We start from the raw sequence: 72,089 nt of genomic DNA on the forward strand, positions 1-72,089 counted from the left end.
CAGGAATCCCGGTAAGCCATACTTCGCTCTGTTACACAAGATGTCTTCATAAAGTTTGCAAGGCTCGTCACCCTGGAAAGACACAGAGCCACTAATATGTCTACAACAGACACTGATCACTTCAATTCCAACAGGACAACAGTGAGGTCGAGCAACAAATGGAACCAAGCAAGAGTACGGTACGCGCGCCAGCATGGGCCTACAGTGTGTGGACAGTAACGATAAGCTGTATCAAGGACGTGCGCCGTTCGTGTCGTGCTGACTGAACTGTGGAATGTGTGCTGTCGCTTAGCAAGGACTCCCACACGCCCAGATCCCAGCGCACGTACAGACCGAATTGAATGGAAGGACAGGTGTAACCAGTTGCTGCTTCCTGAAGTGAAATTTTAATACCAGAGACTAAACAAGAGATGCATACATATTGCACTGGAATTTACTAAAAAAGGGGGTGACTTTGTTGACTGGTTGGTAAGGATATCTTATGTATGTATGGCTCATAATGAGGTGCCTGAGGATTGGCGGAATGCATGCATAGTGCCATTGTACAAAGGCAAAGGGGATAAAGGTGAGTGCTCAATTTACAGAGGTATAAGTTTGTTGAGTATTCCTGCGAAATTATATGGGAGGGTATTGATTGAGAGGGGGAAGGCATGTACATAGCATCAGATTAAGAGCAGTGTGGTTTCAGAAGTGGTAGAGGATGTGTGGATCAGGTGTTTGCTTTAAAAAATGGAGGTGAGAAATATTTAGAAAAGCAAATGGATTTGTATGTTGCATTTATGAATCTGCAGAAGGCATATGATAGAGTTGATAGAGATGCTCTGTGGAAGGTATTAAGAATATATATATGGTGTGGGAGGCAAGTTGTTAGAAGCAGTGAAAAGATTTTATCGAGAATGTAAGGCATGTGTACGAGTAGGAAGAGAGGAAAGTAATTGGTTCTCATTGAATGTTGGTTTGCGGCAGGGGTGCGTGATGTCTCCGTGGTTGTTTAATTTGTGTATGGATGGGGTTGTTATGGAGGTGAATGCAAGAGTTTTGGAGAGAGGGGCAAGTATGCAGTCAGTTGTGGATGACAGGGCCTGAGAAGTGAGTCCGTTGTTATTTGCTGATGATACAACGCTGGTGGCTGATTCGGGTGAGAAGCTGCAGAAGCTGGTGACTGAGTTTGGTAAAGTGTGTGAAAGAAGAAAGCTGAAAATAAATGTGAATAAGAGCAAAGTTATTAGGTACAGTAGTGTTGAAGGACAAGTCAACCGGGAGGTAAGTTTGAATGGAGAAAAACTGGAGGACGTGAAGTGTTTTAGATATCTGGGAATGAATTTGGCAGCGGATGGAACCATGGAAGCGGAAGTGAGTCACAGGGTCGGGGAGGGGGAGAAAGTTCTGGGAGCGTTGAAAAATGTGTGGAAAGCGAGATCATTGTCTCGGAAAGCAAAAATGGGTATGTTTGAAGGAGTCATGCGGAGGAGGGTGGATGTGTTGGAAATGAGATGTTTAAGGACAATATGTGGTGTGAGGTGGTTTCATCGAATAAGTAATGAAAGAGTAAGGGAGATGTGTGGTAATAAAAAAGAGTGTGGTTGAGAGAGCAGAAGAGGGTGTTTTGAAATGGTTTGGTCACATTTAGAAAATGAGTGAGGAAAGATTGATAAAGAGGATATATGTGTCAGAGGTGGAGGGAACGAGGAGTGGTGGGAGACCAAATTGGAGGTGGAAAGATGGAGTGAAAAAGATTTTGAGCGACTGGGGCCTGAACATGCAGGGGGTTGAAAGGCGTGCAAGGAATAGAGTGAATTGCAACGATGTGGTATACCCGGGTCGACGTGCTGTCAATGGATTGAACCAAAATATATATAAATTTGTTTAGATGTAAGGAGATCTCTCAAACATCCCTCAATGAGTGACTAACAATTCAACATTTATCAGTTTCTTGATGATATTCTCAACTTATCTGACGATTTTCTTATACTGCGAGCCAAAGTTCCTCGCAGGGGTTGAACCAAACTCAGGCAGAATCCAAAAGTAAATTCATCTAAGATATTCAGTAAAACAACACAGCACAACACAACACAACACAATACAACACAACACAATACAACACAACACATCATATCACACCACAACACTATGCAATCCAACACAACACAACGCAATACAATACAACACCACAACACAACACAACACAACGCGACACAACGTTTCGTGACTCGAGTCTCATTTTTAAGTGTAATAACTCTTTTCTATGGTCTAAGTTTATATACAAACATCAAGTACCAATTGAAAAATTACTAAGGAGGGATGAATTCGTTAGACGGCTACTCTCTTGTCTAACCAGTGAAGTTTGCCACCTTGGGTCAACGGGAAGTGCTTCAGCGTGACGTCACCAGTTGTCGTCTAGCTCTCGCTGGACAGGTCAGACGTAGAACACTAGGTAACACGAGAAGATCGTCAGTGTGCGAGTCTAAGGTCGGGTGAAGTGTCATATGTGAACGTCCCCTTCTCCAGCATCTCCCCCTCGTGAAGGTGTTGTTTTGGCTAGATCTCAGGTGTGTCTTCGGGCTTCCACTCCGTAAATGACACGAAAGACGTCGGGACAATTTAGTGGTGGTCATGCCTACATACGATGAACAGGAAATGCAGTCCTCGTGTGGGTACTGGAATAGATGACATGACTCCTCTGGATATTGGCTTATCTTGGTGCTGGATTGTTTCAAGCAAGAGATGTGATGTTTTCTTGCTTTGGTAATAAATGACAAAATCCATTTTCTGGTCGTTGTTGGTAGGCCTCAGGTTTCTCCTGATTTTGCCCTTGGTCACACGTTCATTCAGCTTGTGTGAAGTGGACATGAAAGCCCTGTAGTAAAGGTGGATGGGGGTCACGTGGCACTGTCTGATTTGGGGGTGTCTTGAGCAGTAGTTGTCTTACTGTGTGGTTCTTGCGAACAGAGGAGCAGACATCCGTTTGAATATCCATCATTAACTAGAACCTGGGTTACCCGGTTTAGTTCTTGATTGGTAGAGGTCCAAGACGAGCAGTGGGATAGGGATCTCCTCACATAAGCAGTCATGGTGGAGTCCTTCTGCCGCTGGAAGCTGTCACTCTTGTCATTCAGATAGTATCCAGGACTGGTGGTTTTGACGTAAACGATGGTGTCACATTGGAGAGGGAGATCATCTTCGGTCCTGTTTTCTTCGGTCCTGTTTTCTCTCATGAAGTAGAGGCGTGACTTCTCCATAAACCTTTCCCCCGTGTTGTGTGCCTGAAGTAAGTCCCTCATTGTTTCGTCTGTGATGATATCAAATGGCATTTGAAGTAAAAAAAGTTTCCTTTTTCTCTCAGTTCGGTGTTTTGTTATTCTTTATAAAGACATTTTTATTCCCCCACAAACGATTTGTATAATTTTGATAAGTATAGATATCAATAATCAATCAATGAAAAACTACAAGGGAATATATTGTTCGACCACACAAGGGCCTTCCAAACCTGACCACTGGAATCAAGTTTGTCAGCTCTGCATCTCAAGATTAATGTCGCAATATGAAAATCTCTTCCCCCAAATGACTTCAGCTGTAGCAACTCATGAGTACCTTATCTTGTTTGTCATATATTGGTGGCTTACGTCAATTATCTTTCTGTCTGTTCCTTTTGGTTTCCCACACCGAGCTGTCAGAACTTCCACAGTGAAAGTAATTCCAGCAAAACCCAGACCCAGTAGCAGCAGCAGAAGAGGTCCCTGTAGATGTATGATGGTGAGGGCCTGCATAGCGGGGGTGGCAGTGGCAGCTACAGGGCCTGAATCTGCGGCAGCGTCTTGATCCTCTCCATTAACCTTCTGCTGGCTCTTTCGACTCTCTTTCCTGGCCTTTATCATCACATCTTGGCTCCACTTCTCATAAAGTCCTGCCTGAGAGAGCAAGGAAACCTTTTCCAACTACTGAGGAGGTAGGAGATATACAGATTAAATAGAAAAAGGGGAAAATTATTGATATAAACCCAAATGCATAATTGTGGTTAGTTTATTGCTATGTAGAGGCAATCGCTACTGTTGTTCTTACTAGGTTAGGAAGGATGAGTTGGGGTGGAAGTGTGTGATGACTGGCTTTGTATTATGGTAAGAGATATTTACATATGCGGGGCTCATATCCATTGTTTAGCTATCATGTGTGATACACCGAACCATACCCCTCTATCCAGGTCCCACAGATTTTTCCATGGTTTCCTACGTTTGCTTCATATGCCGTGGTTCGGTCGACTGACTGCACGTCGCCCCCAGTATACTACATCATTACAATTCACTCCATCCCTTGCACGCCTCCCAACCTCCCAACGCATTCATTTTCATATACAGAGATTGGTGATGACCGCTTGCACATGGCTGACATTTTTTATAATGATGTAAACAAATGTCAAAATTTCCCGCTAATATCAGCTGCGACTGCGCTCAGTCTGGCGAAATTGAACCTGTATAACAAGTATCGTGAGCCTCGGCCCTCTTCACCGGCGATCGCCAAGGCTGGTGCACCAGAGTTTTTAAAGTAAGAATTTATAATGATGTTCAACGACAGTCACACGTTTGCCGGCGCTCGACCGCCAGCTTGGAAGATTTGTAAGTAAGGCCCGTCGTCTCTAGACAAAAGGGAGGGGACTCTTGTCGAAGTAGTGTGGCCTTTGGAGCTGCGGCAGCTCCTGAAGTAACACCAGAATCCTTCCAAGTAAGAGGCACAACTTCGAGTCGAACCACCTCATTTAAAATTCTAAGGAAATGTTCAACAGTTGGTTAGTTTTGACTGTGTGTGTGTGTGTGTTCGCTGGTCATCCGCTCTTTATGATGATATAACAAGAAAACAAAGGTCTTGCTCCCCTGACTTTAAGGTGTGTGTAAGTATTCGCATGGACGGGATGTGTGCCGAACTCACCTCAATGACGGCCATGATGGAGCGGTCAAGGCGATACTTGTAAGGAGCATCATGTGGCAGTGGCCACGCAGAGAGGCCAGGGAAGATATTCTCTTGTCCCAGATAAAGGTTTGTCGTACCATCTGGAAGGGTGAAGGACTTGGCTATCACCAACTCTAAGAACCTCCGCACCTGGATGTGCGCTTGCCTGCCAACCAAACATCAGCATTAATCTAAGTGAAATCATGTCTCAAGATATAAGATTACTGAGAGGAAACATTGTTATAATTCTTTTATTTATGGATCACAGTGTTAAGCTGTCGATACTAGTCTCCATGTAGAATGAGCTGCGAACATATACGAAGATTAAAAGATAAGCCTCAGAAAGTATTCATCCTTCATCCTCGACTGTGTATAAGCACAACAACAGTAAAAGTATAGAAAAAGAACAAAAGACGGTGTAAGAAAAAAGCCTTATTATCATTGTCATTCTTTCTTTTCATGAGACAATATAACCCAAACTTCGAACTGTTTCTTGTCACACTTCAAAGATGAGTCAACTGCCTTTTGCAAATGAAGATGCAGACACCGCTACATTAACGCTAGTTAAAGTTAACAGTCAATCAAATGCATTTTCATTGTAAGAAACACGAGTGTGAAAACTTTTATCTAATCACGTTGCATCTTGATAACTCTGCACATGGGCAGTTCGGCATCTTATTGCAGTCTTGTAACGATGCTCTCCTCATGTCGTTCCAAAGCCCTTGCAGCTACAATTCACTTATATGCACCAGTGGTATGCCAAGTGCAAAACCCTGGGGTGGCCTGCGCAGATCAACAGGCCTAATAGTCTGCGTAGCTCTGGTATGATGGTTGTTCTTGTTCTGACCACAGACATCAATGTGTATAACCCTTTCCTGAAAACGTCTCTAGCCACCGCATGACCTTGGCTTAAACTCCCTCCTATAGCAGCATTACGAGACGTCAAGAACGCTTCCACAGGACCAGGGTATCTCTCCTCCTCCTTTCTGCAGCAGCAGCACCATGAATTCCTGCCTCATCTCCTCCCCCTGCTCCCGCACCAGCAGGAGCTACGGTCCTTAGTAGCGTCATACCCTTTGTACACTTTATCATAGCATTGTTGTGTTCCTCGTATCTGTGTAACCAACTTTCGGATCATCGCATTCTTTCAGATGTCAGACACAGCCACACTGCATATACTTAAAACAGTCAAACTCCTCCGGCCAACGCACGATTAAACCTTTCTGTCTATTCATCCTTATATCAAGGGAATGGTCAATAGTGATTAAAGAAAGTAATTGGATAATTTTGGCTAGAAACTTACACTATAAGATAGAAAAGGAAAAAGATATTTGGCCTAATGAGATCCCATAGTTTGCTGGCCATTACATCCAACAGTTATACTATACAGTGTGAACGAAGGGACCACCTTGGCCATACGCAGCAGTTTCGTATAGCAGTCATGGGAGTAAGGTACAGTGATTTAGGACTATGAAAACTAAAGCAACCATGATCCTTTGTACATTCGATCATCTTGAAAATATTAGGTAAACCACATAAACTGCAGATAGATGTATGAATGAGACTAAGATATATGTGGCGAAGAAGCAACAAACACTATTCTAAAAAACAAGTTAAGGAATGGGCGCAGTTGCCATGGAAATGAAGCTACATAGAAAATCCAGGCTGACATTCTTACCTTATACCTACTTTCCAATCATATCAGCAACTTGTCTGACTTAATCTGTGGCCAAACAGACTTTCTATATAAATGGTTTGATGATAAGTAAAAGATGTGCATGTACAAAGCTAAGATTACAGGAAAAATTGTATGTGACAATCAAAGTCATGTGAGCGCTTCGACCAAACCGATTTCAAAATCGTGAATTTAATGATGGTTGAATTCATCCCTCAAGTGTTGTACAACATTCACTGGTAGATGGCTCATGATGACACCATGCATTGACAAGTATATTCCATTTAAGAACGAAAACTAGAGGTAAGATGAAGGGTTGGAGTATGACAACTAGAGAATCAGAGATACATTAAGCACAAGCACGATCTTCACACTTTCAAGGTGACATAATATGGCATAAGTACGAAAAGGTCTAAGAGCACATCAACCTCGCAGAGTTAACAAGTGATCATTATGAGACCTGTCGTTCACTGGTGTAAAGATCGTTTTTGTGCTGTGGTTGTAGTTTTTGTAGGCTCGAGAGCTTCGAGTGTGACGAGCAGTTCAGTTGATTGTTACATTTTTCTCGAATCAGTCACCATTAAGCTGGGTTACAATGTTTACACTTCCAGCCCTCCCGATGTCAGGGGTGAGAGAGCCGTCATACCCTGTGTTCAAGTATATTCAAGCCTAGAGGTTCTTTATGTGCTGAAGAGAACTTGTCCTGGCAAAGTGAAAACTAGGTTAAGAAATATGTAATAAGATATCAGAGTGATATATATATATATATATATATATATATATATATATATATATATATATATATATATATATATATATATATATACATATATATATATATATACATATATATATATATATATATATATATATATATATATATATATATATATATATATAGAGAGAGAGAGAGAGAGAGAGAGAGAGAGAGAGAGAGAGAGAGAGAGAGAGAGAGAGAGAGCACTTCTGTGATAATTTCTCCGAAATCAGATATATATATATTGATATACTCAGATAAATTAACAAAATAACACGTTATTCAGGAATATGCTAGTAGCCAAGGGAAAATGAGATACATAATTCCGAGCACTGTCGTGAACTTCATCCCCTGATGTACGTCGTGAATACTCACGAACGAACTCGGTTCATCGTGTTTTATTTTCCCATGCGGCTACCTGCATATGTAGATATAGGTAAAGAGATCTGATTACTGTTCAGTCTCAGCAGAATAAGGACCAAGTAAATAAATCTGAGGGAGTGGCTGAGACAACTGATTTGAACAACAGCAAATTTCATACCAAGACTGTACATCCACATATCTTCAGTCTTCACCATGAATTATCCTCCTACTGCATTAGTATCTACATGACGCAGGAACTTATGCAACTAAAGTTGAATTATTCATGGTTGTTACTCACTTGTCGCTGACCTGCTGTAGCCCGTCCATTACACTGGGAACAAGATCCATCCGCTGAGCCAGGGTCTTGAACACAGTGGAGTCAGACTTACTGTAGAAGTCTCGGAACTGGGCTCCATATGGCGGCATCGTCACCCTGCCAGACAGTGGACATGCAAAGCAACGCTACATTTAGCGTAGACAAGAAAAATATAAAGGAAAAGACCAGTATGAAAAATATAAAGGAAAAGACCAGTATGAAAAATATAAAGGAAAAGACCAGTATGAAAAATATAAAGGCAAAGACCAGAATCCAGTCCTTCTGATAAGTTATCCGCAAAGATCAAGAAGAGCAACCGTCCTTAAGGAAAGAACTCTGCGTCACGCCACTGGCGACCTTAACCCATTCGAAATAGCTCCCATAAGAAGCACCCTTTCGCTCCCTTCCGAGAAGAAGAGTCTCCCATCAATCGTCATACTGTCTTCTCTTGTTTCTACTGGAAGATCCAGGATCTCTGCCAGCCTCCAGTGTGGGACGGTGGCAGATGCTTTCTGGGAGTCCATATAAAAACAATATACCCAGCCTTCTTTTTTTTTTTCATCTAAAATCCGGCTCATTATCGTGAGCGTCACGTGTTAGTCGCAATGTTCCACGGAAAATGACTTCATATGTGCTCGTAGAAAGGTAGGTACACTCTTACAGGAGATCTAAGAAGTTCGTTACACCTGATCTTGTCTCCCTCGAGCCGTTCTGTCCCTTCGTTTAAGCGTTTCCGTATTTTCAAGTAGTCATGCATTCGCTTTCTGATCATCTTTTCCATCACTTCACATTCTATTGTCGTCAGGGAAACCGGTCCGTAGTTTAGCATATCTCATCGGCCACAGTTTCTTAAAGATGGGCGTGACATTGGCCATTCTATTTCCTTGGCTCTTTGTCCTTCTCCAGCGACATCCTGAACGATCTTCGACTTGGGTTTTAATATGTGTCTGTACACACTTTCAGGAGATAGAGAAATAATTCATTAGGCCCATGAACCTTTATACAGATCAAGATCCTTTATATAGATCAAGATCCTTTAATATTCTATTCGAATATGTCTATTCAAGTTACTTCAGTGCTTTCCAAAAATTCCTTTCCCATACAGTTCGAATGTGAAAACACTTAGAGGACAACATGGATTTAACATTTGAAGCTGCTCTTCAAGTGAACCACTTTTGCTGAGTCAAGGAGATCTTAATGATTTCGTCCGCGATTTTAATTTGTCTAAAAAGCATGACGAACATTTCGGTTCCAATTTAAGGAACTGGAATCTTCTCTAGAGTGAAATCAACATTTTGTTTCTAACGTGATCGCAATGTCGTCTTCAAAGACGTTTTTCTCCCTTGAAGATGGTCTGGTGTTTTGCAGTGATGTTCCTTCTGTTATGGAGGCACTTGGCCACAATTATATCGAGGATGAGTGGTGCTTGTTAAATCATTATCATTTCAATCTATGTTCCTTAGGGCATTACGTATCTTGCAGTCCAGAGTTTATTGATGATGAGTTTGAGAAGATATATTCTATCGGATCTAAGTTAAAGTACCCTAGACCTTTCATTGATAAATCCCTTAAGTTAGCAAAGAAATCATTTCAAAGAGTTGAGCCCAAACCTCCCATTGACACCAAGAATATTTTAGTTCTCCCTTTTGATGATAATTTTACTTTACTCCCCATGTTGCTTAAATCCTTTAATGTAGATGTTGCCTTCAGCAACAATAATACTATAAAGAATATCTTAATCAGGATTTCACCAGGAAATTCTCTTGGATGCATCTATAAAGTGCCATGTGGAAATTGTGATAAATCTTATGTTGGGCAGACTGGTAAGGATCTTTCTGTTAGACTTAAGCAACATGAATATAATATAAGAACGGGACAAGAATCAAATGCCTTGTTTAATCACGTTAAAAACTACGATCATTGTATTGACTGGAGTAATGCCATCTCTGTTATTAGCTCTAACTCTATTATCACGAGAAATATCATTGAATCTTCTATTATTAAATCCACAAAGAATTCTAATCTTAATATAAGTGATGGTCAATACAAATCAGATAACCTTATTGTTCATAAAATTTGTAAAATAAGTTTATAAAGGGACTCCTGGTGTTGTATGATTCATTAGAAATCTATATAGCTAGATATTTGTATACTTAATGGTATGTCTACATCATAAGTATGCCTCCAAGTGCACGCCACGTAAACAGACAAAAACAGTGTCAGGCTCTCACTTTTTAACAACAGTGACGAGTTCCTCCAGGGTCTCAGGTCTCGCAGGATACTTAGGTATAGTGAGCGAAGCAGTGAGGTTGCCACGGTAGGCTGTTCCGATGATGAAGGCAAACACCAGCCAAGTTCCCAGCACTATTCTCGTCCAGCCTTTCCCAGGCATATGCCTTGTCAGATTCTGTCCCAGCAGTGTCCTCACCACCTCTTGTACCACAAATGGTGACTCAACCTTGCTACCGTCGTCCTTCTCAAGAGGAACGCGGCTCATCTGGAAAAAAAGAAAAAATATTTCATCAACATTATACAACTCTAGGACCCATTTTATCGGGGCCCCTGCAGCTTTGAGGCAGCGCTCCATGCGGGAGGAAGGCAAGGAACAGTACTGTATCTGTCAAATGTTAATAGTGCAACCTCATTTAAGGTGACTCTCGCTCACGTTGTTACCTCTTGCCAATGGAGTCCGTAATGGAGTCCGTTACTAACGGAACAAACAATTAAATGATTAAACACTCAACATAAGTTCCTAACTCTCACACCCTCGACTTCTTTGTAATGTTTTGAACCGTTCCACTATACTTATGCTATCCCCTCACCCTTACAGTCATCCTTCTTCTAACTAGGCACGATTAACCCGATCCCAAGTTAGAGATGCTAACTTTAGCTCTTTGAGGGATAGACCTTTGGTCATCCCTGTGCGGCATCATTATTTGGAAGAGGTCCTGATTTGCTTGGAGAAATGTCTCATGTTGGGCTGAACGTATAGCGGGGGTGCAACAGATTGGCGGACTCAGAGTGTTGGAATATTGATCTTTCTACAAACTACAATTCTAAAGATTGTTCATAATCTACAGGACATCACACTTTATAGAAGGTCACAAATGAAATTGATCTTTCTACAAAGTACAATTCTAAGATTGTTCATAATCTACAGAACATCACACTTTTATCGGTCACAAATCAAATTCAAAATAATGATAAACATTTCACTTATTTTTATCGGTGAGAATATACCATTTATAGTTATCTTTAGCTTGTTCTTTGTTTACAAAATATTTGGAATGCACCTTTTGAGTTAGACAATCTTGGAAAGGGGGAATGACATGCTGATATGTGGTGAAAAGGATGCCTGGTGTAAAAAGGGGTTGAGAATCACTGCTATATTAGATCCTAAGCTCCTTGGAGCACAGTGTACTGTTACGTAAAACTTACATAGATATAACTCATTTGATCTATCAGTTTTCATTGCAACAAAATCCATCCAAATTCCGGAAAATGTTGAAATCCGGTAACTCCTTAACCTATAGTAGCCGGATCTAAGACATTCGGTCATATAATGCAAATGTAAAAAAAAAAAAAAAAAATAAAAATCAACTATGAGGGATAAAAGCTCTTCAGACTCTGAAATAGTTGCAAGCTAATCTGGAAAAAATAAATAGTTTCTAGGGGAGAAAGAATACTTCCCACGTATTCCCTGCGTGTCGTAGAAGGCGACTAAAAGGGAAGGGAGCGGGGGGCTGGAAATCCTCCCCTCTCGTTTTTTTTTTTTTCTTTTTTCAAAAGAAGGAACAGAGAAGGGGGCCGGGTGAGGATATTCCCTCAGAGGCCCAGTCCTCTGTTCTTAACGCTACCTCGCTGAGGCGGGAAATGGCGAATAGTATGAAAGAAAGATCATTTTAAGATCTTCATTGCGAGATGATAATGACCGAATTTTAAATGGAAACAACGTACAAGAATGATGAAAACGTCTAAAATCTTTATCAACATTATCCAAGTAAATCTTTATCAACATTATCCAAGTAAATCTTCATCAATATTATCCAAGTAAATCTTTATTTATATTTTCCAAGTAAATCTTTATCAACATTATCCAAGTAAATCTTTATCAACATTATCCAAGTAAATCTTTATCAATATTATCCAAGTAAATCTTTATCAACATTATCCAAGTAAATCTTTATCAACATTATCCAAGTAAATCTTTATCAACATTATCCAAAGAAATCTTTATCCATATTATCCGAGTAAATCTTTATCACATATGTTTACTCTTAGGAATATTTCAAATGGAAGCAGGAATGTACATATAGCATGAGTGAACATAGGAGAAATAAGATGATAGCTGTAGCTCAAATAAAAACTGGAAAAAAAATGTTAAGAATACTAATATAACATACCAATATGATGGCTACAGGAACCAGTACCAACACAGCCAGTACTGACAACCACACTCCATCAGCCAATGGGTAATAAAGACTGAGAAACTGTGGCTTGATCACTGGCTTGGCCATGCAGAAAGCTGGTGAGGCAAACTCATACGGGTAGGAGAAGTCGTAGTGCTCCAAGCGACTAGGCAGCACTGCGTAGATCACAGTTGCCATAAATGACACTCTCTCCTCCACGCTACGTGTCACCTGTGAAGGGACGTTTAATGTATTCTGGGAACATTTCTCCCACTTCAGGAACACTGGTGTTACCTTGATGGAGCCTGTGTACCTGAACGATCACCTACCTGGTGGAACAGGCTTTACCTGAAGAATAAAATTCTCATCATCTGCCGGGATAAGCGTAACATTATGGATAACTGCATTATGCGAGATACATCTGTGTGATACCTCAAAGAACACCTATTTTGCTTAGGAGGCACCACCTGTGTTACGTAAAGACACATGTTGCCTGACACCTGGGATGTCTCAGGCAGCGGAAAAACCCCTCTCTACCAGAGATAATGCTGGTGTTACCTGGTAGACACCTGTCTAACCAGTCAGACTTTCCTGCTACCTGAATGGGTCAGTGTCTCACCCATGAAACTCTGGTGTTACTTGGGGGGAGGACGCCTGTATTATCTGAGAGACACGATTGTAACACAGAAGAGGTTATCTCCATTAGACGTTACTCGTGCTGTTGGGAAAGAAGGCTTGGGTCGCTAAAAGGGAATACCTGTCTTATGTCAAAATATGTACTTCATGGAAAAACATTAGGGTAAGGTGACACAATCATTACTGGAAGGGAATGTTAGAATGAACTATTAGGGAGACACACGACAGGACTTTAGAAAAGGAATAGCTGAGATCCTAGCTATGACCATCTGAGTTAGTCTGGAAAGGCTACCTGGTCTACTATACATGATTCCTGTATCAGGATATTGCAACTCACCTCATCCCAGTCACTGGATGGTAAAACATGGATGGTGAAGTTGAGGGTCTTGGATATGGCCTCCAACATAAGGTAATCCGTGCCGTGGTACAAGGTGCCACCACCACCTTGGATCACTTCCTCTTCAGTCCAGTAAGGGGAAAATGGCAGGGCAGTAATGTTTACTTGCGCCTCATAAAAACTGCAGAAGAAACCAAAGTAAGGGTACAAAACTAAGAATGAGGCAACATGACTGTTCGAAGAAAAATGTAGAAAATTAACAAAATCATTAGTTCCTCAAGATCTAATTCAAAAGCTTCACCTGAAACAGAGCCAAGAATTTCTCATATCATAGATAACATCAAACCAGAATACATGATTCACAAGCCTTTGACTCTGCAAACTCATGTAACAGAAAACGAAGTGAGGTGTGAACTATCAGCTTTACCTAAGATATTGATACTTTAAGTAATACTTGCTCAGAAGTAAAAGTAATATATATTCCCCCTCAGCTGTCCAAAATATTATTAAAATGGTCACAACAATGTCCAGAAAACCTATCACATTTGCTGTCTCGGGCACAACACAATCCAGCTTTGGTGATGTAGATTAGATGTGGGTCTTGATAAAGCTAAACACTTCACTGGCATGAATGATTGACTTCTTACACAGCAGACAGGTATCTTTTCAGGTAATTAATGGTGGATTGATAAGAAGCAGATGTTGACAGACTAAGGAGAGAGATTAATAAGCAGCTACCAATGTGCAAAACTTTTCACATTCTGTTTCTAGCACTAACTATTGATAATGATATCTGTAAGAACCGGATTTTGCCTATCAAAAAGCCAGCTGTAAATCATACATAACTACCTGTTAATGTTTTTAAAGAAAGTTTTATATAAAGGGCCTAACTTGATGGCAATGACTTGTGAACTTTGTTTAAACATGCCATATCATGAGCCACAAATTTTGGAACAATAATGCAACACAAAGTTTAACTTTCATTCCTCAAAACTAGAGACCTGAAACCAATGCTCTGATGTGAGTAGAGGAACTCCGTAGTCACACATACTACATGTAAGCACAAATGCTTCACAAGCACTACGCATACCCATACACACACAGGATTTAGTCTTGAAATAAAGAATAAAAAAAGAGACACTATGATTCGAAAACAGCATACTCTCAACTGTGTACACTGAGAGCAAAAATGGGTATGTTTGAAGGAATAGTAGTTCCAACACTGTTATATGGTTGCGATTCATGGGTGTAGTGCTGTCGTGCTGTACGGAGGAGGGTGGATGTGTTGGAAATGAAATGTTTGAGGACAATATGTGATGTATATATATATATATATATATATATATATATATATATATATATATATATATATATATATATATATATATCTAAGTATATGTACTAATACTAATCAACAACATCCTTCACGCATAAATCAATCCTAGCTTATCAAAACTTATGGATATCCTGCAGTCTGCTCACGTTGACATAAGTGTAAAGCTTTACTTTGAGAACTTGTCTGGGAAGAGGTGGAGGTTAGAGGTAAGCGTGAGTCCTGTAGCAGAGGTCCAGCTGGCCAGCTGCACTACGTGGTCACCACTCTGGCTGTATGGCAGGTATACATACACTTCTTGCCTGTCAACACAGAATATATCTCGAACTTAAGCTGAATGGTCGCAGGTAATTATGTTTCCTTTTTTTTTTTATAGTAAAAATCCATATGACAAATTTGGGATCAATAAGGCCAAGATGACCCCTTCCTTGGGAGGTAATTTAGGTAATATTTCACTTTCTTTCCAGAAGACAAGTACTTGGTAAGAGTTTCGCTATACACAAAGAGCCTCCTGTCCCAGCTCATTTTCCGGCTCCAGGACTCCCTCTAGCCACTCAGTTTTCGTTTCCATTGTGCTGTTCCAATCGTCACGTATTCTACCATTACTTAACAGTCATACATTCCCTTACCTTCTATATTCATTCATGATACTCTAAGAAACCCGAGAACGCTCTGCCCTTCATTCTACTTTCACAAGAAGGTTCCCTCTTCCCGTATGTGCCTAAGTTGTCGCTTTTTCTCACCGGAAAAACTTATTGTGGAAAGAAGGGGAATTTTTGAGTGGGAAAACCTTTTCTTTCTGTATCAGTGTCTTGTGAGCGATCTTCCTATGTTTTGCCCTACACTCCTCTTTATACTTCACTTTATGTAACTCTCTTGATTTCGGGAGGAACATCAAGGAACTGGGTAGATTGGTGCACAGAACCAGGAAGTGAGCTGGGACAAGAATATTGCCGGGAGAGCTTAGTGTACGCGTGTGTTGGGGAAATGTAAGCAAACATCTATTATCTGGTGAAGATGGAAGATATCATCTTCAAGGCAGGGATCAAGTGGGCCTGATTGACATCTTTTTTTTTTTTTTTTTTTTCATGCAGAAACTTACGCTCACTTGAAAGACTCTCCTTTCAGAAAGCACTTTTCTTGTTGTGAGACCCATTCATCATGAAATTCATATTACATATTTGACTTGAAAATGAGATAGATAATACATGGTTGTGATATGGTTGTGATGAACTTGAAATTTATCACATATATTCGATGATAATTGTCACATAGATAGAATAATCTGAGTTGACCATTCTTTTTCGCATCAAGATTTAAGCATATTCACAAATGATATTGTCATTTTCATATCGTTATACAATGCTGAGACATAATACCTGTCTAACTTACACAATGAGAGTGTTGAGAGGAACAGAACAGTAATGAAGTAACTTACCTGGTTGATGCTTCCACCTCTAAGTTAAGGAACATTGTGTTCATCATCGTGAAGGACCAGTGACTGCTCATGAGGCTAACCAGCTCTGGCAAGGCCAACTGGGTTACCGTCAGCAGCCTCGTCTCCCACACCAGGAGCCTCCTTTCAGTGAGTGTTCCGCGAAGGCACTTAGGAAGGCGGGACGAATACTCACCACAACCACAGTCAAGCACCAAGATCGCTGACGCATCTGGCCATAGGGAAACATACTCAGTCTTATCACACAGATGACATCGCTCAGGAACACATCTCTGTACAGGTATCATTTAACGGATATCTCTTTGATCCCTCTGATTTACGGTAGAATTTTCCTTTCTTAAGACATATGGAAAGCATATGACTATCATTATCATTGGACTTTTCATGTTCTGGTGCATTTGCGCTAAGATGGTCCAGGTCATGCCACCCCAAAATACAGTTTTGAACTATCACTGAAATTGATCAATGATTATGGTATAAACGAGCGTACTGCCAAGTCTAACTATAGCATAGACAGGCTGGTAAGTTGATAGTTCCTTGTTTGATTGATTTCTTTTTTTTGTTACACTGGAGGCTCCAGTCTTGGACAAAAGTCCACCTCAATGCCGGGCCTTAACTGAATTATAGAGAGGTTAATGAAAGGCAAAATGAATAAACGAAGAAAAGCACGAATTTGGAGGAAGTGAAAAATCCGTCTCCTAAAAAGTGCCAGGTCATGGTTATGAGGAGAGGCAAGAGGGAGGGTAGAGAGTTCCAAAGCTTCGAGGCGCAAGGGAAAAAAACTGATATCGAAACGACCCACCCTTAAGATTCCATTGGCCTCACAGTAATCATATGACGCAGGTGCTTGGTAAGAACTGCGTGGGGACACAAGCAGCCAGCCCTCGGGAGCAAAAACTAAAGTAATATCTGTAGAAGAGGGAAGGTGAGCGAAAATTGCGGAAATGGCAGAAACTGTTGCTTTAAAAGGAGGAACGTACTGCTTTAATGTGAACAACCCACTACTTTTTCAGGAAGAACCTACTCCTTTAGATGGGAAAGACCTGCTGCTTTAATAGCAACAGCTTACTGCTTTAATAAGAGCAAGCTGTTGCATTAATTGGAATAACCTGCTGCTTTGATAAGAACAACCTGATGCTTTGATATGAACTACTAGTTCTTTCATAGGAAGAACCTACTGCTTTAATGGGAACAAACTAACGCTTACAAAGAACAATGAGCTGTTTTATTATGATCATCCTTCTGCTTTGATAGGTAGAACATGCTTCTTTAACCAAAATAAACTGCCGCTTTAATAGAAACAACCTATTACTGTATTAGGTTGAACCTACTGCTTGAAAAGGAACAACCAGTTACTTTGATAGGAAAAACCTACAGGTATAATTTGAATAACCTGCTGCTACATTATTAGGAAGAACTTACTGCATTAATAGGAACAACCTATTACTTTGACGAGGACAACTTACTGCTTTGATAGGAAGAACCACCAGCTGTAATCTGGACAACCTGCTTCTTTAATAGGAACAATCTACAGCTTTAATAACAAAAGCCTGCTGTTTTGACAAGAACTAATTTGTGCTTTAATATAAAAAAGGTTCTGCCTTTACAGAAACATTCTACTTCCTTAATAGAATTAACCTACTGTTCTAACAGGTAAAGCCTTCTGCTTTAATAGTAATATCCCATTATTTTGATAGGAAGTATCAACGACTTTGATAAGAACAACCTACTTTAATAGTAAAAATCTGCTTTATTGGGGAAAAACCTGCTGCTTTAATAGTAACAGCATATTGCTTTGATAGGAAGTACAGACTGCTTTGATGAGAACAACCTACTTTAATAGTAAAAATCCTCTACTTTATGAAGAACAACCTGCTGCATTAATAAGAACGATTTACCGCTTTATAAGAACAACCAACTTCTTTCATAAGAACAACCTACAACTTTCATAAGAACAACCCAGTACTTTCATAAGAACAACCCGTGGCTTCAATAGGAACAACCTACAACTTTCATAAGAACAACCCAGTACTTTGATAAGAATAACCCGTGGCTTCAATAGGAACAACCTACAACTTTCAAAAAAACCTGATGCTGCACAGGGAACAACTTGCTACTGCAATAAGAACAACATACAGGTTTTACTTGAAAACCCTACTGCTTTAATGGAAAAACCTGTTGCTTTAATGGGAACGACACACTGCTTTAAGAGAAAGATTATTACGTAGATCCAACAGCTTTAATGAATACAACTTATTGCTTTAATACGAAGAATCTGTTGCTTTCACAGGAACAACCTGCTTTTTTTAATATGAACACCTACCTCTTCTTCTTCAGAACAATCTACTGCTTTAATGGAAACAACTTCATGCTATAATACAAACAATCTTCTGCTTTAATGAAAACAGCCTAATGCTTTAATAGGAACAAAATACTGCCTAAATAGGAAAAATTTTCTGCTTCATTAGAGTTCATTTGGTGGTTCAACAGCCAGAGACCTATGAGGAAGGTCATTATACCTGAAACTCTTTTCCGTTTTTGAATACATGAATTCCTACATAAATCATCCCAAGGGAACTATATAACCCTATAGATTAAAAAGTGATAACATATATCAATAGTAAAATATACAAAATATTGGAGCAAACACCACCCAGTCGGCACAACATCCACTGGTGAAGCTGCCAGAAGAAGCTGCAAAAGATAGGACAGATTATAAATAAGCCTTCACTATGGCATGCAGTACAAGCATTCTATTCATCTATCATTTTATCATACTTTGTCGCTGTCTCCCGCGTTAGCGAGGTAGCGCAAGGAAATAGACGAAAGAATGGCCCAACTCACCCACATGCACTTTGTTCGTATACACATGTACATACATAAATGCCAATACACGCATATATACATACCTATACATTTCAACGTATACATACATATACATACACAGACATATACATATATACACATATACATATTCACACTCGCTGCCTTAATCCATTCCCGCCGCCACCCCGCCTCACATGAAATGGCAACCCCCCTCCCCCGGCGTACGTTCGAGGTAGCGCTCAGTCTCTAGCTGCCAAGCGTAAAGCACCGAATCCACAGCTCCCTTTCCACATCCAGGCCCCACAAAACTTTCCATGGTTTACCCCAGACGCTTCACATGCCCTGGGTCAATCCATTGACAGAACGTCGACCCTAGTATACCACATCGTTCCAATTCACTCTTCCTTGCACACCTTTCCTCTCCTGAATGTTCAGGCCCCGATCGTTAAAGATCTTTTTCACTCCATCCTTCCACCTCCAATTTGGTCGCCCACTTCACGTTCCCTCCACTTCCGACACATATATCCTCTTTGTCAATCTTTCCTCACTCATTCTTTCTATGTGACCAAACCATTTCAATACACCCTATTCTGCTCTCTCAACCACACTCTTCTCATTACCACACATCTCTCTTACCCTTTCATTACTCAATTGATCAAACCACCACACACCACATACTGTCCTCAAACATCTCATTTCCAATACATCCACCCTCCTCTGCACAACTCTATCTATAACCCACGTCTCGAAACCATATAACATTGTTGGAACCACTATTCCTTCAAACATACCCATTTTTGCTTTCCAAGATAACGTTCTTGACTTCCACATATTTTTTAATGCTCCCAGAACTTTCGCCCCCTCCCCCACCCTATGATTCACTTCCGCTTCCATGGTTCCATCCGCTGCCAACTCCACTCCCAGATATCTAAAACACTTCACTTCCTCCAGTTTTTTTCCATTCAAACTTGCCTCCCAATTGACTTGTCCCTCAACCCTACTGTACCTAATATCCTAGCTCTTATTCTCATTTACTCTCAGCTTTCTTCTTTCACACACTTTACCAAACTCAGTCACCAGCTTTGTACTCGAAGGGTATTCGAGTACAAAGTATTCGAATAGTTATTTCCTTTTAGCTAGGCCCATAACCTATCGGTTAGCATTCCCGCCTCTTGCACAGGAGTCCCTGGTTCGATTCTGGTTGTTGGAGGTTTGTGTGCGCGTTTCTATGCACTATGTTCGTGTATATATATATATATATATATATATATATATATATATATATATATATATATACACTGAGTAATAAATAATTTATATGTATTTTTCTCTTTTTTTCAACGTTAGCGAAGCAGCGACAGGAGCAGACGAAGAAAAGGTGGCATTCGCTCGAATGCATTATCTAGCTGTCATGTGTAAAGCATCGAAACCGCAACCCCCTATTCCCAACCTGGCTCGCAGTCCTTTCCATGGTTTCTCTCGGCTGCTTCAGTGGTCTTAGTTCGGTTTATTGACAGCGCGTAGCCCGTGCATATCTCATCCCTCCATTTTTCCTCGATCACATGCACGCTTTTTTTTTTTGCTTACCCTCCTGCATGTTTAGATCCAAGTGCTCAAAATCTGATTTACTTCTTTTTTCTATCTTCACCTTGGGCTTCCCCTCTCCTTGATCCCCAACTTCTGACACATATATTCTCTTTGTCAAGTTCTCCTTGATAATTCTATTCATATGTCCAAACCATTTCAGCATATCCTCTTTCGCTTTCTCAGCTATACTTTCCTTGTTATCATGCCTCTCTCTTACCCTAGGAGCTCCAAACTTTAGGGGCTTCATCTACTTAAATTTCTCTCCCATCTCACAATCTTTTTAACTTTTGCATGTCTGTCAACATTAGCTTATTCTACTCATCCGTTGCTCTGATAACCTTTACATACATCTTTAGATCTTTCCAGACTAGTTTCTTGTTCTATCTTTAAATTTCGCCAAGAACTGTTTTCTGTAAACATTGTCAAACTGAGTTACAATATAGAATGACTGTTTTCAAGGACCACTGCTATTTAACCTAAATCCCATTCCCTTCTACCTGAAGTCAAATGGAGTTAAAGTCTTACCTCTCGAAGGTGCTCCACCACCAAGTCAAGCTCCATGTTCGTAGCGTTAGGCGAATTGTCATCATTCCTCACTTCGAACACCCCGACGCCTGTGGAAGCCTTCAGTTCCATTACAGCCTGTGGATCACCCATTAGCCATTAGACAAAATCTATTATAAATAGATATATTTGCTTATCATTAGTGAATGTAACTGAAGTGAAAAATACACTATTAAAGGTTGAGAGGACAAGAGAACTATGGATAAAGATAATGGTAACATGAGGAAGAACTGTATGAGTTATTGCGCTCCTACAGTAGGGAGCTGTATGAGCAACGAGACAGTTACGCTTATAGTGGGTTATATCTCTCAACACTCGACCTAAATTGCAGGAATTCGACTGAGTTTGCCACCCTTCGACAATCATCCACTCTGTCATCTTTGCCAGTCGCGCTTTCATGGCGTTCCCTCAACCAGTCTGCGGACATATTGCCCAAGTTGGTGGCTCAAGTGTCGCGCATCCTCCAGATATCGCTGGCTCGCCGTCGTAACCACAAGGATGTCATGGAAGTCCTTGTTACAACCTCTAGCCAATTTCATCATAAATCATTTTCCTTTTCTGTCTTCAGAATGAGCCTAAACAGCTGCATTTTGTTTTACTGATCCTTTGGGGTAAATTATTTGGTTGTTTGACTCCGACACCCTCAGTCATATTGGTGTAGATCGGTTTCTTGGTTTCGCGCCCTCCTCCTTTACCTCTCGAACGTTCATGTTTCATTATTAGTTTTCTCATAGAAGGTTCGAGTTCGTGGGAGGGGAGACTTATACGGAGATAGGGGCTAGCTCTGTGCCGTTTTTGTGGCGACACTAACCTCTGAGGTGGTTTTCTTTATGGATGGACGTAACCCACACAATTTATATATATATATATATATATATATATATATATATATATATATATATATATATATATATATATATATATATTTTTTTTTTTTTTTTTTTTTTTTTTTTTTTTTTAATACTTTGTCGCTGTCTCCCGCGTTTGCGAGGTAGCGCGAGGAAACAGACGAAAGAAATGGCCCAACCCCCATACACACGTACATACACACGTCCACACACGCAAATATACATACCTACACAGCTTTCCATGGTTTACCCCGGACGCTTCACATGCCTTGATTCAATCCACTGACAGCACGTCAACCCCTGTATACCACATCGCTCCAATTCACTCTATTCCTTGCCCTCCTTTCACCCTCCTGCATGTTCAGGCCCCGATCACACAAAATCTTTTTCACTCCATCTTTCCACCTCCAATTTGGTCTCCCTCTTCTCCTCGTTCCCTCCACCTCCGACACATATATCCTCTTGGTCAATCTTTCCTCACTCATTCTCTCCATGTGCCCAAACCATTTCAAAACACCCTCTTCTGCTCTCTCAACCACGCTCTTTTTATTTCCACACATCTCTCTTACCCTTACGTTACTTACTCGATCAAACCACCTCACACCACACATTGTCCTCAAACATCTCATTTCCAGCACATCCATCCTCCTGCGCACAACTCTATCCATAGCCCACGCCTCGCAACCATACAACATTGTTGGAACCACTATTCCTTCAAACATACCCATTTTTGCTTTCCGAGATAATGTTCTCGACTTCCACACATTTTTCAAGGCTCCCAAAATTTTCGCCCCCTCCCCCACCCTATGATCCACTTCCGCTTCCATGGTTCCATCCGCTGACAGATCCACTCCCAGATATCTAAAACACTTCACTTCCTCCAGTTTTTCTCCATTCAAACTCACCTCCCAATTGACTTGACCCTCAACCCTACTGTACCTAATAACCTTGCTCTTATTCACATTTACTCTTAACTTTCTTCTTCCACACACTTTACCAAACTCAGTCACCAGCTTCTGCAGTTTCTCACATGAATCAGCCACCAGCGCTGTATCATCAGCGAACAACAACTGACTCACTTCCCAAGCTCTCTCATCCCCAACAGACTTCATACTTGCCCCTCTTTCCAGGACTCTTGCATTTACCTCCCTAACAACCCCATCCATAAACAAATTAAACAACCATGGAGACATCACACACCCCTGCCGCAAACCTACATTCACTGAGAACCAATCACTTTCCTCTCTTCCTACACGTACACATGCCTTACATCCTCGATAAAAACTTTTCACTGCTTCTAACAACTTGCCTCCCACACCATATATTCTTAATACCTTCCACAGAGCATCTCTATCAACTCTATCATATGCCTTCTCCAGATCCATAAATGCTACATACAAATCCATTTGCTTTTCTATATATATTTCTATATATATTTGTTTATTTATTTATTATACTTTGTAGGTGTCTCCCGCGTCAGCGAGGTAGCGCAAGGAAACAGACGAAAGAATGGCCCAACCCACCCACATGCACATGTATATGCATACATGGCCACACACGCACATATACATACCTATGCATTTCAATGTATACGTATATATACATACGCAGACATATACACATATACACATGCACACTATTCACACTCGCTGCCCCCATTCATTCCCGTCGCCACCCCGCCACACATGAAATGACGACCCCATCCCCCCGCATGCGCGCAAGGTTGCTCTAGGAAAGGACAACAAAGGCCACATTCGTTCACACTCAGTCTCTAGCTGTCTTGTATAATGCACCGAAACCACAGCTCCCTTTCCACATCCAGGCCCCGCAAAACTTTATATGGTTTACCCCAGACGCTTCATATGCCCCTGGTTCAATCCATTGACAGAACGTCGACCCCGGTATACCACATCGTTCCAATTCACTCTATTCCTTGCACGCCTTTCAGCCCTCCTGCATGTTCAGGCCCTTATCGCTCAAGATCTTTTTCACTCCATCTTCCCACTTCCAATTTGGTCTCCCACTTCTCGTTCCCGCCATCTCTGACACATATATCCTCGTTGTCAATCTTTCCTCACTCATTCTCTCATGTGACCAAACCATTTCAAAACAACCTCTTCTGCTCTCTCAACCACACTCTTTTCATTACCACACAACTCTCTTACCCTTCCATTACTTACTTGGTCAATCTCAAACCACATATTGTCTTCAAACATCTCATTTCCAACACATCCACCCTCCTTTGCACAACTCTCTCTATAGCCCACGCCTCGCAACCATATAACATTGTTGGAACCACTATTCCTTCAAACATACCCATTTCTGCTTTCCGAGATAATGTTCTCGCCTTTCACACATTTTCCAACGCTCCCAGAACTTTCGTCCCCCTCCCCCACCCTGTGACTCACTTCCGCTTTCCATGGTTCCATCTGCTGCCAAATCCACTCCCAGATATCTGTGTTGCTTAAGTCTAACAGAAAGGTCCTTACCAGTCTGCCCAACATAAAACTTATCACAATTTCTACATGGCACTTTATAGATGCATCCAAGAGAATTTTCTGGTGAATTCCAGATTAAGATATTCTTTATAGTATTATTGTTGCTGAAGGCAACATTTACATTAAAGGATTTAAGCAATATGGGAAGTAAAGTAAAATCATTATCAAAAGGGAGACCTAAAAGATTCTTGGCGTTAATGGAAGGTTTGGGCTCAATTCTATAAAATGATTTCTTTGCTAACTTAAGGGATTTATCAATGAAAGATCTAGGGTACTTTAACTTAGATCCAATATAATATATCCTCTCAAACTCATCATCAATAAACTCAGGACTGGAAATACGTAATGCCCTGGGGACATGGATTGAAATGATGATAATTTTGCTCTGTCATGTTGAGATGAGTAATAATGGATATATGAGCATACATTGGTAGGTTTTCACGCGCAAAACTGTGATTCTTTCAAATATATATATATATATATATATATATATATATATATATATATATATATATATTATCCCTGGGGATAGGGGATTAAGAATACTTCTCACGTATTCCCTGCGTGTCGTAGAAGGCGACTAAAAGGGGAGGGAGCGGGGGGGCTGGAAATCCTCCCCTCTCGTTTTTTTTTTTTTGATTTTCCAAAAGAAGGAACAGAGGGGGCCAGGTGAGGATATTCCAAAAAAAGGCCCAGTCCTCTTTTCTTAACGCTACCTCGCTAACGCGGGAAATGGCAAATAGTTTAAAAGAAAAGAAAGAATATATATATATATATATATATATATATATATATATATATATATATATATATATATATATATATATATATATATATATATATATATATATAAGTTCCAAGTGCTGTTTAGTATGATCAATCATCGTCAGGGAGGAACCAAAGAATGAGATATGACTTAGAACAGTCAGTAACTATACTAGAGAGGTGGAGTTAAGACGCTGTTGGTGCACAAGGACTGTGGCATTTGGTTTTCGTGTGTGGCACAGTGTAGTCATGAACCCTATTATGTAGTCAAGACAGGAACCGTTTACATATCTTGCCTGCGACAGTGTTATCCAGTTTATACAGAACTTCACTGATACTCATCTTAATTTGATAAGAGAAAATTCAATGATATTTCTCTTGATCAATGAGTGACAGGTTATAACTGACTTAGCTATCCAAACAAAACAATGGTCATAATTCCGAACGTGATTCAATAAAGCAATTCAATATGGTCTTGTTCTTGGAAAATATTTATGTTCCTTCAGTCTAACAGAAAGATCCTGACCAGTCTACCCAGTATAAATATATTGCAGCTTATAAAAGATATTCTGTAAACACAGTCCATAGAATTTTCAGGCTTCTTTTTTTTGTAAGATATACTTGATGCTGTTGTTATTGCTGAGAGCTACATTTACATTAAAGGCTCTGAGTAGATTGGGAGCTAAGATAAATTATCTCTAAATGGGAGAACTAAAAGTTTCTTCTTACCAACGGAAGGTTTGGGCTTAACTCTGTAAAATGATTTCTTTGACAAATTAAAAGATCTCTCAATGAACGAGCTAGGATACTTTGACTTGGATCGAATAGAATATATCTTTTCAGACTATTAGTCAGTAAATTCTGGACTTCATATACGTAATGCCCTAAGGAACATGGACAGCAATGATGATTGTTTAATTTTATCATGTTTTGTTGGGTAAAAGTGAATACAGGAACAAACAATGGTAGGGCTTCTGTAAATGCTTAACTTAAACATATTTCCAACCCTCTGGATCAAGCAGTGTAAAGCTGGTGACATACAGTCATTTTCTACATCCACAGGAAATTTGATATACGATCCTGTATATGCATAAACCATAGCATTTGCTATGTAAAACTTTCTATATTATGGAGGTATACCTCACTCAGGAGCTCATCCAAAACAGAAACATCCAGCCCCACATTGATCTTAATCTCTTTTTTGAGCATCAAGTAGTTACTATTATGGCCCACAAGTTTTATAATTTTCAAGTGTATATTCTCAGCCGAACTCAATAAAGCGTTCTTTATTCAGTAGTTTATTTAATCATTTATATGCACACATAAAACACAGCAAAATAGGCAATACATGTACAATAGCACAAATCATAAAAAGATGTAACACAACGCATAAAATACGCTCGAGATGAAAAGAAAGATGAACAAAGACCATAACAATTACAGGAACAACAAAATACACAAAAGAGCACTGAGCACACAATGAAACTGCATACAAGACAAATGAACATGTACAGCAACATAAACAGGCACTCACAACAAAACAAACAGTCATGTACAGGAACAAAAAACATGCTTGCACAATATCACAGCCAAAATTACCAGAGATCTGACCTGTGAGAGAGAGCTGGGGAAGGAGTCACCGTCAGACAGGAAGGCCACGTCACACTCCAGAAAGGACGGCCACCTGAGAATGGTGTTGGTCGCTCTGCTCGCCACACGTATCACCTCCCCTGTTAAAGTTCTTCTTGTTTAACAGTATAAAGCTCTTACTAAACAAATAAAAGAAACTTTACAAATGAATTTTGTGCCATACAAGAACACATCGTTATAGAAGCGAGTATCGCATAACTGTCTTAAATTACTCAAATGGTTTGGAGCAGCAAACAGTAGATATGTAATGTGATCTCTTTAAATCTAAGATACATACAGTCAGTACAATGATCATAATTCTTAACAATTTAAACAAGACATTTGATTCTTGCCCAGTTCTTATACTAAGTTTGTGTTGCTAAAGTGTAACAGAAAGATCCTCACCAGTCTGCCCGACATAAACCATATCACAATTTTTACATGGTACTCTATAAACATAGCCTACAAAACTTTCTGGTGGTTCCCTGATAAAGATATTCTTTACATTATTCTTTAATGTAAATGCTGCCTTCAGGATCAACAATACTATAAAGAATATCTTAATCATGAATTGACTGGAGCAACTACATTGAATACACAGAAAATTGTAACATTAATAATCCTGAGGGTTCATAGATATCGGATAGGTTTATTATTGATAAGATTTGTAAACAGTTCCCTTTCTTGTCCACATGATAATTCTTATAATACGCATGTTGCCAGACTTGAACGCACCCGACCTCCATTCGGGTAGTCAGTTGTTTGCCAAATCCCTGAGGATAGGGGAGAAAGAGTACTTCCCACGTATACCCCGCGTATCGTAGAAGGCGATTAAAGAATTTTTTAGTTCTCCCTTTTACTAATAATTGTGCTTTACTTCCCATGTTGCTTAAATCCTTTAATGTAACTGTTGCCTTCAGCAACAATAATACTATAAAGAATATCTTAATCAGGAACTCACCAGAAAGTTCTCCTGGATGCATCTATAAAGTGCCATGTAGAAATTTATGTTGGGCAGACTGGTAAGGATCTTTCTGTTGGACTTGAGCAACATGAATATAGTATAAGAACAGGAATTGTTTGATCACGTTAAAAATCATGATCACTGTATCGACTGGAGTAATGCCATTTCAGTTATTAACTCTAACTCTAATACCACGAGAAATATCATTGAATCTTCTATTATTAAATACACAAAGATTTACAACCTTAATATTAGTGAAGGTCTATACAAATTGGATAGCTTTATTGTTGATAAAATTTGGAAACAATCTTCTGGTCCACATAAAAAGTTTGATACGTCTGTCTTGGACAGTCACTTGTTTACCAAATGACACCCTAGCTGTGTCTCTTCGTTTATATCAACCGACATATTTCTTTCTTGTATCTCCCCTGATGATGAAGTCATTACCCGAAAATGCAATTGGGAACTTATCGTGTTTCATTTCCTTGTGGACTCATAGGAATATACTTGATCAAGCGCTAAATTTTGATCCTTTCCAATATATATTTGCTGCCTTCATCCATTCTCGTCGCTATCCCTCTACACAGGAGATAGCGAAGTAGCGCCAGGGAAAGACAAAAAAAGGCCACATTCGCTCACACTCAGTCTGTAGCAGTAATGTGTAATGCACCGAAAACACAGCTCCCTTTCCACATCCAGGCCCCACAGACTTTTCCATAGTTCACCCCAGACGCTTCACATGCCCTGGTTCAGTCCAGTGACAGCACGTCGACCTCGGTACACCAAATCTTTCTAATTCACTCTAATCTTTACACGCTTTTTACCCTCTTGTATGTTCAGGCCCCGATTGTTCAAATTCTTTGTCACTCCCATCTTTCTCCCTCCAATTCGGTCTCCCACTCCGCCTTGTTCCCTCCAGCTGGGTCGACTGTGAAACTACCGCCAAGGTTAAGATTTGAATGTATGCGCTCGATCCCTGGCTGCCCGTGGATGCGTCACGGTAAGCATATAGCAACAGTAGTGAGAACTTACCTGGTGGAGGGAGCAGAAAGGTGGCAGTGACACATCCCCAGCTGACCAGCTGATACACCAGCGCCAGGCCCAACATCCACATCATCATCTAACGAACTCTACTGGAATAGTAAGAGAACTCGGTCAGTCAGGAATAATGTTGGACGAAGAGTAATCGACCTCAGTCAGAAATGATAATGATGAACAATAAGAAAACTATTATATATATATATATATATATATATATATATATATATATATATATATATATGAAATGATAATGATGAACAATAAGAAAACTATTATATATATATATATATATATATATATATATATATATATATATATATATATATATATATATATATATATATATATATGGTATTGCAGTGGAATTTATTAAAAAAGGGGGTGACTGTATTGTTGACTGGTTGGTAAGGTTATTTAATGTATGTATGACTCATGGTGAGGTGCCTGAGGATTGGCGGAATGCGTGCATAGTGCCATTGTACAAAGGCAAAGGGGATAAGAGTGAGTGCTCAAATTACAGAGGTATAAGTTTGTTGAGTATTCCTGGTAAATTATATGGGAGGGTATTGATTGAGAGGGTGAAGGCATGTACAGAGCATCAGATTGGGGAAGAGCAGTGCGGTTTCAGAAGTGGTAGAGGATGTGTGGATCAGGTGTTTGCTTTGAAGAATGTATGTGAGAAATACTTAGAAAAGCAAATGGATTTGTATGTAGCATTTATGGATCTGGAGAAGGCATATGATAGAGTTGATAGAGATGCTCTGTGGAAGGTATTAAGAATATATGGTGTGGGAGGCAAGTTGTTAGAAGCAGTGAAAAGTTTTTATCGAGGATGTAAGGCATGTGTACGTGTAGGAAGAGAGGAAAGTGATTGGTTCTCAGTGAATGTAGGTTTGCGGCAGGGGTGTGTGATGTCTCCATGGTTGTTTAATTTGTTTATGGATGGGGTTGTTAGGGAGGTAAATGCAAGGGTCCTGGAAAGAGGGGCAAGTATGAAGTCTGTTGGGGATGAGAGAGCTTGGGAAGTGAGTCAGTTGTTGTTCGCTGATGATACAGCGCTGGTGGCTGATTCATGTGAGAAACTGCAGAAGCTGGTGACTGAGTTTGGTAAAGTGTGTGGAAGAAGAAAGTTAAGAGTAAATGTGAATAAGAGCAAGGTTATTAGGTACAGTAGGGTTGAGGGTCAAGTCAATTGGGAGGTGAGTTTGAATGGAGAAAAACTGGAGGAAGTGAAGTGTTTTAGATATCTGGGAGTGGATCTGTCAGCGGATGGAACCATGGAAGCGGAAGTGGATCATAGGGTGGGGGAGGGGGCGAAAATTTTGGGAGCCTTGAAAAATGTGTGGAAGTCGAGAACATTATCTCGGAAAACAAAAATGGGTATGTTTGAAGGAATAGTGGTTCCAACAATGTTGTATGGTTGCGAGGCGTGGGCTATGGATAGAGTTGTGCGCAGGAGGATGGATGTGCTGGAAATGAGATGTTTGAGGACAATGTGTGGTGTGAGGTGGTTTGATCGAGTAAGTAACGTAAGGGTAAGAGAGATGTGTGGAAATAAAAAGAGCGTGGTTGAGAGAGCAGAAGAGGGTGTTTTGAAATGGTTTGGGCACATGGAGAGAATGAGTGAGGAAAGATTGACCAAGAGGATATATTTGTCGGAGGTGGAGGGAACGAGGAGAAGAGGGAGACCAAATTGGAGGTGGAAAGATGGAGTGAAAAAGATTTTGTGTGATCGGGGCCTGAACATGCAGGAGGGTGAAAGGAGGGCAAGGAATAGAGTGAATTGGAGCGATGTGGTATACAGGGGTTGACGTGCTGTCAGTGGATTGAATCAAGGCATGTGAAGCGTCTGGGGTAAACCATGGAAAGCTGTGTAGGTATGTATATTTGCGTGTGTGGACGTGTGTATGTACATGTGTATGGGGGGGGGGTTGGGCCATTTCTTTCGTCTGTTTCCTTGCGCTACCTCGCAAACGCGGGAGACAGCGACAAAGTATAAAAAAAAAAAAAAAAAAAATATATATATATATATATATATATATATATATATATATATATATATATATATATATATATATATTATCATTATTATTAATTTATTTTGCTTTGTCGCTGTCTCCCGCGTTAGCGAGGTAGCGCAAGGACACAGACGAAAGAAATGGCCCAACCCACCCACATACACGTCCACCCACGCAAATATACATACCTATACATCTCAATGTACACATATATATACACACACAGACATATACATATATACACATGTACATAGTTCATACTGTCTGCCTTTATTCATTCCCATCGCCGCCTCGCCGCAACGAAATAACAACACCCTCCCCCCTCATGTGTGCGAGGTAGCGCTAGGAAAAGACAACAAAGGCCACATTCGTTCACACTCAGTCGCTAGCTGTCATGTAATAATGCACCGAAACCACAGCTCCCTTTCCACATCCAGGCCCCACACAACTTGCCATGGTTTACCCCAGACGCTTCAAATGCCCTGGTTCAATCCACTGACAGCACGTCGACCCCGGTATACCACATCTTTCCAATTCACTCTATTCCTTGCACGCCTTTCACCCTCCTGCATGTTCAGGCCCCGATCACTCAAAATCTTTTTCACTCCATCTTTCCACCTCCAATTTGGTCTCACACCTTTCCTCGTTCCCTCCACCTCTGACGCATATATCCTCTTGGTCAATCTTTCCTCACTCATTCTCTCCATGTGACCAAACCATTTCAAAACACCCTCTTCTTCTCTCTCAACCACACTCTTTTTAATACCACACATCTCTCTTACCCTTACATTACTTACTCGATCAAACCACTTCACACCACATATTGTCCTCAAACATCTCATTTCCAGCACATCCACCCTCCTCCGCACAACTCTATTCCATAGCCTACGCCTCGCAACCATATAACATTGTTGGAACCACTATTCCTTCAAACATACCCATTTTTGCTTTCCAAGATAACGTTGTCGACTTCCACACATTCTTCAACGCTCCCAGAATTTTCGGCCCCTCCCCCACCCTGTGATTCACTTCCACTTCCATGGTTCCATCCGCTGCCAAATCCACTCCCAGATATCTAAAACACTTCACTTCCTCCAGTTTTTCTCCATTCAAACTTACCTCCCAATTGACTTGACCCTCAACCCTACTGTACCTGATAACCTTGTTCTTACTCACATTTACTCTCAGCTTTCTTCTTTCACACACTTTACCAAACTCAGTCACCAGTTTCTGCAGTTTCTCACATGAATCAGCCACCAGCGCTGTATCATCTGAACAACTGACTCACTTCCCAAGCTCTCTCATCCACAACAGACTGCATACTTGCCCCTCTTTCCAAAACCCTTGCATTCACCTCCCTAACAACCCCACCCATAAACAAATTAAACAACTATGGAGACATCACACACCCCTGCCGAAAACCTACATTCACTGCGAACCAGTCACTTTCCTCTCTTCCTACACGTACACATGCCTTACATCCTCGATAAAAACTTTTCACTGCTTCTAACAACTTGCCTCCCACACCATATATTTTTAATACCTTCCACAGAGCATCTCTATCAACTCTATATATGCTTTCTCCAGATCCATAAATGCTACATACAAATCCATTTACTTTTCTAAGTATTTCTCACATACATTCTTCAAAGCAAACACCTGATCCACACATCCTCTACCACTTCTGAAACCACACTGCTCTTCCCCAATTTGATGCTCTGTACATGCCTTCCCCTTCTCCATCAATACCTTCCCATATAATTTACCAGGAATACTCAACAAACTTATACCTCTGTAATTTGAGCACTCACTCTTATCCCCTTTGCCTTTGTACAATGGCACTATGCAAGCATTCCGCCAATCCTCAGGCACCTCACCATGAGTCATACATACATTAAATACCCTTACCAACCAGTCAACATTACAGTCACCGCCTTTTTAAATAAATTCCACTGCAATACCATCCAAACCCGCTGACTTGCCGGCTATCATCTTCCGCAAAGCTTTTACTACCTCTTCTCTGTTTACCAAATCATTTACCCTAACCCTCTCACTTTGCACACCGCCTCGACCAAAACACCCTATATCTGCCACTCTATCATCAAACACATTCAACAAACCTTCAAAATACTCACTCCATCTCCTTCTCACATCACCAATATTTGTTATTACCTCCCCATTAGCCCCCTTCACTGAAGTTCCCATTTGCTCCCTTGTCTTACGCACTTTATTTACCTCCTTCCAAAACATCTTTTTATTCTCCCTAAATTTAATGCTTCTCTCTCAAGCCAACTCTCATTTGCCCTCTTTTTCACCTCTTGCACCTTTCTCTTGACTTCCTGCCTCTTTCTTTTATACATCTCCCACTCATTTGCATTATTTTTCTGCAAAAATCGTCCAAATACCTCTCTCTTCTCTTTCACTAATAATCTTACTTCTTCATCCCACCACTCACTACCCTTTCTAATCTGCCCACCTCCCACGCTTCTCATGCCACAAGCATCTTTTGCGCAAGCCATCACTGCTTCCCTAAATACATCCCATTCCTCCCCCACTCCCCTTACATCCTTTGTTCTCACTTTTCTCCATTCTGTACTCAGTCTCTCCTGGTACTTCCTCACACAAGTCTCCTTCCCAAGCTCACTTACTCTCATCACCCTTTTCACCCCAACATTCTCTCTTCTTTTCTGAAACCTCTACAAATCTTCACCTTCGCCTCCACAAGATAATGATCAAACATCCCTCCAGTTGCACCTCTCAGCACACTAACATCCAAAAGTCTCTCTTTCGCGCGCCTATCAATTAACACGTAATCCAATAACGCTCTCTGGCCATCTCTCCTACTTACATGCGCATACTTATGTATATCTCTCTTTTTAAACCAGGTATTCCCAATCACCAGTCCTTTTTCAGCACAAAAATCTACAAGCTCTTCACCATTTCCATTTATAACAGTGAACACCCCATGTACACCAATTGTTCCCTCAACTGCCACATTGCTCACCTTTGCATTCAAATCACTCATCACTATAACCTGGTTTCGTGCATGAAAACTACTAACACACTCACTCAGCTGCTCCCAAAACACTTGCCTCTTATGATATTTCTTCTCATGCCCAGGTGCATATGCACCAATAATCATCCATATCTCTCCATCAACTTTCAGTTTTACCCGTATCAATCTAGTGTTTACTTTCTTACACTCTATCACATACTCCCACCACTCCTGTTTCAGGAGTAGTGCTACTCTTTCCCTTGCTCTTGTCCTCTCACTAACCCCTGACTTTACTCCCGAGACATTCCCAAACCACTCTTTCCCTTTACCCTTGAGCTTCGTTTCACTCAGAGCCAAAACATCCAGGTTCCTTTCCTCAAACATACTACCTATCTCTCCTTTTTTCTCATCTTGTTTACATCCACACACATTTAGACACCCCAATCTGAGCCTTCGAGGAGGATGAGCACTCCCCGCGTGACTCCTTCTTCTGTTTCCCCTTTTAGAATGTTAAAATACGAGGGGAGGGTTTCCAGCCCCCTGCTCCCGTTCCCTATGGTCGCCTTCTACGACACGTGAGGAATGCATTGGAAGTATTCCATCTCCCTATCCCCAGATATATATATATATATATATATATATATATATATATATATATATATATATATATATATATGTGTGTGTGTGTGTGTGTGTGTGTGTGTGTGTGTGTGTGTGTGTGTGTGTGTGTGTGTATGTGTGTGTGTGTATGTGTCCATGTATCATCCTCTTCCACTGACATCTGACAATGAATCCCTGTATGTTCACACATATAATTTTTACTGAATGTGTGTGTGCAGCAAGCATGAAATTCCGGATTCCAGAATTACCACACACACACACACACACACACAACACACACACACACACACACACACACACACACACACATACACACTGCAATTCGGAAAAGAAATCACTATTTTCAGTACAGCCATTGTGGAATTTACCCTGGTGCGGTATCAGCAACCATGGTACTCATATTTTTGCAAACATGAAACTTGAACCAGCTCAGGTATGTGCTTCAAAGAAATCAGACTATAGGTAGCGTTCACTTTTGATCACTTGTCCTATATTGATCTCTTATTTTCCTACATTTACTGAAAGCTGATTCATTCTGAAATGAAAAGGAAAAGTAATAAAGGTTGGGAAATACTTAAATTTGTTCTTTTTGATACTATAACAAAAGGAAAAGGGATAAAAAATGCCATTGTTCTGGTGTGACTGGTGTTCAAACACCACGCATTTTCTAGCTGATATCTTCAGCAGAAGCTAATTCCACGAAGAAAACAAAGAAAGACGAAGAGAAACCGAGTTGCAAAATTGCCAGTGAACACGCAGCAACAACTAATGGTAATCTGCACTTAAGAAAATTCCACTCTCAGCGTCTCTTATTTGAAGCGAATGATTCATAGATTTTTCGTGAACCTCATTATGTTTCAGTTGTTTCAGTACCTAGTGAAGGAAAGGACCTGTGTATACACACACACACACACACACACACACACACACACACACACACACAAACACACACACACACACACATACGCACACACACTTTATATATATATATATATATATATATATATATATATATATATATATATATATATATATATATATATATTTTTTTTTTTTTTTTTTTTTTTTCAAACAATTCGCCATTTCCCGCGTTAGCGAGGTAGCGTTAGGAACAGAGGACTGGGCCTTTTTTGGAATATCCTCACCTGGCCCCCTCTGTTCCTTCTTTTGGAAAATTAAAAAAAAAAAAAAAAAAACGAGAGGGGAGGATTTCCAGCCCCCCGCTCCCTCCCCTTTTAGTCGCCTTCTACGACACGCAGGGAATACGTGGGAAGTATTCATAATCCCCTATCCCCTATATATATATATATACGAAGAAATACCTACTTGCCTTTAATCCATTCCCGGTTTTCACCACCTCAGTTCTCTTAACCAAACCATTCTCCCTGAACATGTCATTTTGCTCAGCACCCCGACGAAAACTCCCTATATCTGCCACTCTATCATCACACACATTCAACAAACCTTGAAAATACTCACTCCATCTTCTACTCACTCTATCTCTATTTGTTATCACCCCCCCCCCCCCCCCCTTTCACCGATGTTTCCATTTGTCCTCTTGTCTTTTGCACATTATTTACCTCCTTTCCAAACATTTTTTTTTTTTTTACCCCCCTAAAGTTTATAATGAAATTCTCTCACCCCAGCCTTCACTTGCACCTTCCTCTTGACCTCCTGCCGCTTTCTCTTAAACATCTCCCAGTCATTTGCACTCCTTCCTTGTACGTATCGTCCAAACGGCTTTCTTTTCTCTTTCACTGGCAACTTTACTTCTTCATCTTACCACTCACTACCCTTTCTAATTTGCCCACCTCCTAACATATATTCCAACCCTAGGTTGGATGAACGGCTAAGTTGACTGTGGACCGACTATCGCAACTCTGTTCTCAATCCTGGGGGCAGCCCATGAATGCGTCACGGTCAGGAACGTTAACCGCTACACTACGGAATTAATGTCGATTCTTTTTTATATTTTCACTAACACAAGACTACACGATGCCCGTTTTCCTAGTCGGGCATCAAGTCATATTTTCTATTTCCACGTAGTCTTGCGTAATGTAATACAGCGTTTTATGGCGTCATAGACAAATATCTCATACTATTTCGTAAGCCATGTCCATCGGCGATTTCCATCCCTAACCACATACAAAGGTGCTACCCCAGACATACAGTAACACAGAGGAACCATTCAAGGTACAAGACAATGAATGGTACACAAGACAGTGAACTGACTAACACTACACACGACCTCTTATAATTTCCTGACCTCTGTTGATTTCGTGCCCACCACCACCACCACAGTATGATCGAATGATGATTCCAGATAATATAAGAATGTTGAGACAAATGCTATAACCCATTCGGGCCACCATCATCCATAATAAGTATGTTCAATGAATCTGTCTAAATCATAACCAAAGTTTACACATGACAAATGCCTATCTATATATATTATCAATGAATGATTTGCGAATCTTAATGGATTAATCACGGACGTGCAGCCTCTCAGATCACACGCGCACACACACACACACACACACACACACACACACACACACACACACACACACACACAGACATACGCATGGGTTCGATTTTTGCACTTGCCAGTCAGCCTACACCCAACCCCAGGTGTTTATCTTCCCTTGGAGTTGGTCGATTAATGGAATACCTGGCTTAGACAAATGTGTGTGTGTATGTGTGTGTGTGTGTGTCTGTGTGTGTGTGTGTGTGTGTGTGTGTGTGTGTTTGCGAGTGTGTGTGTGCATATATATGTGTAGGAGTAAAAACATAATACAAATATTCAAAGGTAAGAGACGAGAGAAGACTTTATCCTCGTAACACACAAATAGTAATCAAACGCACACACACACACACACACACACACACAAAAAAAAAAAAAAAAAAAAAACTATCATCTGACCACTTTCCTATCCTGATAATATTCCATCTGACCTACCCAGTCAACGCAACCGCCAAAAATACTAACACAAACTAAATGAGAGCAGACTATTACATGGTAACAAAGCTCCTCCAACACTTCAGCGAGGATAGCTTCTCATTTCTAGATCATGCAGTCTCACACACCAGCATCTCCAACCAAACCAGCGAAAAGAACATAACACAAGGTTAAAGAAAGATATATAACTCAAATTCCTCTCCAAGAGTTATACACATCAATAAAAGCAAAGAAACCGGTTCAGACAACCACTCACTGCCAGTAAAAATGAGAGGGGGTAAAAAATTCCAGCCTCTCATAACACCATAACAAACCTAATTACTCCACACAACGAACTGCAAAACCCACGGCAACCAAAGCTGGCGCAAACTGAAGAAAATCCACACTTATCGCACTTGTTCACCCCCCGCTCATGAAGCACTTGTGACCCGTTTCAATGGAATCCCTTCTCCCCAAGACACAGACATAATCGTAAGATACTACTAAAAAAAAAAAAGAAATCGACCGTAAATCAACCACACCTCTAAACAGGAGTCATGAAAAACCTAAAAAAAAAAAAAAATCCATACAGAAGCAACAGCCCACCCATTCTTCGCTACCACTGATACAAACAGTACAATTAAAACCTTAAAGAACTCTCCTGCTATAACACACGTCTCATCTATAAACCAAGCCCTTCCAAATATCTTCAATTACTCCTAGCTATACAAGAAAATCCAAAACATCTTATCGATAACTTACCAACATAAAACCAAACCAAAACTCTCCAAAAACCCAATTTTCCCTTCTACCGATGTAAATCACTTCTATCCTCACTCTCCAAACTCTCTAAACAAAAAAGAAATGTTCCACATCAAAATTAATCAAAATACCCACTTTCACTCACAAAGCATGACCAGACCAAAGCACTCTACCTCTACACCACATAGTAGGCTCACACAATGCATCCTGGATGGATTTAACAAACCACAGCCACCCTCCCGCACAGTACTGATGATGGTAGACCTCAACAAAGCATTTGACACTGTCCCTCAAGACACTGTATCACAAGAAAGATCTGATACTGTCTTTGACAACAATGACAAGAAGTGGTTAGACGCTTTTATAGTCGGCCGCCATGCCAGAGTCACATACTGGCTTCACTTAAACCCTACAGTAGAGTTACCCGAGGAGCGGTTCTTTCTCCAACTCTTTTCAGTCTCTTTCTACATGACCTCCTATACCTCGTGTGCAGACGATCTCACAATCACATCACAACATCTTGACATCACAGTAGCAAAATTCAACATGCCGTGCTACACTGCACTGTTCGAACAATATCTCATCCGGAACAGAATGTCTAAATCTCTACCAAGAATTTAATCGCTATTTCAACCTCAGACAGATATAAATACAGCTCACGGCTCCATTCACCTTAAACGGACAGTCTCTCCCACTGAACAAAACGCCAACCATTCTAAGCACCACATACGACACACGCATGGCATTCACTTCCCACACCAATAACATTAACATAAAATCAAAACAAAAACAAAAGGCCCTCAGAACATTAAGTAACATCAAAACTAAGGAGCAGTGAAAGAATTCCTCACCGTCATATGCAAACAATTCATCCGCTCCATTATAAACTAGGCTTCACCTGCCTGATCTCCCATCCTCACAAAAGCAAACAGGAAGAAGCTGCAAACCACACAAAATAATGATCTCAGAAGAATAATCTGGCAACCGCAAACACTCAATAACATTCATGATGAAACAAAGACCCTTCCAATACAGTCCCACCTCAACGTACTTGGCACAAAATTCTTTGCAGCAGAACTAGACACCCCCTCCCGCCTTCCACCCAAGCTAACCATCAACCACCAAGAAGAAATAAAAAAAAACTTTCCCTTGCCTCACAAATTCAGTAACCTCTGCTCACAACACCCAGCAAATAACACTGACATAATACATACTGAGATAACTCGATAAACACTAAACAATCAACCTTCCAACCCGGTCTTAATCTTCGGCCCACTAGACATACATCCAAGGGAAACCACGCTCTCTAAACAAATACGAGTCATCCGTAGTGTTACATGGATAAGTTTTTTTATTTCTACTTGATTAGTTATAGAGTGGTATGGATGGCTAGTAGTAGAGTGACTGGGTATTGTTGCATCGCAATGAGTGCAGAGCATGATGATGCACTGAATTGTGAGGATCTTTCTTATACTGTGGTGTTGAATGTTTGTTGTGTCTGAGTTCTGGGTCCACTATTTTGTGTGGTTAGCGGTTTTTGTTACTTTTGCTTCTGAGACGATGGAAAACTAGGCAGGTGAGGCATAGTTTAAGTGAAACGGATGAATTGTCTGAGTAGGATGTTGAAGAATTCTTATATTTCTTTTTTCAACTCTGGTGCCAGTTTGTGGTCTGAGGGTAAGTAGGTCGTCTCCTGCCTCTGTGTTGATGTTGGTGTGGGTAGTGAAGGTAATGTGTGTGTGTGATGCCCAGAATGGTTGGTTGCCGTTGTGACTGGTGGGTGTGAGCTGGATCTAGACCTGTCTGGGTTAAAAGAGTCAACGAATATTTTTTTTGAGTAGATGAAGCCATTCCGTTATGGGTGAACTAATGTTCCAATTGTATAATGAAGTACTGCATGTTTGATGTAACTACTGTGGCATTAGGTTAATGTCGTGTGGTTGTGAAGGAGTATGCTCGCCTGCATATGAAGGGACCTTCATGCTGAGGTTAAACTGAGGTAGCTGGAGGTCGTGTAGGAAAAGACTTAAGAAATATGGAAAAAGAGCTGCTGCTTGCCAAGGGAGTGTCATTGGAGAGTTTCAGTGACTTAGAGGTTAGGCAACTATGAGTGACTGGCAGTGTGGTCGGCTGTGAAACTGGCTACGCACATTTTGTCATTGTTGATAGATAGATAGATAAAAGCGAATGTGTGTGTGTGTGTGTGTGTGTGTAATTCAGTTCCATATTTCTTGGTCAATCAGCACCAGACTTGACACAATGATGTGATTATTACACGAAAGTGCGCTTGGGAACTTATCGTTTTCATTTTCCCCGTAGACTCAGGAATATCTTTGATCACACGCAAAATTGTGATCCTTTCCAATATATATATATATATATATATATATATATATATATATATATATATATATATATATATATATATATATATATATTTTTTTTTTTTTTTTTTTTTTTATACTTTGTCGCTGTCTCCCGCGTATTGCGAGGTAGCGCAAGGAAACAGACGAAAGAAATGGCCCAACCCCCCCCATACACATGTACATACACACGTCCACACACACAAATATACATACCTACACAGCTTTCCATGGTTTACCCCGGACGCTTCACATGCCTTGATTCAATCCACTGACAGCACGTCAACCCCTGTATACCACATCGCTCCAATTCACTCTATTCCTTGCCCTCCTTTCACCCTCCTGCATGTTCAGGCCCCGATCACACAAAATCTTTTTCACTCCATCTTTCCACCTCCAATTTGGTCTCCCTCTTCTCCTCGTTCCCTCCACCTCCGACACATATATCCTCTTGGTCAATCTTTCCTCACTCATTCTCTCCATGTGCCCAAACCATTTTAAAACACTCTCTTCTGCTCTCTCAACCACGCTCTTTTTATTTCCACACCTCTCTCTTACCCTTACGTTACTTACTCGATCAAACCACCTCACACCACACATTGTCCTCAAACATCTCATTTCCAGCACATCCATCCTCCTGCGCACAACTCTATCCATAGCCCACGCCTCGCAACCATACAACATTGTTGGAACTACTATTCCTTCAAACATACCCATTTTTGCTTTCCGGGATAATGTTCTCGACTTCCACACATTTTTCAAGGCTCCCAAAATTTTCGCCCCCTCCCCCACCCTATGATCCACTTCCGCTTCCATGGTTCCATCCGCTGACAGATCCACTCCCAGATATCTAAAACACTTCACTTCCTCCAGTTTTTCTCCATTCAAACTCACCTCCCAATTGACTTGACCCTCACCCCTACTGTACCTAATAACCTTGCTCTTATTCACATTTACTCTTAACTTTCTTCTTCCACACACTTTACCAAACTCCGTCACCAGCTTCTGCAGTTTCTCACATGAATCCGCCACCAGCGCTGTATCATCAGCGAACAACAACTGACTCACTTCCCAAGCTCTCTCATCCCCAACAGACTTCATACTTGCCCCTCTTTCCAAGACTCTTGCATTTACCTCCCTAACAACCCCATCCATAAACAAATTAAACTAGCTATAAGTAACACACCGGAAGTCCCTTGTACACAAGTCAATAATTGTTAGACGTGCAGGAATCCCCGTGTAAGACAAGGGTCATTACAAAAACGGACGCAAGGTAGGTGAGCGTGTACTTACCAGCAAGCGTGAGAGAGGACTGACGGCGCCTCACCTCGCGCACGGGTATTTATTCCCAACCTAAACATACCAACCTTGTATTACGAACACTTGACGCTGCGCTCGGAAATAACGCTACTATTATTGTTATTATCATTATCATTATCGTTATCGTTATTATTATTATTATTATTATTATTATTATTATTATATTATTATTATTATTATTATTATTATTATCATTATTATTATTATTATCATTATCATTGATAATAGTAGTATTAGTATTACTATTATTCCTGTTATCATTATTTCATCATATATTATCATTAATATTATACTTAATCGCTGTGTCCCGCGTCAGCGAGGTAGTTCCAGGAAAAGACAAAAAAGGCCACATTCGTTCACACTCAGTCTCTAGCTGTCATGTGTAATGCACCGAAACCACAGCTCTCTTTCCACATCCAGACCTTTCCATGGTTCATCCCAGACATTTCACTTGCCCTGGCTGTCGGAGGTTATTAAGTTGATAAAAAAAATCATGACAATGATAATAATAATGATAATGATAATAATGATAATAATGATAACTATGATAACATCAGTAACAATAATGATAATGATAATAATAATGATATTGATTATAATAATGAAAATAATGAAATAATAATAATAATGATAATAATAATAATAATAATAATAATAATAATAATAATAATAATAACCATAATAGTAATAATAATAATAATAATGATAATAATACTAATAATAATGATAATAATGGTAATGATGATAATAAGGGAGAAAGAATACTTCCCACGCATTCCCCGGATGTCGTACAATGCAACTAAAGGGGGCGGGAGAGGGGGGCCTCATCCTCCTCGAAGGCTCAGATTGGGGTGTATGAAGAAAAGAAGAAAGTAGAGATAGGTAGTATGTTTGAGGAAAGGAACCTGGGTGGTTTGGCCCCAAGTGAAACGAAACTCAAGGGTAAAGGGGAAGAATGATTTGGGAAAGTCTTGGGAGTAAAGTCAGGGGTTAGTGAGAGGATAAGAGCAAAGGAATGAGAAGGACCACCTGAAACAAGAGTCGTGAGAGTATGTGATAGAGTGTAAGAAAGTCAACTCTAGATCAATAATGGTAAAACTGAAAGTGAATAGAAAGAGATGGGTGATTATTTGTGCCTATGCACCTGGACATGACAAGAAAGATCATGAGAAGCAAGTGTTTTTGGAGCAGCTGAGTGAGTGTGTTAACAGCTTTGATGCACGAGACAGGGTTGCAGCGATGGGTGATTTAAATGCAAAGGAGAGCAATATGGCAGTTTAGGACATAATTGGTGTACATGGGCTATTCTGTGTTGTAAATGGAAATGGTGAAGAGCATGTAGAGCTGTGTGCTGAAAAAGGACTGGTGATTGGGAATACCTGGTTTAAAAAGGGATATATACATAAAGTATCGGTGTGTGAGTGGGAGACATGGTCAAAGGGCGTTATTGGATTACGTGTTAACTGATAGGGGTGTAAAAGAGACTTTTGGATGCTAATGTGCTGAGAGGGGCAGCTGGAGGGATGTCTGATCACTGTCTTCTGGAGGCGAAGGTGAAGATTTGTAGAGGTTTTCAGAAAAGAGAGAAAATGTTGGGGAGAAGAGAGTAGTGAGAGTAAGTGAGCTTGGAGAGGAGACTTGTGCGAGGAAGTACCAGGAGAGATTAAGTGTAGAATGGCAAAAGGTGAAAGCAAATGACGTGAGGGGAGTAGGTGAGGAATGGAATGAATTTTGGAAGCGGTGATGGCTCGCGCAAAAGATGCATGCGGCATGAAAAAGGTGGGAGGTGGGTAGATTAGAATAGGTAGTGAGTGTTGGGATGAAGAAGTAAGGTTGTTAGTGAAAGAGAAGATCAAGGCGTTTGGACGATACTTGCAAGGAAGCAGTGCAAATGACTTGGAGATGTATAAAAGAAAGCTGCAGGAGGTCAAGAGAAAGGTGCAAGAAGTGAAAAAGAGGGCAAATGAGAGTTGGAGTGAGAGACTATAATCAAATTCAAGGGAGAATAAAAAGATATTTTGGAAGGAGGTAAATGACGTACGCAAGACAAAGGAACAAATGGGAAACATCGGTGAAGGGTGCAAGTGGGAGGTAATAACAAGTAATGATGATGTGAAAAGGAGATAGAGCGAGTATTTTCAAGGTTTGTTGAATGTGTTTGATGATAAGAGTGTGAGATATAGGGTGTTTTGGCCGGGGTGGTGTGCGAAGTGAGAGGGTCAGGGAGAATGGTTTGGTTAAGAGCATAGAGGTAGTGAAAGCTTTTGCGGAACATGAAAGGCGGCAAAGCGGCGGGTTTGGATAGTACTGCAGTGGAATTTATTAGACAAGTGGGTGACTATGTTGTTGATTAGTTGGTAAGGATATTCAGTGTTTGTATTGGTCATGGTGAAGTGCTTGAAGATTGGCGGAATGCATGCATAGTGCTATTGTACAAAGGTAAAGGAGATAAAGGTGAGTATTTACCATATTCATCAACACAACCAGATAGGGCAGTTTACCTTCTTTCCCATTCCATCTTCAATTTGATAGTGGGGGTGGATGGTATTCAATCCATGAAAGAAAACATCACAATCTTGGGAGGATGGCCACAAGGACCACATATCATCATCTGAAAGTCTCGGTTTAGATACGTTGATGATGTGTGGTTCTTGTGGCCATTCTTGAATGAATCCGATGATATCCATATATGGATCTGGAGAAGGCATATGACAAAGTGGATAGAGATGCTTTGTGGTAGTTCCTAAGAGTAAACGGTGTGGAAGACATGCCGCTAGACGCAGTGACAAGTTTTAATCACTCATAGAAACACGGTCTATATATCAACCAAATCTAACTTTACCTAACTTAATGGAACTAATCTCCCCCATGCAGTTCACACTTTTAACATTGAAGACTTCGCCCCGGTGCTGTCCTCTCCGCCAACCAGAATTCTTAACTTCAGAAGCCTTCATGATTTTTTCGTTACATGATAAACTTTCCTGCATCTTCCCAGTAGAAGAATGAGTTTCATGTATCCTATGTTTTGCAGACGAACTTTTCTATGCGTTAACTTCGCTTCAAAAGGTCCATTTTCTATGTTAAAAACGGATGTTGTAACAGCTTTTTTCTTCTGCGCTACTAGGAGCATCGCTATGGTGGCCTTTGCCACCAGTTTGCATAGTATGGGTTTGTGGAATGAGAAGCCAGGTTACCGAAGGGGAACAACAGCCTAACATGGAAACAAGAGACCTCAGCTAGGCCTTTCTCTTTCTAGGATACCGACAGGCAAGTTAAGCTCCTCCCTCAGGAACACAGACACTTCCAAAACCATGTAATAGTAGTCATTTATTTTAATGATGGTTACATGATGGGTACTTTGCTTTTCTTTCTAAGTCATTCTGCGGGTAGCTGGGTTAACAAGCAGTGGGCAAGCGCTCCCTCAGAACCCTGCTATATTGTATATAACATAAGTCATGAGTGCCTGAATAAGATGATATGCAAATATACATTTTATGAGAATGATTCTCTTTTGAGCAATACTTTATGAGAATAGGAACTCGGTTGTTTGTATTACTAATATGTAATTCCTCCATCACTTAAACGGTCTTTCAAGAATGTTATGTAAATGAGCCCTCCTGAAAACTAAGGAGTTTTTATCCTCACTTATATACTACCAATCTACTAAAGAAGAAATGTCAGGAAAAAAGCCACCTTGCGTGAGAACTGCTTCTCATTCTTGAATACATACGACCTGGGAACGGATGGCTTCCGTCATTCCCTACCACTGTATTTTTTGCTCAACCCTTGTCGTCGTCTGCTGGTAAACACTTTCTGAAATAAAGGCCAATCATTCTTGCTCGATGATTTCAAGGCAATGTCACCTCACTGCATCAACTCAATACCTCAACACAGACACATGTACGCATGCAAGGACAACGAATTGGGGTTTTTATGAAATGTTTAGATTCTTTATCTTAGATACATTTTCTTTATTTACAGACAACGTAATATAACGTCTGTTATGATAAGTGGTGATTTTTTTTCCTCAATTTCTTATGATGAAATAGTTTTAAGTAAGTATTCAATTACCAACTCAATTTACTGTAGTTTTCACGCTTTTTATTTGATTTGATCTTAGGTTTTGGATTCCAGAAATCTTCAGGTACAAACGCTTGCCATAGTGTTTACAATTTCCGATGTTTTAGCTGAACACTTGACATTTAACCATTCTTATGTCACACGACTCCATCTTGCCGAATTTCCCTCCTCCAGGGATATCAGAATAAGATCGATTTTGCAATTTTCTTCAGAGAAAACATATTCCAAACATTACCACATGTCGACAGAGGTGTTTCCATCGACATCATAGTACACAATGAACCATTGTCGACAGATGGGTCTATCAAGAAATACTAATGGTTTTAGTTGGTTTTTTGATCCACCACGGACACTCACCTATCAATAACACCTAACTTATCAATACCCTCACCCATAAATGACACTCACCCTAACATGTCAATAGCCACTACCCCCACTAATCAATGACACTTTCTTGAACAAATCAACAACACCTACCCTCACCTATTAATAACACTTACCATAACCTGTCAACAGCAAATAACCTCAACTATCAATACACTTGCACTAACATGTCAACAGCACGTACCCCAAGAACACGTACCCTCTCCCTTCAATAACACTTGCCTTCACCTTTCAATAACACTTACACAAGCATGTGAAGAGCGCATACCCTTACCTGTCAATAACACTTACCCTAGCATGTCAACAGCACGTACCCTCACCTATCAATAACACTTTCAACAGTACAATAACTCATCCATCAATAACACTCACTTGACCATGTCAACAGCATGTACCCTCACCTATAGATAGCACTTCTTCTAGCATGTCAACAACACGTACCCTTACCTATGAATAACACTTACCCTAGCATATCTCCAGCACGTCCCCTGACATATCAGTAATACTTGAACAGGACGAGCACCTCCCCATCAATAACACTTACCCTAACATGTCAACAGCACGTACCCTCACTTATCAGTAACACCTATTCTGCCTTGTTATTCAATAACACTTACTTTAACAGGTCAACAGCACGTAACCCAAATATCAATAACACTTACCTTAACCTGTCAACAGTATGGAACCTCATCTATCAACAGTACAGAAACTCATCAATCAAAAACACTCTAACATGTGAACAACACGTACCCTCACCTATGAATAACAATTACCCTAATACGTCAACAGCAAGTACTCTCACGTGTTGTTAACACTTACGCTGATATGTCAGTAACATAAACATGTCAACAGTACGTACCCTCACCTACCAGTAACACTTATCCTATCATATTAGCAGCACGTACCCTCACATATCAATAACACTGAAGTCTTCCATGTTAAGAGCACGTATCCTCACAAATCAATAGCACTTACCCTAACATCTCAATAGTACTTGCACTCACCCATCAATAAGACATACCCTAACATGTTGTTGACAGTATGTACAATGACCGTTCAGCAGCATATATCCCTCCCTCCCTCCCTCCTCATCCAACAAGAGAGCGTTGCCATTGCTCGTATACACCACGTACCTACCCCGTCCATGGCACATGCTCACTTGTCAAGAACACACGTACCTTCCCCCATCAACAGTATGCGCTTTCATGAACATGTCCCTCTAACACGGAGACACACAATGTTTTTGGGTAAAGGTTTTGAGAAAGAAGTTTACTAAACTCGCCTGACCTATAACCCCTTGACCTTTGAGGAGTGGACTGAGGAGACATGACCAGCGTGGAGCACCCCACACGTCTGACAAGTGAGTCCACTGACCTTCTGTTACCAAAAAAAAAAGAAATCTTCGGAAATTTTTGTTGGAATACAAAAGTAATTTCCCTCTCCGTGGTAAAGGTAAAGCCACTGGATGGTAAAGGATTTTATTCCTATACCAGTAAAATGAATCTTTAGCTGACAACACTGTCTTCATCACGTATTATGGAACTACTGTCGGTGTGTATCCAGGTCTCCACACATATACTGCTAGCCATAACCTGATGCCTTATATAACCCCCCGATGGTGAGGTAAGTGGTTAATCTCCTCTGTACCGTCAGGAGGTATATAAGTGTGAAGGGCCTTAAGAGTATAAAACATTCTTCCTATACAGTTTCAGTATGTAAATACGTTGATGTGTACCCCGTCACATGCTCACACCTCCAGCCAACACCTTACCAGCTACTGTCTCAAGTTCATTACTGATCCCTCCTCTTGTGACTCTCAGGGGATCACAATATGCCGTCTTTTATCAATACCAGCAGAAAATTTATCACTACAGACAATCAATTTGAAACTCCTCCTCCTCTGACACACACACACACACACACACACACACACACACACACACACACACACACACACACGAGATAATAAATTCCACAAGTTGATTCCAGAGAGCATTATACAGATTTGCTGAAGTTTGACGCTGGAAGGTAACGGGGATAATGTCTCAACTGAGAGAGCAGACATCACTAGTCCCAGTGAGTGTCGCAAAGGATGAAACCGCAGTGTAAGAGTGGAAGGAGAAATAACATAACTATGTTCACATTAGGTGTTGAGAGAGCAGCTAAACAAATGAGTCATGAAGAGTTTCAGACGGCTATTTCCTCCTATTTCTATATATATACACATAAATTACACTATCACGTTACTTACTGGTGTCTCTGAGTTCCTTACGAGCTACTTTCTTATACAACAAACACACTTATTTTGCCGTTCTCCAACCTTAGCTTTATTTTAGAGAAAGACCGTCTACCACGCATTGGCATATATATCTTCTTTACTACATGAAAGGTTTTACAGAAGCTTTTCCAGTCTACGTTCATATTTCATGTCGTTTTCATTGACCACATCATCCCAAGGTTGCTTGTCAAGAGTAATGCAAAGATAATTAAGACTTGCAAGTTTAAAATCAGGTACATATTTCGCGACTGTCATCATGACCCACATTAAATGCAGCGTTGAAATTGACTTTTTGGAAACTTCTACCAATCTTTTCTCTAACTTCAATAACACTAACTAAATCTGGTATATTCTCGTGGCGAGCACAAAAACAAAAGTCTACTGAGAGTCTGGGGGGTTGGCACGAATGGTTCACGAAGATCACAGGTGGGTTGGCAATCGGTGTCCAGACAGATGGCACAAATGTGTTAGGACAAGCTTCAGGTGAATTGACACTGGGGGTCGAGAGGACTTGTACGAATGAGTTATGAAGAGCATCATGTTGGTTGACACTAGCTCTAGACACGAGTGATAAACATTTGAATCAATGTACTATGTCCGGAGAATTGCAATGAGTGGCCGATATGATTGACTGACAGAATACATGATAAATGCCAAAGTCACTGTGTCTCAACGCCAGTGCACAACCGAAGTGCTGCCAACCCTGGACTGGAAACGATAGCACTAGGATGTTGATGAACGTGACTGTGTTTTATGGCAGTATGTTGAACCTTGAGGTACGACGGACTGACAGCACATATCATTATTGGGTATTTTTTGTCCCCGTGCGATATCACACCTGCTGGTGCTATATTGTCACTCCGCAGCGTCGGCGGTCACCACGACGCGACGTGTCGTGAACCAGCAGACATACAACTCGTCTTGTGGAGACATTGTCAGTGATGAGAACAGGCGCTTCCTTACCTAACCAAGCTTTATCTTGCCATTTGACTTGGAATAACATCAGGGTCTCATTTTTAAGCTTCCCTCTTTTCGCTTCTTTTCATCACTTTGTTCCTCCTACCCGACCTATCTCTTGAAAAAATGTCCCTCTTCCTCTATCAACAGCGCTCACTCCTGTTTTTTTCACACGCCAAATTAAAAGTGACTGGCGTGACAAAAAGTACTGTATCTTTCACACACACACACACACACACACACACACACACACACACGCGAGATAATAAATTCCACAGGTTGATTCCAGGAGAGCATTATACAGATTTGCGGAGTTTGACGCTGGAAAGTAACGGGGATAATGTCTCATCTGAGAGAGCAGACATCACTAGTCCCAGTGAATGTCGCAAAGGGTGAAACCGCAGTGTAACAGTGGAAGGAAAAATGACATAACTATGTTCACATCAGGTGTTGAGAGAGCAGCTAAACAAATGGGTCATGAAGAGTTTCAGACGGCTATTTCCTCCTATTTCTATATATATACACATAAATTACACTATCACATTAGTTACTGGTGTCTTTGAGTTCCTATCAAAAATAGGTATGGTTGTGAGACATTGATGTCTCCATGGTAGTTAAATTCATTTATGGATGGGGTGGTTAGGGAGGTGAATGCAAGAGTTTTGGAGAGAGGGGCAAGCATGCAGTCTATTCTGGATGAGAGGGCTTGGGAAGTGAGTCAGTTGTCCGCTGATGATAAAGCGCTGGTGGCTGATTTGGGTGAGAAACTGCAGATAGCTGGTGACTGAGTTTGGTAAAGTGTGTGAAAGAAGAAAGTTGAGAGTAAATGTGAATAAGAGCAAGGTTATTATGTACAGTAGTGTTGAGGGACAAGTTAATTGGGAGGTGAGTTTGAACGGAGAAAAAATGAAGTGAAGTGTTTTAGATATATGGGAGTGGATTTAGCAGCAGATGGAACCATGGAAGCGGAAGTGAGTCATTGGATGCGGGAGGGAGCGAAGGTTTTGGGAGCGTTGAAGAATGTGTGGAAGGTAAGACCAATTATCTTTGAGAGCAAAAATGGGTATGTTTGAAGGAATAGTGGTTCCAACAATGTTATATGGTTGCGAAGCGTGGACTATAGACATGGTTGTACGGAGGAGGGTGGATGTGTTGGAAGTGAAATGTTTGAAGACAATATGTGGTGTAAGATGGTTTGATCGAGTAAGTAATGAAAGGGTAAGAGAGATGTGTGGTAATAAAAAGCGTGTGGTTGAGAGAGCAGAAGAGGGTGTGTTGAAATGGTTTGGACACATGGAGAGAATGAGAGAGGAAAGATTGACAAAGAGGATATATGTGTCAGAGGTGGAGGGAAGAAGGAAAAGGAGGCCAAATTAGAGGTGGAAAGATGGAGTGAAAAAGATTTTGAGCGATCGGGACCTGAACATAGAGGAGGATGAAAGGTGTGCAAGGAATGAAGTGAATCCCAACGATTTGGTATACCGTTGTGGACCTGCTGCCAATGGATTGAACCAGGGCATGTGAAGCATCTGGAGTATACCATGGAAAGGTCTGTGAGGCCTGGATATGGAAAGGGAGCTGTGGTCTCGGTACATTAAACAAGACAGCTATAGAGTGTGAACGAATGTGGCCTTTTTTGTCTGTACCTGGCACTGCCTCGCTGGAGCGGGAAGGGGAAGGGGATGCTATTTCATGTGTGGCAGGATGGCGACGGGAATGGATGAAAGCAGCACGTATTAATATGTACATGTGTATATATGTATATGTCTGTATATGTATACGTAGAAATGTATATGTAAGTATATGTGCGTGTGTGGGCGTTTATGTATATGCAAGTGTATATGGCTGTGTTGGGCCATACTTCGTCTGTTTCCTTGTGCTACCTAGCTGATGCGGGAGACAGCGGTTAAGTATAATAGATAACTAATCCAAAATATAAATACTATCACCATCATTATCATTATCATTAATATTATCGCTATCAATATCATTATCATTATTGATATTATCATTATTATTATTATTATTATTATTATTATTATCATTATTATCATTATCATTATTATTATTATTATCATTATCATTATTATTATTATTATCACTGTTAATATCATTATCATTATCTTATTATTATTATTATTATTCCTTTGAAGGATGTATGCGAGATATACTTAGAAAAACAGATGGACTTATATGCAGCATTTATGGATCTAGAGAAGGCATATGATAGGATGGATAGAGATGCTCTGTGGAAGGTAAGTTGCTAAACGCAGTGAAAAGTTTTTACAATGATGAAAGGCATGTGTACAAGTAGGAAGATAGGAAAGTGATTGGCTCCCAGTGAATGTCGGTTTGCATCAGGGGTGCGTGATGTCTCCATGGTAATTTAATTTCTTTATGGATGGAGTGGTAAGGGAGGTGAATGCAAGAGTTTTGGAAACAGGGGCAAGTATGCAGTCTGTTCTGGATGAGAGGGCTTGGAAAGTAAGTTGTTGTTCGCCGGTGAAAAAAGCGCTGGTGGCTGATTCGGGTGAGAAACTGCAGATGGTGACTGGATTTGGCAAAGTGTGTGAAAGAAGAAGGCTGAAAGTAAATGTGAATAAGAGCAAGGTTATTAGGTTCAGTAGGGTCGAGGGACAAGTTAACTGAAAGGTAAGTTTGAATGGAGAAAAAGATGGAGGAAGTGAAGTGTTTTAAATATCACGGAGTGGACTTAGTAGCGGATGCACGATGAAAGCGGAAGTGAGTTATAGGGTAGGAGAGGCAGCGAAGATTCTGGGAGCGTTGAAGAATGTATGGAAGGCGAGAACATTACCTCAGAGAGCAAAAATGGTCATGTTTGAAGGAATAGTGGTTCCAACAAAATTATATGGCTTGCTTACCTCGTCCAGGTCATGCAGCGTCCTCAGTATGACTTCTCTATCCAAGTGTATAGCAGTATAATACTTTGACCTCCTTTTGGCTGCCTCTTGTGACGAACGTTTGTGTGCGTGTGTGTGTGTGTGTGTGATCTTCATGGCATCGACAACTGAATATTTACACTCTCTGAATGTCTGTACACCAGATGAAGACGCTTTAGAATCATTAGCCATTGTTCTTATATCCACTGGTATGTCAACAGTTCTCACACCGTAACACTGCCCAAAAAAACGGTTTTAAAACCATTGTACAAACACAGAGACACACTGGATACATCCTTAAGCCACCAGTGCTCCGGGTTAACTGATATAAACATCTGACGTCATATATTTAAACAACGGAGAATGTATTTGAGAAGGGTAACTACCCTAGATTACTAAAGGTTTTGTGAAGATGTCAAATATTGCCACCACCAATGCTATCTTATGGATAAGCTCGTAACTTGTAAAGGAGAATATGTATAGAACGGTTAGGGTTAAAAAAGAAATGTGCTTAATGGTAAAGCGATCTTATACTGATAATCATGTGCTTTGATTTTGATCATTGTATTAATATGTATACTATCTTTTATGGTGTTATTGTGACAATTAAAACCACCGTTTGGAGTCTTTCGAATTTCGATGGAACTTATCATCTCTTCTTTGCCGAAACTATCAAAACAAAATGTCATCAGAGGAGATGTCAGACGCAGAGCAGGTGATTATTTTGAAGCTATCTGATCACTGAGGTCAGTACTAATATTTCCCAAACAGATCTTCCTCGATTGGACGGATATGCCAGCCGTATGATCAAATTTCCATTCTCTAGAGACGCAGATAACACGTATGAAAACCAGGCAGCACAAAATAATTCCAGAATTCGACTTAACACATGACATCTCATACCTCCGTTCACCCTGTGAGAGTTAAGGTACCTTGGGGCGCCAGACACTATATCAAAACCATTTATTCCTCACACTTAAAGCATGAAATTATAACACTGTACACAAATCTAATATAAACTGATCACGGAGTCGATAGCATACTGGGTTAACATACAGTAACGCCCATGTGGAATGTATGTTTCTAGATATTCTAATAGCTCGATCCCCTACATCATTTGGCGCCATAATAGTCACATGAATATTCAAAGCAACTCACATGTTGGGCAAAAGCATATCCAGTTATGAAGCGTTTAGTTCACGAAGTGCATATAAAGCGTCTTGTCATCACATGTGACATGCCCTTTGTGCACTGAACATAATGAAGGAATTCATCAGCGAAGCAGCCCTCCAGGTCTTCTGGGTATGGCTGTTGCAACCTTGTAGCCATTTGACGTATTTCAGTGGTATCATTTCCCTCAACAAGTTAGTGGGAATAGTGTGTTCTAGAGTGAGGTGCTGATGTGTGGTAGAAACAAATCCAGTGAATCTGTCAGTGTGAGCAGCCTTTCTTTGCCACGGTAGTGTGTTAGGAAGTGAGCAGCGGTTTTTTGTCGCCGCTGTAGCGTCAGGTAGGAAGCAAGCCTTGTGTTTCAGGGAGTTAGTTATGTATTGTGTCACGGTGTGAACTACCGAAGTATGTTACAGTCGAAGCCAACAATGTTTTCTTTAAGGGAATAATCACTGTTTCTTGCGTCTGAAGTCTGTCAGGCAAGAAGCCATCATTACGGAGTTAGGCAACGTAGCATATCTTGGAGTGAGCTACCGACGTGTATCAGACACGAAGCCTCCGACGTCTGTCAGGGAGTGAGCAGTGTTTTTAAGTGTGTCAGGTAGGAAGCCACCGTTGTGTCTCAGAGATAATCGAATTTGTTTACCATGAAGTGAGCTACCGACACATGTCTTAAGAGACGAAGCCATCGATGACTGTTGGAGAGTGAGCAGAGTTTTCTTTTTGAGTTCGTCGTAGTAATGTGTGGTGAGGTAAGCTACCAACATGTATCAGAGACTGAGCCAACGACGCCTGTCGAGAGTGAGTAACGCTTTCTTTTCACGTTTGTAGTATGTAAGGCTAGAAGCCTCAGTGTATGTATAAACGAATTAGTCTAAAGTAGATTGTCGAGGAATGAACCAACGACGCCAAACTAAAGCGTCCCTTTAGGACATTTGTTCTAGCTAATGCCAGACGATTATTTTCCACTTGCATGGTTTATGGGTCGTCAAAGTAAAGCTTTACATCCAGCCTTTCATTTAGGCTAACGGTTGACGGTTTTATATAGGTTTTGTGGGGCACATATGTGGGTCGTCGAATTAAAGTTTTACTTTAGGAATTTTCCTCTGGCTAACACTTGTGCGTGCTACATGGGTCATCTAAGAAAAGCTGCACGTTGGTGACTTTACTCTGGCTCCGCCAGACGATTTTATTTTGCTGTTGAGGGCACCACAGGTAATCAAAGTAAAGTCTTACTCTGAGTTTATGCTGAACAAGGCCAAACGATATTTTGCAGCTCTATCGAGCTCCACAGGTCAGAATAAGCTTCACTTTGGGAATTATATATTTGTGGTCTATGGCTGGCGATTATATTTAGCTTTTAGGGAGTGATATGAGCTTAAGGTATTAGCCGGGAGGTTGTGTGTTAGGGGGCGAGTTGCCGTAGTCTCCCAAGGAGAGAGCCACTTGCAGGGAGTGGTGGTGGTGGCTGACACCCTGCTGTCAGGGAGTGAATCGCCGGCATGTGTCGGGCTTCATTGTCAGTCTTGGAGTTCTCTGACGTCCTGTGTCAGCAGGAAACGGACGAACACGCTGTGAGGTGCTGACGTATGTCAGCTGGTGAGACATCATTGGAAAAAGCGACTCTGAATGCGTCAGTCGTTCTTGTTTAACAGGGAGGGAATACCTTACGTTTCTCCAGAGAGCAAGCCGTCGTAGTGCACTGTCGTACGTCAGGACGTATGTATACATATGCTCATTAACAAGATGCCTTGATCAGGGCATTCAGGTGCCCCTGCTGCTGCCTCGGACACCGTAGTAAAAATAAATCGATTACGAGAATTCCCATACGTCTCTTGGATATTCCCGTCGACAAAGGTTGTTTTGGGAAATACCACATTAGAAGCAGGACGAGCATATTGCTCATGTTTTAATCTGGTCTGTTGACACTCCTCTGTCGATTCTGTGTCCACTTATCATTACACGTTAGGGAAGTACTATGAATACATATGTAGTCATTGGAAAACCATCGGCGAAATTCCATTTTTTTTTTATGTTGAGTGTGGTAAATGGTGATATAGGTTGGTAGTCCTGGCTACAGCCGTCCTCAGAGATATATATTACTGTCTATAATCGCGATAAATATATATTTCCATAGTCGAGGACAAAATGTATTCTTAAGATCATTTTGCCTCAGTCGTGGTTTACCGTAAAAAGACAAACAAGTAAAACATTGTTTAGAAATTGACTGACGTCAGAAGACTCGGAATATATTATAAAAACGTGGACGTCTGAATCCGAATTGTTACGTTGACTCTGACTTGGACGGACTGACGTTCAAAATATATACTTTATTATAAAACAAAAGTAATTTTCGTACATAAAGTTTTAGTAACATACGCATGTAGCACAAGTACATGGAATAATAGTAAGTATATAGTCAAAAATGAATGTTACAAAACGATAAAAGGCCATGCAAGTCATTTCACTGATTGAGACAACGCCTTGCCATACAATAAAGCCCCGCTTCTGCTTCGAGATGGCGGGCGAGCACTGTCTTTCCAAAACCGAAGATTACTATGTTTCTGGTTCATACGTTCATTTCCTGGGTTGTTGTGGTGAGTGACAGTATCGCGTTAAGGGTTCCGGGAAGTGTAGTGGTGGAGGAGGCTTCAGGGGACTAAAGAAGAGGTAAGGTACTGGTAAAACCCAATTTGCTGACAAAAGTCAGGTGACTGTTCGCCAGCTAGGTAGCAGCTACCAGCTTGCTTCGTGCTCCCAGCTCGGAGTTTAATGATGCTTGCATAAACGAGGGTTTTATTTCTAGCCAGGTATGAGTAACATTTGGAGATTAATGGTTGTAGCCAATGTAGACTGAGCGGTGAACTATAGTAAGGTGTACTTAATGTAATTACCACAGCTAGAAAATGTAGAAAACCTATGAACTCTGTAGACAGACACTTCGAAGTATATTACTATTCACTCAGATGACAGCTTTTTCCCTTTAGATGCCGCTATTCCCCTGTAAAGGCCTTTGGTGACGCCAAAGGGGATTTGATTTTAACCTTCAATTTCCCTCTATATTCTTAGATGCCTCCACGCTACTCTCTTGCCCTTTGGCATTAAAGTAAACCTTCCATTTGTCTCTTTACCTTTGATGCCTCTTTGCCCCTGTGATTGCTTTTAGCGCCGCCAAAAGGGATTTAAATTAAACCTTTAATTTCTCTTTTAATTTTTGGATGCCGCCATGCCACTCTGTTGGACTTTGGCACCCCCTTTCCAAAAGGTCTTTTAAGCAAGCTTTCAATTTGTCTCTCTCTTCGGACGCGTTTATTCCCCTGTAATGGCCGTTGGCGACGCTAAAGGGGATTTAAATTAAACCTTCAATTTTCTCTTTTAATTTTTGGATGCCGCCAGGGCACTCTATTGGCCTTTGGCACCCCCAAAGGGTCTTTTAGTAAACTTTGAATTTGACTCTTTCTCTATGGATGCTGCTATTCCCCTGTAATGGCGTTTGGCCCCGCCAAAGGGGGTTTCAATAAAACCTTCAGTTTCCCTCTATATTTTTGGATGCATCCACGCCACTCTATTGGCCTTTGGCACCCCCAAAGGGACATCAAAGTAAATTTTCCAATTGTCTCTTCGCCTTTTGATGACGCTATGCCCCTGTAATTTCCTTTTGCGCCGACATTGGGGATGTAAACTAAACCTTTAGTTTCTCTTTTTATCTTTGGATGCCGCCATGCCACTCTTTTGGACTTTGGCACCCCCAAAGGGTCTTTCAAGTAAACTTTCAATTTGTCTCTTACCCTTTAGATGCCGCTATTCCCCTGTAAAGTCCTTTGGCGACGCGAAAGTGGATTTAAATTAAACCTTCAATTTCCCTCTATAGTTTTGGATGCCTCCACGCCACATTCTTGCCCTTTGACATCCCCAAAGGGATATTAGAATAGACCTTCCATTTCTCTCTTTGACTTTAGATGCCTCTGTGCCCCTGTAATCGCCTTTGGCGCCGCCAAAGGGAATTTGAATTAAACCTCTAATTTCTCTTTTTATTTTGGGATGCCACCATGGCACTCTGTTGGACTTTAGCACCCCCAAAGGGTCTTTTAAGTAAACTTTCAATTTGACTCTTTCCCATTGTATGCCGCTATTCCCCTGTAATGGCCTTTGGCGATGCCAAAGGCGATTTAAATTAAACCTTCAATTTCTCTTTTAAATTTTGGATACCGCCATGGCACTCTATTGGGCTTTGGCACCCCCAAAGGGTCTTTTAAGTAAAGTTTCAATTTGTCTCTTTCCCTTTAGATGCCGCTATTCCCCTTTAATGGCGTTTGGCACTGCCAAAGGGGATTTCGATTAAACCTTCAATTTCCCTCTGTATTTTTGGATGCCTCCACGACACTCTATTGTCCTTTAGCATCCCTAAAGGAGCATTAGAATAAACCTTCCATTTGTCTCTTTGCCTTTAGATGCCTCTTTGCCCCTGTAATGGCGTTTGGCGCCGCCAAAGGGGATTTCTATTAAACCTTTAATTTCTCTTTTTATTTTTGGATGCCGCCATGCCACTCTGTTGGACTTTGACGCTCCCAAAGGGGCATTAAAGTAAACATTCCATTTGTCTCTTTCACTTTAGATGCCGCTATGCCCTGTAATTGCGTTTGGGAAAGAGACAAACTGAAAGTTTACTTAAAAGACCCTTTGGGGGTGCTCAAGTCCAATAGATTGGCATGGCGGCATCCAAAAATAAAAAGATATATTGAAGGTTTAATTCAAATCCCCTTTGGCGACGCCAAAGGCCATAACAGGGGCATAGCGGCATCCGGAGGAAAAGAGACAAATGGAAGGTTTACTTTAATGCCCCTTTGGGGATGCCAAAAGCCAATAGAGTGGCTTGAATGCCTCCAGAAATATAGAGGGAAATTGAAGGCTTAATTTAAATCCCCTTTGGCGTCGCCAAAGGCCATTACGGGGAAATAGCGGCATCCAAAGACAAGTTTCCAAATTGAAAGGCTTCCATTTGAGCCCACTCCAAGGGCAATCACTTATGGATCTTAAAAAACGTGCATCTGATTTAGGGATTATTATGAACAAAGGGATTTACTAAGACCTGATGTTCTTCCTACTGCACAAGGGAGTATGGGGACTTGTGTCAATGCAAATTTGTCTCATGGACATTGTGATAACTGTAATTTGACCACAGCTTTATGATGTGAACCATCAGGCATTTGCTGTAAGTCTCCTGATTGGCCAAATGCTAGGTCAGCCCACCAGATGTCAAAATCTAAACCGTAGATAACTTTATGTATCACAAAGTTTGCAGTTATTAGTGTAATTTTGAAAGTATCTAAAACAAAAACAGGTGTCTTGATTGAAGTATTTTTGAGGAATTTCATGTGGAAAAGTTTCAAAAATTTTTATAGTTGGGGAGAAAGTTCTTGGGATTACTTTTAACAAGCAGTTCATAGATGCTTATTTTACAGATTTTGGCCCTCAGTTGTAAGAGAATTTACAAGATGACTGTGAGGTGCCAAACATGTTTGTAAAACCAAACACAGCAAGTGCACCAACGTCATGTACATCTTAAGGCGGTAGTCCTCCTTGATCACTTGACCAACTTAGAGGCCTGACTCGTCACGTCATATATGATACACACTGACACATGATGATGGTGTGGAGGTGGGAGCTGCTGTGACAAGAGTTGCATTGCAAAATGACCAGTAATAATCAGGGAAATACCAAGTGAAGCAGCCATCTTAGGCCCACCACATATATCATACATCACCGTATATGGGAAGGACATATGACTGAAGATTTAATTGTGCCATGACAAGGTAAGCTGCTTGATGACTGGAAAAATAACCTCCATTCATACAGTTGAGTAGGTGAAACTGTGGATAATATATCGTCTATTTTAGTGCCATGAATGTTGAATCAAGAGAAACACGTAACAGCATGACCATTCTCCTCAATAAAAACCCTGTAGCCTATCTCGTACTTACCATTGTAGATAATCGAATAATATCGGCCATGTGCACATATTTCAAAAACATATGTTGCCGAAACTATTGATTGATTGTTTGTCAGTAACTGGTCAGTGTTTTAAGACGTTGTAGTTGTGAGAGACTGCCAGCAGATTGCTCTTATGTAGGTACTATTAACTGATTATTGCCATGAAAGATATACAGCACACTTTACTAGCGCCTCATTTCGTGAGTGACTACTAACTTATCAGGGATGCGAGAGGAGTGTGATGTATATCTAAGTTCTGTCAAGTTAGGATAGACTCCCATACACTTGGCTGTTAACCAAAATTATGTTTGGACAGTTTATTATACTAACCACAAACTTGTCGTAGCCTGATTAGAAGATAAGCAGAATAGACTAAATAACTAGATTAGTTTAGGCTGAGCCTTTTGTGTTGATACGTTTTCTTTGATAAAACATACGAAACGTCAAAGAAAATGAACAAGGGACATAGACTCGTGGAATATTTTAGTCTCCAGAATGAAACGGCAACGAATAGTAATTTGACCCATTCCACGACTTCCTGCCCTTTCTCATATGCTGACATGTTGCCTTCCACATACCACACGTTTCAGCTGCACGTGTTAGCGCTGCTTCCCTAAATACCTTCTACTTTCCTACTCCCCTTTTCTTATACATATTTTTTCTCTCCGTAAGCCACTCCACTTAATCTCTCGTTGGTATATCTGCACACACGCGTCTTTCCCAAGCTCACTAAGTCTCGCCACTTCTTTCCTTGACGTCATATCCTCTTTTCATAAACCTTCATAAACCGATCAGGCGTCCCACCTGTCGCCCTTTCTAGCACTTTCACATCCACCAACTTCTCCTTGGCCCGCTTGTCATTAATTACATAATACGGTAATGCTCGTTGAAGCCTAATACCATTCACCCACGTAAACTCATGTATGCACCTATTTTCATAGCATTTTCTTTTCCCAGCTACCGGTCCTTTTCTTCGTGCATATTCATTCTTCAGAACAGTTTCACTGCTGTATTTTTAAAATGAAATTTCCTTGCTGTAGATAGCGAGTTTCTACCAAGGGTTAAAGCAGAACTCCTTTAATTCAGGATTTATCAAAACGCAAATGAACATAGTGGGTAGAACTTCAGTATTCATCAAAAAGAGCATGTAAGGATCTGACAAATTGCCATACGTAGGCAATTGAATGTTATACTTAGCGTTTTCCAACTTTTAACATTTCTTTATATATATATATGTATATATATATATATATATATATATATATATATGTGTGTGTGTGTGTGTGTGTGTGTGTGTGTGTGTGTGTGTGTGAAGTAGCCAGCACTCGACGCTACAGCGATTTTAGCAAGACATAGCGGAATGTTAGTTCAGACTGTGTACTTAGCTCGTCAGTTGGAGGGAGAGCGTGGCAGCAGCAGAGCATTTGCAGTTCTTGATGATGTATCCTTGCTATCACGTGCTAAAATGACCTTCTTTATATTTCTTAGGTGCCAGTTGGAGTGAATGTCTTATGTAAAATTGGTTTAATTGCTCAACCACTTACAGTAGTAATCTGGTTTCAACTAATGCATCTGTCCAGTGCTTCCGTTACCTGTAAACGCAGAGGAGCCATCATTACGTTGTCTAAACAGCAGCTCAAACTCCCGGGTGCTTGAGGGTTAAGCTATAAATGTGAGCAGGTAAAACACCCACACAGGTAGTAAACCGTAGCCAGCAGCCGCTCAGGGAAGTACTCCCGTCTAGAATTAGGAGTCTTGAAGTGGTACAAAGAGCCGTTCCACACACTCCGTGTCAGGAATGCTGGTCTTTACAACCCGTTTTATGAAAATCGTCTTACGAGGTTAGACTAATTATTTTCTTGTAGCTACTTTACCAGTTTAGCCACACAGTGTAACTAGGTTTGAATATTGAATACGACTGCTTCACTGCTGTTTACAGAATGAAAAAGTTTTTGAATTTGATTTAGAGTTATAATATCTTATTCCACAATATTAAGGTATTTGTCGTGGTTATGAATATTACGAAAAATCGGGGTTAAAGTTAACGAGTGTGAAACATGAAAAATATTGATATAACTTATGAAAACCTTACCCACCCTCCCATACGGGTGGGATATATCTTAATTTTCAGTATTCTAGTTGAAATTTACCAAATACCCATGACAATGTTGCAGCATCTGTCGACAGACGGTGCGGTTGTTCCCACCATGATATACAGAGCGGCCGTTCCTACGGTCATGCTCCAGGGTCGTACCGTCGTGCTCGGTGTCTTGTGGTCGTGCTTCAGGGTCGTACCGTCGTGCTCGGTGTCTTGTGGTCGTGCTTCAGGGTCGTACCGTCGTGCTCGGTGTCTTGTGGTCGTGCTTCAGGGTCGTACCGTCGTGCTCGGTGTCTTGTGGTCGTGCTTCAGGGTCGTACCGTCGTGCTCGGTGTCTTGTGGTCGTGCTTCAGGGTCGTACCGTCGTGCTCGGTGTCTTGTGGTCGTGCTTCAGGGTCGTACCGTCGTGCTCGGTGTCTTGTGGTCGTGCTTCAGGGTCGTACCGTCGTGCTCGGTGTCTTGTGGTCGTGCTTCAGGGTCGTACCGTCGTGCTCCAGGGTCCTACCGTCGTGCTACAGGGTCCTACGGTCATGCTCCAGGGTCGTACCGTCGTGCTCGGTGTCTTGTGGTCGTGCTTCAGGGTCGTACCGTCGTGCTCGGTGTCTTGTGGTCGTGCTTCAGGGTCGTACCGTCGTGCTCGGTGTCTTGTGGTCGTGCTTCAGGGTCGTACCGTCGTGCTCGGTGTCTTGTGGTCGTGCTTCAGGGTCGTACCGTCGTGCTCGGTGTCTTGTGGTCGTGCTTCAGGGTCGTACCGTCGTGCTCGGTGTCTTGTGGTCGTGCTTCAGGGTCGTACCGTCGTGCTCGGTGTCTTGTGGTCGTGCTTCAGGGTCGTACCGTCGTGCTCGGTGTCTTGTGGTCGTGCTTCAGGGTCGTACCGTCGTGCTCGGTGTCTTGTGGTCGTGCTTCAGGGTCGTACCGTCGTGCTCGGTGTCTTGTGGTCGTGCTTCAGGGTCGTACCGTCGTGCTCGGTGTCTTGTGGTCGTGCTTCAGGGTCGTACCGTCGTGCTCGGTGTCTTGTGGTCGTGCTTCAGGGTCGTACCGTCGTGCTCGGTGTCTTGTGGTCGTGCTTCAGGGTCGTACCGTCGTGCTCGGTGTCTTGTGGTCGTGCTTCAGGGTCGTACCGTCGTGCTCGGTGTCTTGTGGTCGTGCTTCAGGGTCGTACCGTCGTGCTCGGTGTCTTGTGGTCGTGCTTCAGGGTCGTACCGTCGTGCTCGGTGTCTTGTGGTCGTGCTTCAGGGTCGTACCGTCGTGCTCGGTGTCTTGTGGTCGTGCTTCAGGGTCGTACCGTCGTGCTCGGTGTCTTGTGGTCGTGCTTCAGGGTCGTACCGTCGTGCTCGGTGTCTTGTGGTCGTGCTTCAGGGTCGTACCGTCGTGCTCGGTGTCTTGTGGTCGTGCTTCAGGGTCGTACCGTCGTGCTCGGTGTCTTGTGGTCGTGCTTCAGGGTCGTACCGTCGTGCTCGGTGTCTTGTGGTCGTGCTTCAGGGTCGTACCGTCGTGCTCGGTGTCTTGTGGTCGTGCTTCAGGGTCGTACCGTCGTGCTCGGTGTCTTGTGGTCGTGCTTCAGGGTCGTACCGTCGTGCTCGGTGTCTTGTGGTCGTGCTTCAGGGTCGTACCGTCGTGCTCGGTGTCTTGTGGTCGTGCTTCAGGGTCGTACCGTCGTGCTCGGTGTCTTGTGGTCGTGCTTCAGGGTCGTACCGTCGTGCTCGGTGTCTTGTGGTCGTGCTTCAGGGTCGTACCGTCGTGCTCGGTGTCTTGTGGTCGTGCTTCAGGGTCGTACCGTCGTGCTCGGTGTCTTGTGGTCGTGCTTCAGGGTCGTACCGTCGTGCTCCAGGGTCCTACCGTCGTGCTACAGGGTCCTACGGTCATGCTCCAGGGTCGTACCGTCGTGCTCCAGGGTCCTACCGTCGTGCTACAGGGTCCTACGGTCATGCTCCAGGGTCGTACCGTCGTGCTCGGTGTCTTGTGGTCGTGCTTCAGGGTCGTACCGTCGTGCTCGGTGTCTTGTGGTCGTGCTTCAGGGTCGTACCGTCGTGCTCGGTGTCTTGTGGTCGTGCTTCAGGGTCGTACCGTCGTGCTCGGTGTCTTGTGGTCGTGCTTCAGGGTCGTACCGTCGTGCTCGGTGTCTTGTGGTCGTGCTTCAGGGTCGTACCGTCGTGCTCGGTGTCTTGTGGTCGTGCTTCAGGGTCGTACCGTCGTGCTCGGTGTCTTGTGGTCGTGCTTCAGGGTCGTACCGTCGTGCTCGGTGTCTTGTGGTCGTGCTTCAGGGTCGTACCGTCGTGCTCGGTGTCTTGTGGTCGTGCTTCAGGGTCGTACCGTCGTGCTCCAGGGTCCTACCGTCGTGCTACAGGGTCCTACGGTCATGCTCCAGGGTCGTACCGTCGTGCTCCAGGGTCCTACCGTCGTGCTACAGGGTCCTACGGTCATGCTCCAGGGTCGTACCGTCGTGCTCGGTGTCTTGTGGTCGTGCTTCAGGGTCGTACCGTCGTGCTCGGTGTCTTGTGGTCGTGCTTCAGGGTCGTACCGTCGTGCTCGGTGTCTTGTGGTCGTGCTTCAGGGTCGTACCGTCGTGCTCGGTGTCTTGTGGTCGTGCTTCAGGGTCGTACCGTCGTGCTCGGTGTCTTGTGGTCGTGCTTCAGGGTCGTACCGTCGTGCTCCAGGGTCCTACCGTCGTGCTACAGGGTCCTACGGTCATGCTTCAGGGTCGTACCGTCGTGCTCGGTGTCTTGTGGTCGTGCTTCAGGGTCGTACCGTCGTGCTCGGTGTCTTGTGGTCGTGCTTCAGGGTCGTACCGTCGTGCTCGGTGTCTTGTGGTCGTGCTTCAGGGTCGTACCGTCGTGCTCGGTGTCTTGTGGTCGTGCTTCAGGGTCGTACCGTCGTGCTCGGTGTCTTGTGGTCGTGCTTCAGGGTCGTACCGTCGTGCTCGGTGTCTTGTGGTCGTGCTTCAGGGTCGTACCGTCGTGCTCGGTGTCTTGTGGTCGTGCTTCAGGGTCGTACCGTCGTGCTCGGTGTCTTGTGGTCGTGCTTCAGGGTCGTACCGTCGTGCTCGGTGTCTTGTGGTCGTGCTTCAGGGTCGTACCGTCGTGCTCGGTGTCTTGTGGTCGTGCTTCAGGGTCGTACCGTCGTGCTCGGTGTCTTGTGGTCGTGCTTCAGGGTCGTACCGTCGTGCTCGGTGTCTTGTGGTCGTGCTTCAGGGTCGTACCGTCGTGCTCGGTGTCTTGTGGTCGTGCTTCAGGGTCGTACCGTCGTGCTCGGTGTCTTGTGGTCGTGCTTCAGGGTCGTACCGTCGTGCTCGGTGTCTTGTGGTCGTGCTTCAGGGTCGTACCGTCGTGCTCGGTGTCTTGTGGTCGTGCTTCAGGGTCGTACCGTCGTGCTCGGTGTCTTGTGGTCGTGCTTCAGGGTCGTACCGTCGTGCTCGGTGTCTTGTGGTCGTGCTTCAGGGTCGTACCGTCGTGCTCGGTGTCTTGTGGTCGTGCTTCAGGGTCGTACCGTCGTGCTCGGTGTCTTGTGGTCGTGCTTCAGGGTCGTACCGTCGTGCTCGGTGTCTTGTGGTCGTGCTTCAGGGTCGTACCGTCGTGCTCGGTGTCTTGTGGTCGTGCTTCAGGGTCGTACCGTCGTGCTCGGTGTCTTGTGGTCGTGCTTCAGGGTCGTACCGTCGTGCTCGGTGTCTTGTGGTCGTGCTTCAGGGTCGTACCGTCGTGCTCGGTGTCTTGTGGTCGTGCTTCAGGGTCGTACCGTCGTGCTCGGTGTCTTGTGGTCGTGCTTCAGGGTCGTACCGTCGTGCTCGGTGTCTTGTGGTCGTGCTTCAGGGTCGTACCGTCGTGCTCGGTGTCTTGTGGTCGTGCTTCAGGGTCGTACCGTCGTGCTCGGTGTCTTGTGGTCGTGCTTCAGGGTCGTACCGTCGTGCTCGGTGTCTTGTGGTCGTGCTTCAGGGTCGTACCGTCGTGCTCGGTGTCTTGTGGTCGTGCTTCAGGGTCGTACCGTCGTGCTCCAGGGTCCTACCGTCGTGCTACAGGGTCCTACGGTCATGCTCCAGGGTCGTACCGTCGTGCTCGGTGTCTTGTGGTCGTGCTTCAGGGTCGTACCGTCGTGCTCGGTGTCTTGTGGTCGTGCTTCAGGGTCGTACCGTCGTGCTCGGTGTCTTGTGGTCGTGCTTCAGGGTCGTACCGTCGTGCTCGGTGTCTTGTGGTCGTGCTTCAGGGTCGTACCGTCGTGCTCGGTGTCTTGTGGTCGTGCTTCAGGGTCGTACCGTCGTGCTCGGTGTCTTGTGGTCGTGCTTCAGGGTCGTACCGTCGTGCTCGGTGTCTTGTGGTCGTGCTTCAGGGTCGTACCGTCGTGCTCGGTGTCTTGTGGTCGTGCTTCAGGGTCGTACCGTCGTGCTCGGTGTCTTGTGGTCGTGCTTCAGGGTCGTACCGTCGTGCTCGGTGTCTTGTGGTCGTGCTTCAGGGTCGTACCGTCGTGCTCGGTGTCTTGTGGTCGTGCTTCAGGGTCGTACCGTCGTGCTCGGTGTCTTGTGGTCGTGCTTCAGGGTCGTACCGTCGTGCTCGGTGTCTTGTGGTCGTGCTTCAGGGTCGTACCGTCGTGCTCGGTGTCTTGTGGTCGTGCTTCAGGGTCGTACCGTCGTGCTCGGTGTCTTGTGGTCGTGCTTCAGGGTCGTACCGTCGTGCTCGGTGTCTTGTGGTCGTGCTTCAGGGTCGTACCGTCGTGCTCGGTGTCTTGTGGTCGTGCTTCAGGGTCGTACCGTCGTGCTCGGTGTCTTGTGGTCGTGCTTCAGGGTCGTACCGTCGTGCTCGGTGTCTTGTGGTCGTGCTTCAGGGTCGTACCGTCGTGCTCGGTGTCTTGTGGTCGTGCTTCAGGGTCGTACCGTCGTGCTCGGTGTCTTGTGGTCGTGCTTCAGGGTCGTACCGTCGTGCTCGGTGTCTTGTGGTCGTGCTTCAGGGTCGTACCGTCGTGCTCGGTGTCTTGTGGTCGTGCTTCAGGGTCGTACCGTCGTGCTCGGTGTCTTGTGGTCGTGCTTCAGGGTCGTACCGTCGTGCTCGGTGTCTTGTGGTCGTGCTTCAGGGTCGTACCGTCGTGCTCGGTGTCTTGTGGTCGTGCTTCAGGGTCGTACCGTCGTGCTCCAGGGTCCTACCGTCGTGCTACAGGGTCCTACGGTCATGCTCCAGGGTCGTACCGTCGTGCTCGGTGTCTTGTGGTCGTGCTTCAGGGTCGTACCGTCGTGCTCGGTGTCTTGTGGTCGTGCTTCAGGGTCGTACCGTCGTGCTCGGTGTCTTGTGGTCGTGCTTCAGGGTCGTACCGTCGTGCTCCAGGGTCCTACCGTCGTGCTACAGGGTCCTACGGTCATGCTCCAGGGTCGTACCGTCGTGCTCCGGTGTCTTGTGGTCGTGCTTCAGGGTCGTACCGTCGTGCCCCACTGTTGTGCCGTCGTGCTTCAGGGTCGTACTGTCGTGCACAAGAGGTTTGAGTTATTGATCTTTCAATTACCTGAGAGATTGTTGATGGTACCCGTTCAGACTGGTAAGTGGGGATCAGTGTTGAGCAGTGATGGATGGAGCCGCAGAATCCCTTACAATGGCATCGGGACCATGTTGTGAGGCGGGATTGAGAAGGTGTTAGACTACAACAGGAGGATTTATGGACCACATTTAGCATTGGTACAAGGCTTGATCCTCCCCGGATTGCGACGCAGCCCCGTGTAACAGCGCATTGGACGGCTCCAATTCCTGAATACATTAAACAGCCATTGTCTGTGTGACATCTCCCTGACTAAAATCAATTTAAACCGGCCACTCATCCCTGGGCGGCGGCCCAATAGAGATGCTGCTTCTCCCGTAGTAGTAGCGTTGCCACAGCTTGTCAAATACTCGCCCGTCGTCTCTCCTACACTGACAGCCAATTTCGTAGGTTCTTTAGGGGTCTACTCACTCACACAAGATGCTCCCAAGCAGAAAATGAAATATTCTTGTCTTTTTATGCATACTTTGATGATTTTGGCATGCGACATTTACGTTCACCACACGTCTGTGAGGAAGTAAGAAGTGCAGTGAGAACAAGGAACGAGGAGTGTTGCGGTTGGCGATGGTTGGGGAGAGGGAGGGTAAAGGTCAAGTGGAGAACCGTACGTAGGCAACACTCAAGTTTAAGATAGACACTTGAGGAACACTGATGATCATCGCCGCAAACATGACCAGAATTAACACAAGTTTGAAAGTGCCAGGAATGGTGGAAATTCAGATGGCGTCTGGGAAGCCAGAGGAAGGGAGGCATTGCAGAGGGCGTACGTGATGATAGGGACCCAGGGGTAAGGAAACTCTGGGGGAAATTCTAAGCTAAAAGAAATCACCGCCTGGTTAGTCTTGCTGACAAACAGGGGTGAATGTTAGGTGACAAGAAGTGAGGGAGGGGAAGGTGTAGACTGGAACTCACTACTGGGTAAGCAGGGCTGTCCTCGCTGTGGCAGGAAGAGGTGGAGTGGTCACACCATAAGTGAAGGGGATGAGGACACTTGATGTATACAGAATGTATGGTAAGATCCAACGTTGGGACGAGGACCTGAGGAATACTGTTTGTGGAGAGATATAATGATATTCATCGCTCGTTGAGGAAGAGTACTGAGAGACTTAAAGGGATTATAACAACAACGTACAACAGGGATCTTGGGTAGAGTGTGTGGGATCAGTTATGCAGAGAACATGGAGAAAGTGGGACGGGAAATAGCGTGGTGCAGTGAATGCATAAAGATTGAAACGAATGACCAGCTAGATGATCATCCGTGATGTACAAGGGACGGAGAGGGTCCTAGAAACTTTAGTGAAAGAAAATGTAGGTGTTGAAAGAGAGAATGTATTACATGCCAACGAAGAAAATGTACAATGTAGCATAAAGAATTACTACAGTGTGCCAACAAATTTGAGTTGCAGTGACCCACAGGTAAAAAGAGAGGAGAAATTTCACATTTGCTGAAGAGAAAGGAAAAAATAATGTGTAGAGAAAGCCAACGGGTACTGAAACTGGTGCAGAAAGAGAGAGGAGTATAAATGTGAAGACGCCTCACCAGAAAGGACGTAAAGAGCTATTGCAAGAGAGAAACTCCAGAAGAGAAGGTTAAATTACTTCAATGGTGTGTCATGAAAGGGACGAAGAGACGCCAAGAATAGCCGAGTGAGTTGAAGTGAAGATTTATTGACAAGGACAAATTCCAGATGTGCGGACATCGGTGAAGTGAATAGCGAGGCGAGAGAGCAAGGTAATGCTTCCTACAGGGGACCCGGGAATCCGGAGGGAGGAAGACTACTGTGGTATGCTGAACTAATGCTTCCCACGGGGGACCTAAAAACCAGCAGCGGAGGAAGACCACAACGTGTGGGACCTGATTGCTTTACTGAATTGAAGTGGGAGAAAAATGTTGACAGAGTGAATGAATTTGTGGTTGGTTATATATATTTATTCATTTATTTTGCTTTTTCGCTGTCTCCTGCGTTTGCGAGGTAGCGCAAGGAAACAGACGAAAGAATGGCCCAACCCACCCACATACACATGTATATACATACACGTCCACACAAGCAATTATACATACCTATACATCTCAACGTATATATATATATATATATATATATATATATATATATATATATATATATATATATATATATATATATATATATATATATATATATATATACACAGACATATACATATATATATACATGTACATAATTCATACCGTCTGTATTCATTCCCATCGCCACCTCGCCACACATGAAATAACAGCCCCCTCCCCCTTCATGTGCGCGAGGCAGCGGTAGGAAAAGACAACAAAGGCCACATTCGTTCACACTCAGTCACTAGCTGTCATGTAATAATGCACCGAAACCACAGCTCCCTTTCCACATCCAGGCCCCACAGAACTTACCATGGTTTACCCCAGACGCTTCACATGCCTTGGTTCAATCCATTGACAGCACGTCGACCCCGGTATACCACATCGTTCCAACTCACTCTATTCCTTGCACGCCTTTCACCCTCCTGCATGTTCAAGCCCCGATCACTCTAAATCTTTTTCACTCCATCTTTCTATCTCCAGTTTGGTCTCCCACTTCTCCTCGTTCCCTCCACCTCTAACACATATCCTCTAGGTCAACCTTTCCTCACTCATTCTCTCCATGTGACCAAACCATTTCAAAACACCCTCTTCTGCTCTCTCAACGACACTCTTGTATTACCACACATCTCTCTTACCCTATTATTACTTACTCGATCAAACCACCACACACCACATATTGTCCTCAAACATCTCATTTCCAGCACATCCACCCTCCTCTGCACAACTCTATCTATAGCCCACGCCTCGCAACCATATAAGATTGTTGGAATCACTATTCCTTCACTCATACCCATTTTTGCTTTTCGAGATAATGTTCTCGATTTCCACACATTCTTCAACGCTCCCTGAACTTTCGCCCCCTCCCCCACCCTATGATTCACTTCCGCTTCCATGGTTCCATCCGCTACCAAATCCACTCCCAGATATCTAAAACACTTCACTTCCTCCAGTTTTTCTCCATTCAAACTTACCTCCCAATTGACTTGACCCTCAGCCCTACTGTACCTAATAACCTTGCTCTTATTCACATTTACTCTCAGCTTTCTTCTTTCACACACTTTACCAAACTCAGTCACCAGCTTCTGCAGTTTCTCACACGAATCAGCCACCAGCGCTGAATCATCAGCGAACAACAACTGACTCACTTCCCAAGCTCTCTCATCCACAACAGACTGCATACTTGCCCCTCTTTCCACAACAGACTGCATACTTGCCCCTCTTTCCAAAACTCTTGCTAACAACTCCATCCATAAACAAATTAAACAACCATGGAGACATCATGCACCCTTGCAGCAAACCTACATTCACTAAGAACCAATCACTTTCCTCTCTTCCTACACGTACACATGCCTTACATCCTCGATAAAAACTTTTCACTGCTTCTAACAACTTGCCTCCCCACACCATTTCTGTCATCTCTTATCATATGCCTTCTCCAGATCCATAAATGCTTCATACAAATCCATTTACTTTTCTAAGTATTTCTCACATACATTCTTCAAAGCAAGCACCTGATCCACACATCCTCTACCACTTCTGAAACCACACTGCTCTTCCCCAGTGTGATGCTCTGCACATACCTTCACACTCTCAATCAATACCCTCCCATATAATTTCCCAGAAATACTCAACAAACTTATACCTCTGTAATTTGAGCACTCACTTTTATCCCCTTTGCCTTTGTACGATGGCACTATGCAAGCATTCCGCCAATCCTCAGGCACCTCACCATAAGTCATACATACATTAGATAACCTTACCAACCAGTCAACAATACAGTCACCCCCTTTTTTAATAAATTCCGTTGCAATATCATCCAAACCCGCCGCCTTGCCGGCTTTCATCTTCCGCAAAGCTTTCACTACCTCTTCTCTGTTTACCAAATCATTCTCCCTAACCCTTTAACTTTGCACACCACCTCGACCAAAACACCATACATCTGCCACTCTATCATCAAACACATTCAGCAAACCTTCAAAATACTCACTCCATCTCCTTCTCACATCACTACTACTTGTTATCACCTCATTAGCCCCCTTCACTGAAGTTCCCATTTGTTCCCTTGTCTTACGCACTTTATTTACCTCCTTCCAAAAAATCTTTTCATTCACCCTAAGATTTAATTATACCCTCTCACAACAACTCTCATTTGCCCTCTTTTTCACCTCTTGCACCTTTCTCTTGACCTCCTGCCTCTTTCTTTTATACATCTCCCACTCATTTGCATTTTTTCCCTGCAAAAATCGTCCAAATGCCTCTCTCTTCTCCTTCACTAATAATCTTACGTCTTCATCCCACCACTCACTACCCTTTCTAATCTGCCCACCTCCCACGCTTCTCATGCTACAAGCATCTTTTGCGCAAGCCATCACTGCTTCCCTAAAAACATCCCATTCCTCCCCAACTCCCCTTACGTTCTTTGTTCTCACCTTTTTCCATTCTGTATTCAGTCTCTCCTGGTACTTCCTCACACGTCTCCTTTCCAAGCTCACTTACTCTCACCACTCTCTTCACCCCAACATTCTCTCGTCTTTTCTGAAAACCTCTAAAAATCTTCACCTTCGCCTCCACAAGATAATGATCAGACATCCCTCCAGTTGCACCTCTCAGCACATTAACATCCAAAAGTCTCTCTTTCGCTCGCCTATCAATTAACACGTAATCCAATA

General features: G+C 42.4%; 1 protein-coding gene across 1 annotated transcript; it reads right to left on the reverse strand.

Annotated features, from left to right (window-relative positions):
• Positions 1 to 1,450: 1,450 nt before the first annotated feature.
• Positions 1,451 to 27,035, reverse strand: LOC139762557 (ionotropic receptor 21a-like). Its single transcript, XM_071687588.1, is given in 11 exon segments — positions 1,451 to 3,908; positions 4,921 to 5,107; positions 8,035 to 8,169; positions 10,284 to 10,549; positions 12,456 to 12,692; positions 13,435 to 13,615; positions 14,941 to 15,069; positions 16,206 to 16,350; positions 16,353 to 16,434; positions 21,162 to 21,278; positions 26,923 to 27,035. Coding segments are annotated over 10 exon segments (1,800 nt in total). The 5' UTR covers positions 21,273 to 21,278; positions 26,923 to 27,035; the 3' UTR covers positions 1,451 to 3,581.
• Positions 27,036 to 72,089: the final 45,054 nt, after the last annotated feature.

The sequence above is a fragment of the Panulirus ornatus genome, chromosome 43 (genome assembly GCF_036320965.1).
Source record: "Panulirus ornatus isolate Po-2019 chromosome 43, ASM3632096v1, whole genome shotgun sequence".
In the NCBI taxonomy this organism is placed as follows: domain Eukaryota; kingdom Metazoa; phylum Arthropoda; class Malacostraca; order Decapoda; family Palinuridae; genus Panulirus; species Panulirus ornatus.